Here is a 69974-nt window from a genome sequence, read left to right as displayed (position 1 = left end):
TATTTCTCACCTCTCGTTATGGCCATTGTTCTTCACAAAGCTGTCCTCACTCTCCTTCCAGAATCTTCCAACCTATCTGGCTTCTTCACTCCTCTCTATTCCATCCCCTTCCTCTAGCCTTCTGAGAAGGCAAAGGGAGAAAGATTGTGCATACTAGTACAATAATATTTTTGCCCCAAACCAAAGCATTGTGACAATATTAGTTCAGGTTCTTTTGATACAAGTAACTGAAACCAACTCAAGCTATTTAAGTCAAAATGAGCATTAGTCATGTACACCCATGGAATGAAAAAAGAAACTGATGGATGGGGTGCCTGAACAGTGAGAATAAGGGCAGCTCTGTGGACTTAAAATCAGATATTTGTGAATCCTTCCTCCAGAGTAGTGGTCTCTGATTTTTCACTGTGATTCACTAAAGAGGAGCAAAAACTCTGAAACCTTTCAACTAATCCTAATTTCCATGGGATAAAAGCCAGAAGTACATGAATTATCACTGTACTAATGAAATTACAACAGGGGCATGATGATGCTCAATGAATTATAATGCATAGTTTTAAAGCCTCATTATTGAAAAAGGATTCGTCCAAAAGATCACTACACACAACAACCACAATAAACTAAACCTGATAATTATAAAGCTAAATCATCCAAAAGCCAAATTTACAGTAATTTATAATGAATGCAATTTATAATTAGTGATCAGTGTAATTAAGCTATCCAAAACCCATAGTCAATTCAAAACAACACCGATGAAGCACTGACAATAAAGTGTCATTATCCCAAATTGCAGGGATTCTAGCTCTGTGTGCGCCTGCGCCGTGAAGCGTCATGTCACGTCATTGCCAGTTTGGCCCTGCAGACAGTTTCCCAGCAGAATGTGGGGTGAAAGTGCTCAGAACATGGGGACAATCACTTTAGTTTGTGAATCCTAAATTTTAGTAACTCAAAATAACCCATTCAGTAGATTACTCGAAAACAGTTCCTCACTGTGTATAAAAATTTATGGACTTATATAGAACGGAAGCACAGACTTGTGTTTTGGGTCCGTTTGAGGCTCACCAGGGAGCCCCTGTAGTACTTGGAGTCACGCTCTGGAAATTGGCCATGACTTCTAGCAACTAACAGCTCATCTTCCCCAGATCCAAATCTCAAATCCCAAGGCAGACATTTTAATTGGCCCAGCTTGAGTCACGTGTCCACCCTGGACCAATCATCCCTGGGATTGGAGTTGGAGGAGGAGCAGGGGCAGGACCTATTCATGGGGAGATGTTTTGTTTGTTGGGCCTGCCTTGTGGGTGTGGAGGGCAACTCCCCAAAAAGATGGGCTCCACAGTTGAGAACATCCACTAAAATAAATACTGAATCAAGGTCATAAGACTTATACCATATCTTGGATGTCCAGAAATAATTGGAATCTTTGTTTTGTCTCTAGCCTCTAAGTGGCTGGAAGAAAAAAATCTAGGTTCAGTTCAATCCAGGGCAACAATGTAAACAATACCTTTAGGAAATATTCAGTCTCTCCCCACAATCCTTCAGGACTCAAAGGAGAAGCTGTCATCATTTTATGTCATGGCTTCTTTGGCTCTCTAAGAGCTGGTTCTTAATACACTAAAGAGGAAGGTAAAGGAATTTTGAAAATGACAGCTTACGTTTATTGCTCACTTTATTATGTTCCAGACGCTCTCTAACTACTTCTAAGAGTTACAGCGCTTGGGATCTAGAAGGAATCCAATTTGTTCAAGGCAAGCTTTATGGCTACCAGCTTGTTGAATTCTCGTAACCGTTCTCTGAGGGAGGTACTAGCATTACTCCCATGTTACAGATAAGGACACGAAGTCACAGAGAAATCCAGTAACTTCCTCAAGGTCACACAGCGGGTAATGACATAACCTGTATGTGAGCCCTGGTATTGTGCCTCGGAGCCTGTCATTGTCGCTAACTGGCAATCCTGACTCTCTCAAGACAACAGCCTGGATCTAAAGATTAGTGTCTTGCTGAGAAATCTCATTTTGAGTGTCAATAGAAGAATATTCACTCTTTATTTCTTTTGCATTCTTCTGTAACAATTTAATCTCTCCCTAGGCAAAGGGAGGCCTGGGGCTAACCAAGGGGAAGGCCGTACCCCCTGAAAAGCAGAAGAGAAAAGCACGTGAGTAATTGTTCAAAACATCGCCTTCTTTATAATAATGATGGTGTAGAAGCATAAAAATAGGGATGTAACAGGGCATTTGTGGATGGTGCCCATCTAGGCACTGCTTTGGGAAAGGAGTTCTTGGCTAAGCTACTTGGTCAAGGCTAAGTAGCGTGGGAAAGGCTACTTGTCAAGAAGATGCCTCGAGAGACCCTCAAGCGCTCAGCTGAGAGCTATCGTCCAAGAGGATGAGACCCAGAACTGCTGGGGGATTTACTGTTACTTGTTCACGTGGCCTCTCAAGTTTCTCACTCACAAGGGGGAGATCCACTGGTGCGCTCAAGTCTCTGGTTGGTCAGTTATATCTTGGATGGTAGCTACCTAAATAGTGGGGTATCTCATCCCGAGGCGCGTGGGCAACATAAGCTGCCCCTGGGAGAGATCCTCTCTATTTGATTCTGAAAGATGCAAATTCCTGAACCAACAAGGCTGAGGGTCAGACATGGAGAACAAAGAATTAACCAAAACCAATGCCCTCTCACAGGACCCACCAGGGCAGCCAGGTGGTGTTCTGAGGGGTCAACTTCTCTGTCTCTGTCTGAGTCTGGAAGCGGCCAATACGAAGAACCTGAGACAAACGCTTAAATGTGAGGTTTTATCGGAGAGGGGGAACCAGAAGGCATGTGTAAGAGTCAGAGGGAGTGAGCCAGGGAAGAAGAGAGCGGACTCCAAGATGTATTGTCAATTGGGCTTCTTCCCGGTTACCCGATTGCGTGGACTGTCTGAGAAGCCATTTGACCGACATCTCAGAACCACCTACCTGAAGGAAAGAAAGAGAAAGCATGTATCCATCACTTCTCACCCCTCTCTGGTCAGAGATTTGTCCCTCCACTCACTGGCCAAAGGCTACCTCCTCAGCACTTCTAGGTTTCCCTGCGTATGGCACAGAAGTCCTGGCTCACAGTGGTCCATGGCAATACTCAAGCTCTCTCATCCCAACGGGCCCTGAAGTTCAGGCTGAATCCGGTCCTGCACCCTCTGTCCTGTTTCCTAGGTGAGAGTCAGGCACAAGTTCAATATCCACCCCACCCTTCTTCCCCTCTAGGCAACCTGTGAGAACACAGTAAGCTCTCTAAGCGGTCCTCTAAACCCTCTCTCTCCCCATCTTATCCCTTCCTCTCCTGTGGACGCAGTTGGCTTTCTCCGGACAGCAACAGCACCTTCCAGAGAAATCCTCTATAAATCCTTCCTCCTTTGGTTTCTTATCTTGTTTATATACTGGATCTGGCTGAGGGGCTCAACAATCGTGGAAAGGTTGTTGACCATTTCCTTTGTGGGTTTCATAGAGGGATAACTAGCTTTGAAATTTCACATCCATTGTATCATGGTGTTTGCGTGGAAACTTCTATTTAATGTTCTGTCGTTCTGTCACACTAAAGAAACCAATGAAGGCGAAAGTGCTTTCAGATAGTAATAAGCTGCATGAAGGCGTGGAAATGGGGTGATGTGATAAAGAGTGGCCTGGGGGAAGAAGGGCTCATTTAGAACGTCTGATCCAGTAAGGCATCTCTCTCTGAGGAGGTGGCATTTTGAGCTGCGACCTGAAGGTCAGGAGCCAGTTTTGCCGAGATCTGGGTGTGTGTGTGTGTGGTGAGGGAGGATGGCGCATTTCAGGCAGTGGGAACAGCAAGTGCAGAATCCCAGGTGGGAGCAAGTTTGGTGGGTTGAGTTGAGTAGGTGATGAGAGATCAATGGAGAGGGGGTAGGGCCTGCATCACACAGGGCCTTGAGCATGGTACGGGTTTAGCATTTTATTCTAACTGCATGGGGAAGCCATTGGAAGGTTTTGGGCAGGAAATGACCTGATCTGATTTATATTAAGAGCCCGGAAGGACATAATAAAACACAACGTCTAGAACTAGTGTGGATCCTTATTCCAACAAACTGAAAAGAGATATTTGAGGCAACCTAGGAAATTTAAATGCAGACTAGGTATCAGGTGATATTAAATAACAATTGTGTGATAATAGCATGATTCTTAGATTAAAAGTCTATATTAGTTTGAGATGCATAATGCACAGGTGTTTGTGGATAATACGCCATAATATCTAAGATTTTCGTTGACATATACAGACACACACACACACATGCACCAGGGCTTCTTTATACTGTGCTCTCTACTGGGGTATGTTTTAAAAATCCATATTAAAAGTTACAAAGAAAAGAATTTGGCAGTTGTGTGGAGAATGGATTGCTGGGGGTGAGGATGGATGGAGTAGGAGCCGGTTAGGAGGCTTTTGCTGAAATCCAAAGAGATGAGAAGGTGGCTTAGCATTGAGTGGCAGGGGCAGGGTGGAGCTGGAAATAAAGATAGATTTCAGAGATAGAGCTTGCAGATCAGATGAGAGGGTATGGTAGTCGCCTCGGCCAGAGTAATATATATATATTTTTTTTTTTTTAAAAAGAGAGATGTGTTTATTCCATGATCAGTACAGACCAAATGCATATTCACTGTATGAAAGTCAAACCAGTCACTGACTCCAGAGTATGGCCAACACTGAGGCACCAGTGTTGTGGTGTAGAGTGGGTTATCATGGCACGTGTAACCTCACCAAGGGCTCCAATTATAAAACTTAAAAAAAAAAGTGAGGGAAGTGCCCGCAGGTGGGCACTGAGCGGGTGCCAGGCCAGGAGCCTCTGCCTCAGTCTGTGGCCCTGGCACCCGCTTGTCCCCTGGCCCGACCCTTCCTTTTCTGGTAAAAAACAACTCAAACAGATTTGACATTAAAAACAAAGAATGGGCCAGAGTAATATTAAAGTGACTCTAAGGACACAAAAGTTTCCATTCTCAAATTAATCCCCACTAGACTGGGAATGGGAAATGGGAAAGCAAGGCTCTTCAAATTATTTATGTCTCAGGTCAAATTCATGTTATTGGACTTGGGGCTGAGTCCAAGTTAGCAACGCAGCTGTAGGGAGCTAGCAAAGAGGCAGGGAGGGGGGGCAGTGGCTGGAAGACTGGTGAAATGTTTGACTAGCTGGAAATTCTGTAATTCTACAAAATTCCACAAGGTGGGCAAGAAGAGATCTCTTCCCATTGGGAGTTGTAGTTCTCCACCTTCAGGTGAAACCCTTGGTGTATGCGCTCCTGGAATACATTGCTTCTTCCACACGAGGCCATGCTGTATAGTGCATTTCATCAGCGGGGCCCAGGAGTACAGACCGCAGATTTGCTCTTGGTTAGATCAATTATGCAAATACCCATTGAACTGCCGGAACCTTTACTTCACATCTAGGGAGCTTTAACTCAGCCACAAATACCCATCCCAGCGGGGGACTCCTGGAGGCAAAGCTGTTTGTGGGTAGCTACTTGTTTTTGGTGTTGCTCTTTTCTTTTGCTGCCTGTACATCTGGTAAGACAAATGGACATGTGCACCTGTCATTGCGGATCTATCGATGGCTTGGGTTTTCCGGACATAATCTTATTTAATGGAGCCGGGCCTTTTTCTTTTTCTGCCTGAGTTTTTTCCCTATGAGTAAAGCATTGTTTTTGTTGTTGCTAAAGTGCTCTGATGTCCTGTAGCTAAAAAGGGGGGGGGGGGGCGGGAGGGGCTCTTTTTGAGACTTAAGAGTGGAGGCTCTGAGGCTCTGAATGATGCTTGAAACACAATTGGGGACAGAGATGGGCCGGCCTCTCCCTCACAGGCAGCAGCTGTTTTGGTTTTCTGCTGTCCGCACTGATCCCTGGTCTGCTTCCTCGGCTTGGCCCACCTTGCCATGTTGTTCCCTAGAAAATCAGGTCACCCTGTACCTCCGGTTTCCCTGGCCAATGGTTTTTAGCTGCTTTTTGAGCTGGCTGTGTTGTGTCTAATCCTTGCTCAGCCCTGCCATGAGCGCTGACATTAGAGAACACCATTCATCATCATTTACGGACCATAATATGTAATTCTAATGGTGAGGACACAGAGCTGCCCTCCTCCTTGCGTCCAAGTGGCAGTTGCAAACTGCTGGAATGGCTCTCCTGTTGTCTTCTTAACAACCTAGCGTCTCCTGAGTTAGGGCCTCAAATCTCACAACTCGTAGTATGTTTGTGTCTTTAGAACACGCTCATTCATGTGCTTTCTCTGCTGCCAGAGATTGGCACCTGCTCCCCAGGTGTCTGGTGGGTTTCTCCAGTAGGAACCAACCCTGGCCACTTGCCATCAGGCAAGTCACTGAATATATTTGAATCCTGTTTCCTTCTTAGGGAAGTAGCATTTCTTCCTTGTTCCTTGTCACGGGGCCAGGGCTGGAGGGTTTGCTGGAATGAGCCCATGTGACACGACTTGTAACTATCCTTCACAAAATATAAGATCCTGCACAGAAGCAAGCAATCATGATAGGAAAACAGAACTGAATATAGGAGGTGGGTGGTATATACAGAGCAACAGGTAAGCGTGTCTGTTTGAGTCAACAAACCTTATCAAGTACGTGCCCAGCACAATGATCGGTAAGCCACGGCCCCTGCCGTTAAAGAACTTAGAGTCTTGTGGTGTATACTGATTAAAAAAACATGCGCTTACAATAGAGAGTTATAAGAACTATGCAATGCTAAGTGCCTTATGAGAGTGCACAGAAAACACATCTAATGTAGGTTGAGAGGCCAGGAAGACCGCCGGGGAGAGGTGGGCATGTGCAAAGCTGAGCCCGAAGAGAGACTGGGAAATAGTGGCCTCTGGGACCGTGGGTGGTTCAGTGTGGCTCTGAGAGTGAAGTCAAGCGGTAAGACAGAGGGTTTGGAACACTATTGAAGAGTGGCAGGGTCCAATTTATCTGAAAGCCAATGGGGACTATTTTCGAAGGAGGAGAGGCTGAATGAGGAAGGTCAGTTAAAAGGCTCCTGGGATAAGCTAGTTAAGAGATTATAATAGCATGGTCTAAGAGTCAATGCTGGAGAGTTGAAGAGAAGTGGCTAGATTAAAGAGATATTTGAGAGGTAAAAAAATCAATAAAATTTGATGTTTGATTAGATATGGGGACTGAGATAGAAGAGACAGGGAGGGTAACCCCCTCATTTCTAGCTTGGAGAACTGTATGGATGGTGGTGATATTCATTCAGTTCAGGGTTACAGAAGGAGGAGAAAGACTGACGTCTATAGAAATGATCATTTCAGTTTGGGCTGTAACTCGTTCTCAGAGCCTAGAGAGTCCACGTGGAGACATACAGATGTTTGTTTCACGATGCTGGGCTGCTCATAACGCCAGGAAAGGACAGAATTACAGACTACTTCTGGTTCTCCCAGGACTGTGATGCTGACTAGACAAGGAATAGACGCCAGGCGCCAAGGCAGCATCCACACGGCTGACAGGTAGCTTTGCCCATGTTCTCGGGGTCAAGCCATTGAGCTATACCCATCGGATGTTATCTCGCCAGAGTTCCAGCCACACCACTGAGTGCTGCCAGTCATTCATGGCCATCAGGGTCTTGCGAGAGTTCCAACCACACCACTGAGTATGCCAGTCATTCATGGACATCTGGGCTAGAAGGTCGTATAGTGACAGGGGATGTGACAGCAGCCCTTGGGCCAGATGTAAGCTACTAAGAGGGCAGCAAATGGATCCCCCATTGTCTTCCTGAAAGGCCTGAAAAGCGAGGAGGCTGGAGCACACACAGATTGATGGAGAACTGGGTGACCACCCCTGAGAGAGGAAGAAAGAGAAGATGCCTGTTTTGTTTGTTTTTTCCAGTATTCAGTCCCAGTTTCCCTGAGCCTGGCTGCCTTGTTCCTTCTCTTTCACTAGATATAGACAGACAGATAGGTATTTAAATATTAAACTTACATTTAAATATTTTTTGCTTTAGTTGTTTTAAGTGTGAAACCAGAAAAGTTGCCATTAGAACAGCATTGGTACCAGGAGTGAGGTTTTAAGCGATAGAGCCTTCAAACCTGAGACTAGCTGTGGTATCACTGAGATGAGATAGAATTTAAAAATTTTCGTTACAGGATAGGAAGTTTTCAGCCTGTGATTTTTGGTTAAAAAACAAACAAGTAATTAAGTTGTCACCTGCTCTCCCTTGAGACCCAGACCATATGCCCACCGAAGGTGGAGCTTTGGGAGGCCTGCTGCCTGACTGGATAATGCAGCAGATTGCGTGTTGCTTATAACCTTAGATGAAGGCCAGTAGCAGACACAGGTTTCTGTCCAGAATGCCGAAGAGCAAACCAGCCGAGCAGGGCGGTCATGTGACTCGGGTGCAGGCAGCCCACGCGGCCTGTAGCGGGAGCTCTCTGATGACTTAGAGCCACGTCCAGGAACCAGGGGGCTTTGCCAAACTGTGGTCTGGTCCTAATTTTCTGTCTCATTAAGTGGCTAGTGACCAAGTTAAAGCCCTGACTGACAGATGTGCAGGCCGTTGGAAAAGAAGTATTTGGGAAGAAAAGGAGCTGCTGGGGAACAGGCATCTCTCACTCTGGCAGTGGGAACAGCAAGAACCAAATAAGAACCTCCCCACCGAGAGGCCGGTCTTCAGGGCTGCGGTGGGAACGTGGATGAGGACAGGCAGCCCTAGGGCTTTTCAGCCCCATCTCCTCTGGACCAGGCAGCAGCCAGTAGGCGGACAGGCAGGCTATGGGCCTGGTCTTCACGATTCATTTGGGCTGTTGCGGTCGGCAGCCTTCCAAGGACCTTGGCCTTCTGTGCCAGCCAGGGGCCCCCTCCTGCTTTGGGATTTTTTTGAGATGTGCTTGGACCAGGAGTCAACACGGTTCTGCCGCCCTAGAGATCAAGTTCTTCCCTCTCGTTTTCTCTTTCTTTCCTCAATTTTCGATGTAAATGTCCCCCCCTCCTGGTTTTGCTGCATTATTCGATATTGGGGATTGGCAGAGATTAAACGTATCATCTAGTTCATAGGTGGTAAGAAAGTGAGCAGTGACATTTGGACAGGATCTCACAGACTGGAGGAGGCTGTGTCTGTGCCCCAAGTTTACTCGTTGGGCTGGGCAGTGGGGACAGATGGTAAATGGTATTGTGTAAAAACAGGGCGGCATGGCCAGATTTGGGAAATGCTGAGTTAAGTAAACACAAAGAGATTTCTTCCCGCAGTTCTCAGCCTGTTCAGTGTGCTCGTGTGCATCTTCCCGAGGGGCCTGTTATGGGAAGAATTTCCCAAACTCACTTGACACAGAACGACTTCTGAATACGGTGGGGGTTAAAGCAGAAATGGGGAAGGGGAGAAAGATATTACGGAGGGGAAGCCAGGGGCTTACAGCACATCTCAGATGCATCTCAGGGGTTCGCAGCCACCTCCTCTATATCGGAGCAACTGGCCTTGGCTTGAAATCTTGGGTGCGCGCGCGCGTGTGTGTGCGCGCGCGTGTGTGTGCGTGTGCGTGTGTGTGTGTGTGTGTGTGTGCATGCACCCTCTCACGTAGGCACAATTCCTGGCTGTGGGCTCAAAGGCAGAAACCAGGTTGATTCTTAGCCCTTAGCCCGGAGGCCTCTCATCCCCTGACGTTGGCCGGGGTCTCAGTGGGGCTCCCTGTTAAATAAGGCATAGCCTGCCTCCCAGGCTCTGCTGGGCTGGGGCTGCCTGGGGTGGGGTGGGGGAGCTCATGATCATTCTGGAAAGTGTAGGAAGGAGACAAGGCAAGTTAGGACACTTGTGCGCCTCCTACAGGCCGCGACCCCTGGGGGCACTCTCTCTCTCTGGCCTGCCGGCTCCTGAGAGCATGTTGGAGGAGCCTTTCCAGGGACTGTCTCTCAGGCTGACACCCTCTGTTTATTTTTGCAGCCCTAATTACCCTTTCAACTTGCCTGGTTTATTTTTAGAGGTTTCCCATCCACCTCATTAACATCTCGTAAGAGCTCCTGTCTCATATTTTTACCATTTATACCCTTAATTAAACACGGTGGCCTTTGTTATCTCCAAGTACAGGGCCTTGTTAGACTTTACACGGGGTGACAGCGCAGCTATCGCCTAACTGATTTTTAAGTATTCCTTCCCCTTCCTCCAGCCCTTCTGGGCCACAGGGCTGTCCTGTCTCCCCAGGACTCTGTTCCCCTTTGGTTATTCTTTCCATAATCAAGGGCTGAGGGTGCAGAAGGAGAAGGCTTGGGCTGCTGGCTGTTCTGATGTGTTGATTTTTTTTCTTTGGCTCCCCTTGGCTTCCTTGCTCTACCCCCACCCGGAGTCCTGAGGGGAGATGGTGGGGATTGCGTCAAGCTTTGCCATCCGATGTGTGAACAGAACAGCGATACTTAATTAAATGCACCCCAGGACTCAGCTCCCTGATCCTGCACCCGCTGACCTGCCCATCCCATCAGGAGAGCTCGGCCTAATTACCCTGTCCTGCTGGCCCAGTTTATTTTCAAACCTTCTTAGTGGGACTGGCCACTATATTGAGAGCATCCGTCATCACAGGCACCGATCCTAGGTACCACCTTGCAGAGGGAGGGAAGCTGGCATGGGCCAGAAGCAGCACTTTCAGTCTGGAAACAGTGGCATGGGCTCAGGGTTTTAGGGCACAAAGGAAGGTGTTTTCTGGGCGGTGTTTGGGGGCTTGGGGAGGAACCTGAGCTTTGGGCAGGAGAGAGCAGTGGTCTGTCTTCCGTGGGCTGAGTCGAATCTGCTGTGTGGAGCTCACAGTGTCCCTGTAAGAGATAAACCTACTGTCTGATGGGTCAGGAAGAGCCAGTGGGGTGTAGGCTGAGGTGCACCGAGCCCTCCAGAGGCCGGATGGAGCAGTGAGGGTCAGACCCACCCACATTTGAATCTCGGTTCATCCCCTTGGCCTTGGGCAAGTGACTTTTACTTCTCTTATTTCCTCATCTATATCATGAGGCAATACTAATGAATGGTGCCTGCCTCATAGCTTGATGTCAGAACGAATCAGGTAACACATGTAAAGAAGCTGCCATGGTGACTGGCACGTTATAATCGTTTAACAGGTGGGAGCTTCTATTATCAATATCAGCATTATTGGAAGATAGTGGCCAGTGTGGTCATAAGTGGCCACTCTAGACCATAGCAGCAGTGGGAGCCCATAGAGAACCTCCGAAATATGTATTCCCTTCAGCTTGTCTCTCCCAGAAATGACCCTGTGGTCTGTGGCTGGTGTAGGATAATTCTGGGTCATTGTGATGATGTGGATGTTGGCCTGTAGGAGAAGTCGTCTACTCATTCATTCACATCCTGATGTATCCAACACACATTTATGAAGCACCTACTATGTGCCAGGTGCTGTGTAAAGTGTAGTGGAAACATCAGCTCTTAAGTACCCTCAGTTCTGATGAGGAAGATCCTAACTGTAATGTACATCAGAATGAAATGGGTTCTAGAAAGAGATACAAGCATTGAGTTGGAGAGCGGTAGGTGGAGGGGCTCTGGGAGAGGTGCCCAGGTCCGGGCAGCACTTTGCGCTGCCTCCTGCCCCTGCTGGTGCCCGGACTGTGGTCAGTCTGGTTAGAGCAGGTGCTCTCAGTTGTGGGGGAGGAAGAATTTTTCCTCTAGCCTTCTAGGTTATTCCAGTTGGTTTAATAATTAAATCGACACGAGGCAGATTAGCAAGAGAAAATAGCCAAATTTAATTACATACATACGTATGGAACCCCACATATGTGAGAGAGTCAGAGATCCCACATACATGAGAGGTTCTGAAACAGAAAGTGAAAATGAAGTATATATGACATTCTGAGCCAAGGAGTGAGGGAAGGCTCCCTGGGGCTTCAAAGCAGATGTTCAGTAATTAGTTGTTGCCTGGCCACGCGGCTCAGTGGTTGGGTGTTGGCCTATGAACCATGAGGTCATGGTTTGATTCCCCATCAGGGCACATGCCTGGGTTGTGGGCTCGATCCCCAGTGTGGGGTGTGCAGGAGGCAGCTAATGAATGATATTCTCATCATTGACGTTTCTGTCTCTTTCTCCCTCTCCATTGTTCCCCGAAATCAATAAAAATATATATTTTTAAATGTTTTTAAAAATAATTAGATGTTTGTCCTGCCCCATAGATAGGCCATAAAAGATTATCTGGTAATAACTCTTGTTGTGGGCAAAGCTCCCAAATTTAGATTCTTTTAGGGAGAGGTAAAATTTCTCTCGAGCCTGCAGGGTCTCCATTGCCTTCAACTTGAAATAATCCATATGCCAACGTGGCATGTCTGGGGGAGCCTATTCTGAACCCCTGCGCAGCCATGATCAACCTCCTGTCTCTGCTTTAGCTCTGTGGTTACAGAAGAAAGGATGCAGGGATGGGAAGCAGATGGCGTGTCTGCTCCAGTAGGGACTGAACTGCAGTATCATTGGCTGGGTGACCTTCAGGGCCCTGGGCAGGGCTTCTGGAGCAGGCGCCTTACACCCCATTTGCTGCTTACACCCCCTTCCTGTTCAGGTCCACAGTGTGCTGCCCTGGGGCTGTCAAACAGCAATGCCCAGGGGGCAATAATCCCACCCAAGACTGTCCATGAGCACAGCCCTCTGCGACCGCCTGCCTGTGGAGCTCAGAACACAGTCACGCTGGGAGCTGGCTCTGGGTCAGGGTCTTCTTGATGAGAAACAACTGTCTCACTCCAGGTGAAGCCAAATCTCTGATTCAGGGACCAGATGTTCCTCGGTGCGTGGGCCTGAACTTGACTGGCATCACAGTCCTCTGCCAGCTTGGCGCAACACAGGCTCCATGGCTCCACTAGTGCGTCGGAATCTCCGTGGCAGCAATTTACCTTTGTAACCAGCTTTCCGGGTGGCTCGGAAGCACAGGAGCGTCTGAGAGCCGTGGCTGGAGGCCGTCCTCAGTTCCCATTATGCCGGGTTTTCTAGACGCTGTTTCCTGAGCCAGAGGCTTAGTAATCTGAATCTGGGTACTTGACCGGTTGTGGCTCATGTGCCCTCCCCCTTCTGGCAGTCGCTGCTTCTCTCTGGCAGGCTCACCAGGATGGGCACCTGGATAAGCAGGACAGTGGGAGGGAGCCAGACAAGGAAAAGGCTCCGATACTGGTTGCTGGTGGAGGACAGGAGTGTGTGCATGGAAAAGAGTAATAAGACAGGAAACACACACTGACATCCAACAAGGAAGTGTGGGCCAGCAACTGCTTTGGGAGGATGGGAAGGAGTCACTCTCCCTGCAGGGGTCTAGGAGGGCTTTTCCAGGAGAGGCTTGGGTTAGGCCTTAAAGAATGGATGGGCGCCGGTCGGTGTGGATCACTTGGTTGGAGAGTCATCCTGTGCAGTGAAGGTCGCAGGTTCCATTCCCGTCAGGGCACATACCTAAGTTGTGGGTTTGATCCCCGGTCGGGATGTGTGCAGGAGGCATTGATGCTTCTCACTCTCTCAAATCAATTTTTTTAAAAAGGCGAGAACGGATGGGTTTCCCAGGGGAGGGTGGGCATAAATGCAGCATGGTGAGAGGAGGGGTTGCATTTGCCTGTGGAAAAGGTGGAGACCCATGAAGTGTCCCGACTTTTAATCCATTGCCAGCTTCCTGTAAGACAAAATTCTTGGTGATTTTTAAACTTTATGCAAACATTAATCATTCCTTTTCCCCTGTGGGCAAAAGGGGAGTCAGGAAAGGTTTTGTGTACTGTAATATGGAAGGCATACTAATCATATTAGAGTGGTCAGACTACCAGGGAAGTGGAGGTGCAAAGTCCCTGTCCAGGGAACAACTCTGATTAGTTTGCCTAGAGGGTTTTAAATTTTTAAAACTTTGAATGTCTTTAGATAGAGCTTACACTGTCTGGTGCCCACAACCTGCCACTCATCCTTTGTCTTACAGCCTCACACATTCATGCTACCCTTTTAGCCCAGAGGTCTCCGAGTTTTCAGTCCCTGGAGGGTAATCTGGGAGGGAAATAATAAGGGTCTAGAGAAAGAATGGGCAGTGAGACCACACAGAAGAAGAAATAAATATGACTTAAGGGCTGATGGAGGGAGAAAAGGGAGTCAAAGATTAAACCAACTCGACAGTGCTTCTGAGGTTCAAGGACAGCTGAAGGAGCAGCTCTGGGAGACACTCGCCGTGGGAAAGGCGGGCTTTAGGCTGCCTCAGGACTTCCGAGGGCTGGTCTGTGGCAGGTGGCCGTCTGGGCTGGGCGCTCCGAGAGTCGTGGCAGCTGGGTGTGGATCAGCTTCAGCACAGAGGCAGTCGCTGATGTGGAGGCAATGGTGGGTGAAACTGTCCAGGAAGAATGAGAGTTGGGGAGAGGCCAGGGCCTGGGTCTGAGGGCCCTCTCATTTCTAGGGGTGCGTGCGTAAGAGTTGGGGTGGATCCCATGGAGGAGACCAGAGTCGGGCAGGGAGAGAACCTCAAGGAAGGACGCTGATCATGCGGGAGGCACTGTGGGAGTTACGAAGAGATGGCCTGGGAATGAGTAATAAGCCACTGGCTCTGTGTATGAGCGAGAAGGCAGCGGGGTGAGCGTTCACCTGGTTGGCTCTCCTCTAGATGACGGTACACTTAGGTGGGGGAGCCCCTGTGTATTTGGCTTTGCCTGAGGGGCTGGCATGGATTCCTGGCTAAGAGCTGGACCATCGAGGGTGGCCTGTCCTCTGACATGTCACTGTGTACTCCCTGCGCACCTGGGCTTGGCCAAGGCCGAGCTGTTACCATTTGTCCTGAGCTGGCTTGCCCTGCCCTGCTCCCGGCAGCCTGGAACACCGTGGCCCTCCTCGGCTCCTCCTGGCAGCGCTGCACTTGCTCCGTGAGCCGCACTGGCCGGAGCTCTGTCGTCAGCCTCGGCCACGTCAGCTTCCAGGCTGCTTGCTCACCAGCCAGTTTTCCACTCGGGTCTTAGTTGCTCCTCCTTTTCCCACTCGGTGCCTGGGAAGGTCACAGAATGGCCGCTCAGCTGTGGCTGACGGGGGGAAGCTCACTTTGGGGGCAGGGATGGAGTTTGGGACAAAAACCATGCAGCGTCGGGTGGCTGCACATTTTCATCCAGAGTGAAAATCCAGCTGGTCACTCCCCCGTCTGTCTGCGAAGCGTTATCTGGTATTTATAGGGGACGGAACCAAGGGCCAGTGGCTCAGAATGGAAATTTCTGAGCCTGGAGCAACTGGCTCCTGGCTTTCTCTCTCCCTGGAGTTCAGCTAAGGTTTTTCTCCTGAGAACTTTCAAGCGCTGAGAAGTTTGAAGAGGCACCGTGGGGGGCGGGGGGAGCACCTTCCTCTCAGTGGACACCTCGTGTGTTCTCCAGAGTTGATGGCATGAAGGAGGGTGAAGGGCAAGGAGAATGGACCAGTGGGGGGACCCGAGGAGCAGCTGCCGTGCCCGGCTCTCTGGGGTGACGGTCATTGTCCCAGCCTCTAGGACTTTCTGCTTCTGAAACCATGTGCCCATGCTAACCTAGGGGGCAGAAACCAGAGTCGGTGCTTGTCATTGGCACAAACCTTCCAGCTGCAAGGAAAAGGAGCTGTGAGATATTTGACATTTAAAAAGACAGCTGGAATGAGCGAGATATCGACTGACACATTCATTAAATGTCACCACTTTTGTTTCTCTTCAACGGCTCAGTGCTTACATTATTCCAAATTAATTACACAGCCACTCGATTTCTTCCCTACACCCCCTCCCTGCTCCTTCCCACCCTCGCCAGGGTTAAGAGCAGCACAGTGGCCGGTCCCCTTTGTTCTCGGTTACCGGTTATGCACGGTGACAGGGCCTGCAAGGGAAGAGGATGGTGTGCAGGCAGATACGCTATGACATGCTCTCAGGGTGCAGATCGGAAGCCGAGCCTCAGAGGGGTTATCTGATCTGCCCAGGGTAGACTGGGGACATGGGGAACCAGGGCTGAACCCCGGTCTCTGGCTCTAGGCTCTCTAGTTTTCCAGGTATATTGATGTCGAAGCGATGACTCCATCCTCGTGGCCAGCCTGGCAGGAAATAGCGCGCCCTGTCAGGTGGCCCCTGGGACTAAAACATGGGAGAATGCGGTTCAACCCCCAGTGTCAGGGCCAGGGAGAGAGTGAGCTGGGGCAAGGAGAATGGGGCAGCTGCAGGTTCCGAACCAGGAGGCAGAGGAAGAACCCGTGCATGGCAGTCGCGCATGTTCGAACCATTTGAGAAAGAAAGCTGCTGGTCATTTAAGGAAGGCGGTGTCTGAAGTTCGTCTGGGTCTTTGTTTTCACAAGCCACAGGGTGTCGTTGCCAGTCATTTCTCCGGGGAGATGAAAGGCTATGGTTCAGAGGGCCACAGCCCTTTCAACCGTGATGAGCTAGTCTGCGTCTCAGGGACTCGCATTCCCCCAAACACTTGGGATTTCTAGCCACGGGGGTTCATTCCTGACTGCCCAGCCCGAAGGGTCCCACAGGCCTGGCTCCGGCACAGGCTGCAGGTGAAGCTGCAGAGAAGACAAGAAATGCTCCGTGACTCAGGAAGCCGGAGGCAGCTGCCACGTGGGCGCTCCGGGTCCCTCTGGATAATCCCTGATGTCTCAACAAACTCCCCCAATCTGTGTGGGAAAAAGAATCACCTCAGGGAAAGGAGTCACACGGCTGCCCACTCCAGCCCCAGGCTAAGTCCCTGCCAGTCAGTCGTCCCTGGTGAGACCTCCTTAGGAGGGGAGACGCCAGGAGGCAGGAGCGCTGAGCCAGCCTGGGTGAGTCTGGTTTGCAGACACTGAAGTCTTCTGCCTGCCCTCTCCCATGGCAGCTCATCCATGGGTTTCCCTGTTCAAGTCGAACGGCACCGGCTTTGTTGGGAGCTGAGTATTGGAGAGTAATGAGCCCTCCTGCCCCGACTGAGCTCAGCACCGCTCTCCAGTTACAGCCAGCCTTCACTCTTCCTTGCGTTTTCTTTTAAAAAAAATATTTTTATTGATTTCAGAGAGGAAGGGAGAGGGGGAGAGAGGGAGAAAGAACCATTGATTGGCTGCCTCCTGCACGACCCCTACTGGGGATTGAGCACAAAACCCAGGCATGTGCCCTGACCAAGAGTGGAACCTCCTGGCTCAACCACTGAGCCACATGGGCCAGGGTGCATTTTCCAACATATAGCACGTTTATGGGTGACTGGCCAGGGTTGGTGTGATGGGCGGACTCCACACTCTTTAGCTGTTCCTGGAGGAATACCTGGTGGAGGGGATCGAATTAGTACGCGTGACCGATGGCTCACAAAGAGGTCGTTGCAGGTCCCTGACCTCTAAATGTTGATGGTGCCCAAAGAATCTCTCTTGGTCAACTTGTGCCCTCGTGGCAGAGTGCCCCTTCTGGCTTCACACCTCGTTTTGGTGCGCAGGCTTCCTGTGAATTCACGTCTCACGCTGACCTCTCTGCCGAGCTGCAGCTCGGGTGGACATCCCTCCAGCATCTCAAACTTAGTTTGGCCCAAACTGGACTCATCATTTCCCTCCCCTCCCCCGCCATGTTCTGCTGAGTTTCTGGTTTCTGGAAGGCACTGTCATTTTTCTCCTGCCTCGGATATAAAAACAGAATGCTTTTGCATCCCCCTCCCCTCTCCTGTCTTCCAGATCTGCTCAGCTGCCCGTACGTCTGTGATCCTGCACAGGCGCCCTTGTTTCCCGGGGCCCTGCCCATCCTCGCTCAGCCCTTCGGGAGCAGAAGCCAAACCAGCGCGGGAGGGGGAGGGGCAGCAGGTCCATGCCCAGTGGAGGCAGCAGCAAGAACGGGGCAGGGGCCGTGTCTATGGCCTGGCAGGAGGGGTGAGGGCGGGGAAAGGAGTGCTCTGGGGCAGAGGTCCAGCGTCTGCCTGGGCTGAGCAGGGCAAGCCAGGTGGCAGTTGTGCTCATTGTACCCCCGGGTCCAGGGTGCTGGGCAGCCCTGGGAAATCCTCAGCTCTGGGCCGGCACCTGGCGGGCCTCTGGAAGGTGCGCCCTCCTCACCAAGGTCTCCATCAGAGGCCCCTTCTCTCTTGAAGCTGTCGCTCACCTGCCCGTGGGGTGTTCCCCCCGGGACTTCTGGAGCCTTTGTTTCACCGCCCTCCCTGCACTTACCACTTCCTACCTTGGGCTGCGTTACTTGTGTTGGCAACTTACTAGACTAAAAGCTTTTTGTGGGCAAGATTCAAGCCTGAGGCTGGCACAGAGGTGTGGCCCAATGGGCAGTCCTTCATCTCATCACCATAAATAAGCTAGTTTCCCTTTACTAGTTTCTCTGAACCAGCCCTCCCAGGAGTCGAAGTTCACTGTGGTCCTCCCAGTGCCCAGAACCAAACAGTTCCAGTTCTTCTCCCCTGGCGCTTGGGCCCCTCACATTTTGAGAGGTCACATGAGTAGTTCCGGGCGATAAACTGTCAAAGGAAGGTGACGTGTTCCTTTCGGGCCAGAGCATCGAGGCCACTATGAGACCCGTCTGAGCTCTTTTCTGGCAGCAACTAGCAGCGTTTGAGATGTTGGCTGCTGTGCCATTCTGAGTCCCTCTGAATAAATCCGTGAGCAGATCCTCCCGCCCACCCCCAACCCCTTGCTGACCTTCAATAGACACCTGACATGAATAAATAAGCCGTTGTTGTTTTCAGCCACTGAAATCCGAAGGCTGGCATTGCTGCATGACCCAGGCCGCCAGCCGGGCACATTCACCCCGGGGTGGATCAGCTCTCGATACCGCTAGCACATCACCGCATGGGAGCGTGCTGCCTCGTGGGTGACCTGATGAGGAGGCGGAAGCGGAGGGAGCAGCAGAGTGCTTCTCTCAGCAGCTTAGCTCCCTGGGTGGCATCTCACTTAGACGCAGAGATGCACAAACGGGTGGAGCCTTCCCTCTCCTCTCTCTGGGCTGCCTTCTAAATTAGAAGCTGTGGTGAGCAGAGATGATATTCTATGAAGTTAGAATGCTCTTTTTTAATGTATGATTTTGATTTTAGAGAGAGGAAGGGAGAGGGAGAGAGAGACAGAAACATGAATGATGAGGATCATTGATCAGCTGTCTGCTGCACACCCCCCACTGGGGATTGAGCCCGCAACCCAGGCATGCGCCCTGACTGGGAATCGAACCTTGATGCTCAACCGTTGAGCCACACCGGCCGGGCAGAATGCTCTTTTTAAATCTTCCAGCCTGCTATTGGACCGTATCACTCAGCCACGGTGTGTTTTATGAGAATTAGCAGGATCCCTCCCCTGGTGGGCGGGGCACCGTGCTTTCCAGATTGAGGGTGTGACCCACTTCCCTAGAGAAGTTTCAGCATCTGGAGGGGCCACGGATGGCACCAAACAGCTGAGGAAACAGCCCCGCCCATGCCCCAGGTGCTCTGAGAGCCCCCAGCCTGGCAAACACAGGTGGCTCCAGCTGTCTGGGCTGTGCAGGTGTCCTTGGGCAGAATCAAAGCCACCAGCCCTCTTGCTGTACCCTGGAGGGACGTGGTCACCTATGTGGAACGCAGATGAAAAATAAAAGCTTTGCAGCGTCCTGTGTGCGCGCTGACTGACAGACCCCAGGAACGCACAGTGACGAGAGAAATGGGCAAGAGACAGAGATTTAATTGAATAAAGACTCCAGGCTGTGACAGGGGTAGGGAGATGCGAGGCAGTAATTAACAACATAATTTTTTAAATGACGATGCAATTAATTAACATCCCGAGTATGGGGGGAGGGGGGGAGGAGGCATGTTTCAGTCCAGGAACACTGCTGCGTCAAGGAGCAGGGCGCTGTGCAGTTTTAAAGAAAACATCTTTGTGCCGAGGCCGCGATTATCCCAATGTCAGCAAAGCTCACAAGAGCAGCCCAAGAGGTTTCTCATGGCGGAGGAAACTAACAAATGAACCAACCCTGTGTTTCATTGTATTCAGAAACCTGTAATTCATTTTATTCTCGTCTGTGGGAGAGAGATATTGGGCCAGATAATGAAGTTGGCAGACATTCAGGTTTCATTCAGGCTTCCGGTCAGAAACAGTTTCCCCTGAGGACCTGGGGGAGGAGGGGCGGGGAGTAGGAGGGGGCCTCCCAGCCTGTGGAAATCTACCAACTCACCAAGACTGCAGTTGGTTAGGCTGTGTGGGGGCTGACCATAGTCTGCTCAGGAAAGGATTTTCCAAAACCATGTGTGAGAGCTGCTTGGACAGAAGAGAGATGGCTGAGGGCAGGAATGAGTCCAAGTTTCACACCGATCACACTCCCTTCTCCAAAAGGTTAGAGTGGTTATCTGCAAGTGCCTGCAGGTTTTAATTGTTTTCGTTTTTATTGATTTCAGAGAGTAAGGGAGAGAGAAAGAGAAACATCAATGATGAGAGAATCATTGATCGGCTGCCTCCTGCATGCCCCCTGCTGGAGATCGAGCCCACAACCCAGGCTTGTGCCCTGACTGGGAATTGAACCGTGACCTCCTGGTTCTTGGGTTGACGGTCAACCACTGAGCCACACAGCAGGCATGCCTACGGGTTGTGGATGACAGCTGGATGTGCATGTGCTTGAGCTCACTTCTGGGCTCCTTTTGGCCCAGGAAACTCAAGTGTCCCCTTATGGTTGCAGGACCCACAGCATCCTGCTCAGTGACTGACATAGCCCTCTTGATGGGGTCAGTCAAGAAAAATGAAGTTTATGGCTGGATGTGAATCTTGCCATGACCTTGGGTTTTTTCTCGTGCTCTCAAGAGAACATCCGCTGCAGGACTGCCTGACTAGGAAGGCCTGTCTATCCATCACAAGACATTTGGGAAGAAAATGTATCTTTATACCAATGACTCAGTTGCCCTTAAGTTGAAGGCTCAGTACAGGGTTTATCTAGTTACTTTTCTAAGCTTAAAATGTCTTCTGCCACCATATCCTGTTACCTCATGCCCAATCTGGTCATTTTTAGGACTAGAACACACTACCCAAAGGTATTATCAGCAGAGAAACCTGGTACCTTGGCTTAAAATGAGGGTGACTTTATTGAGTTGCAGCTCCTAAAGTACGTGACATATAAAGAATAAGACACGGTGTGTGAGGAGCTTGTATATTCTTGACCTCCCGTGGTTGAAAGGAGGGGTCTTTCAGCAGACCTGCCTTTGGGACGTCACACACGGCTCTTGAGCACAAGTTCAAGGGGAAACTCCCCTCCACCATTGACTGAGCTGAGCACATCAACCTAGTTACAGGGGTGGGTGGGGAGGCCAACTCAACAGAGATGTGCTCTGACAATACAGAATAGTTCAGATATATTTTTCCTAAACTGAATTTGGCCTAAGCTAGATATCTAAAGAAAAACAAAACCCTTCATCACCACTGAAACAAACAACAAACATGGAAGGAAGTACTCAGTAGTTTGTAGAACTAAAGTTCGAGATGAAGGTTGCCCCAGAGTCAAAGGGGCTGAACTAGGTCTAAGCTGCCTTGATCTCAATCAAGAAGAGACTCTTCCTAGAAAGATGGGCTCCCACTATTCCATGAACTTCACGCCTCCCCATTCAGAAAAGGCATTTTACCTAGGGTTTTCTCTGGCCTGTGTAGGCATTTGAAACAGCCGCTTGGTGCCTCGTGGAATTATAAAGCCACGTATAATACAGAAATCATTCCAGGACACGTGCCTCCTTGACAAGGCAGATTATTTTCGAGACCAAAGATCCCGTTTCCAAACAAAGATGGTCATTAACGGTGGGGCGCGCGAAAACACGGGGCACGTTGAGTTTCAGCAGAATCATTCCTCAAGAAAGTGACTAATTTCCCAGGAGGGGTCAAGACCTTTTCAAATCACGAATGAAGTCCATGGGGAAGGGGGCGAGGAGCCCTGTCCAACCCCCTGAAGGTTCGCAGACACCGCAGGGCGCTCGTGATTTCCACAGGGGACCGGGAGTCCGCCTCTCCGCTTGTGTCACAGAGCGAAGAGCTTCCAAGAGTCTCATAAAGGCTCTTGCATGGATTGGCACCTGCAGGCCACCGAGAAAGAGGCCACAGCCCCACCCCACGTCCTCCTTCTCCAGGGTAGTGGCACTTGACGGGGACACACATTGCAGAAATTCACATCACCTTTCCCCCAGAGACGACTATTTTACACTGACTTTTACTGACCCGACTTCCGGGCTCTCCACACTCTGTTTTTGCCCACTTTCTTTTTTCTTCCTTTCTTGACAGCAGATCCAGAAAAAGTGAAAACCACACGCACACAAAAAAACATCACCTTGGGAGACAGAAAAGACTAAGATCTGAGCGCAGGACAAGTGTCTCGGCCTTGACCTACACAGGAGCAGGTAGGACCCCCGCGCGCCGCGCTGCCCCTGGTGCGCCGACGGCACGGCACTGTGTTTAGACGGTTGAACAGGTGCAGAAAGAACGGTGCTGGGTCCCGTTGGTGTGGCTCGGCCATGCGGCTCATGGGGTCGGAGGTGGCTTCGGAGAGGGGCACGAGCTCTCGCTGTCGAAGCTGGCGGCGCGGCCCTGCCACTGCTGGGAGGAGAGAAGCCGGTTATTGATTGCGGAGGAAACTGACAGCTCAGTTTCCAGAACTGGTCTGGCTCATGCACTGAATTCACTCTTGGAAGCTTTCTTGGGTGTTGCTGTCAGCCATGCACAAAACGTAAGGGAACAACTCTAGGGCTACTGGCTGGGAATACCTGATTTTAGAAATAGACCTACTGCAGAGATCGTGAAGGCGTGCTTGTGTGTGTGTGTGTTGAGGAGGTGCGGTGACTGGGCCGTTTCTGAGTTTCTGCCATTTCTCCCACGGAAAATCGGATTATGTTAGCGAGAGAGGCAGGCTGCAGAGTATGCCCTCCCTGTCAAGAGCCCGATCATGAATTATTAGCCATTTGTCTGCGAGCTGTTAGGACAGTTAAAAGCCCGATGTTGCTCTAGCTCTGGGCGTTCTTCAGTCTTAATGCTTCCTCGGGGCATCCACGCTGACTGGTGAAGAGGTAGGAGGTGGAGGGCCGGCAGCCCCTCCCCCTCCCGGGCGCCCGCCTTTGCTCCCCTTGGCTCTCTCGTCTCGGGGTTGCCTCCTCTCAGCCCAGCCCTAGCCCCTCTGTGAAAGTGGGTGATGTCATGAGGCATGATGGGGTGAAGGAGAGGGTAAGGCTGATGGACCCGCACTTGAGCATCTAGCCCAGTGATGGCGAACCTATGACACGCGTGTCACCTCTCAACTCATTTTTTGGTTGATTTTTCTTTGTTAAATGGCATTTAAATATATAATAGAAATATCAAAAATCTAAGTCTTTGTTTTACTATAGTTGCAAATATCAAAAAATTTCTATATGTGACACGGCACCAGAGTTAAGTTAGGGTTTTTCAAAATGCTGACACGCCGAGCTCAGAAGGTTCGCCATCACTGATCTAGGCCTTGCTTACATGGAAAGGCTAGCCAGTCACAGCTACAGCAGTTTGCTGGACCAGGAGCTGATCCTGCGGATGGATGTTCCCAGCCTGCCTGGGGGCTGTGAGCTTCAGAGGGAGACAGTCCAGCTTTTCCATGAGCGAAGGAGACCCAATACTCTCCTAGGTGCTGCAGGACAAGGCCAGGGAGAGACGGGGAGGGCAGGATGGCCTTTCTGGAACTGAAGTGCAGCCTGTGCTGCTGTGAGCCTCAAGGTCTCCCCGGGGAGTGACGGGGCTGAGTGGGGGCTGGATATGCATTTGTGCATGTGTGTGTGTGGAGGGGGGAAAGGACACAGTTCCCCCCTCAACACGGCCATTTCCAGACAAAGCCGGGCCCCCTAAGGAATAGGCCATTTGCCATCAGCATCTCCTCTGGAGAAAGGCGGAGGCCCCGGTGCTGAGGAGACCCAAGCCTTCCGACCACCTTCATGCTCCCCGTTCTCAGGAAAGCGAGCTCTGCCGTCCTCCCCCCGCTCAGCGCCTTGTGGCCCCTTCACGCTTCCCGTTTAGGCCAAGCGGCAGCGTTACAGCCAACCACAGCTGGACAAGCAGCACTGACCACTGCGTGACCCAGCACGCCAGGCCCGAGGCAGGCCTGGGAGATCAGCCCATCTAACTCTCTCCCCTTGAAGATAAGAAAACAGACACAGAGACGTGAGGACACAGCTGGCTCGGGGCAGAGCCAGGATCCGAAACCAGGTCTCCTACTCCCAACTCGGCGCTCCTTCCACGCCACCTGGCTGCCGTCCTGGCACCTGGCCGCGCCAGGGGAAGGAGACAGGGAATGCAGTGAGACGCCTAACCTCTTTGGTACTTACTCCTAACTCCGGGCGGCAGTCTCTGCTCGCAGCATCCACGTGAATGCACTCACAACCGAGGGTTTCCCTGGTGAAATATTTTAGATCAATAAATGCCTGCTTGTCGAGCCCACCGTGACTTCTGACTCAAGTCTTTCTTAACCAAAAGGGGACATGACATGAGACGGTGACTAAGGCTTTCATTGAACAGACCTTCATTTTATTAGTAGAAGTTCTCCTTTATCTGTGATGACCATTAATGTTGGTACAAGGTCCCTTGTAATTATTAGCTTCTCCCCGGGGTTCCCACGCTACCTAAACCACCTGACTGGTGGGCCAGATCAGAAGAAAAAATGAAATCTCTACACAGAGCGCCTGTTTTTCCTTCTGTAACAGCCCAAAGAGAAGGCACACGGAGCACACTTGTTTATCCAGGGCAAAGGAAGCAGGCACACGGGCTCCCCACCAATCCCTGATTTTCCCATGACGATAAACACAGAGGAGACGGGTTCATGGACAGTGGGCAGGCGAATGAATGACCCAGGAGGCTTGTCCGGGGGTTGTGAACTAGCGGAGACCTGGTCCCCACAGGCTGGAGGATGGTCATTCCTGGGGGCGGAGGCCGGGCTGCACTCCAGGAAGACCTTTTACTGTCCTGAAAGGGATCACATTCCAACAGAGACCTCAACTCTCTGGCAGGTGGTCTGAACTTGGCCCTTCAAAATAGAACGCCTTGGAGAAGGTTGCTGGCCATCCCGGGTGCGGTAGGTGGTGACAGCGATGACAGGCAGAGACGGAAGGATGCTGGCTGTGGCTTAATCACTTAGCACTCATGGGGGGGGGGGGGGGGAATCCAAGCAGGGAAAAAATACCTTTCAGTTCATTTGCTCCCCTCGACCTTATGTGAAAACCCCAAACAAGCGAGCAAGTTTGGAGCCCTCTGTTCTCGTTAATAAAAAGAGAAATGATCACAGCACTCGAAACTCCTCTGTGAAAAGTGCAGTATAAATACAGATGCTTCCCAGGTGCGATGCCATCTATCCTTCCGGGAGCTGGAGAGCGAGCTTTCTTCGCGGATTATACAAACCGGAGAGAGCGGTCCCGGGGCAAGACTCTCCCTCAGTGTCCAGAGCAGGACGGAAGAGAAGGCGGGATGCGAGCTCCAAGGACAACTGAGATAAGCGTTCAAGTGCAACGCGCCACATGAACCCAAGAACACGGACTTCATGTTAGCCCGGTGGGCTTTGGATGCCTGTTTATAAAGATCCTTAAGCTGTGGGTGCTCAAGGTGTAGATAGAAATCTTATACACGTTTGTACCGATGGAATCCTAGGTTGCCAAGCCCAATGTCATTGTCAGCTCCTTCGTTTAGAGAACCCATCAGCTGAGCAGAAGAAGGCAGGACAGCGAGTGGGGAGGGGCGGTCTGGGGAGCTCCGTTGGCGAGGTCAAGAAAAAAGTAGAACCCAAAGGATATAAATCAATTTATTCTCTTTTCGTTTCTCATATACTGTTACTTTCCCTTTACTGTCTCATCAAATATTCATTTTCAAGGGCTTGATTCTACTTTATCTTTCTTTCTTTTGTAGTCTGAACGAGTGAGTTAGACTCACAAAAGACAGGATTTGGAATCAATTATTTGGCTTAATTAGGTTGCATTCATCTCAAAGAAGAGTGATTCTGGGTCGTACCACCTCTGTGCTGCCCTGCCTCCATCCGAACCCCCGCCTGGCTGGTTACATCCAGTTTATGTGGGCAGCCCTGTTGGGTAACAGTGATGGGTTATTGCAGACCGCAGGTTAGAAAGGGGGTGCAAGATTCTGGCTCCCCTGCCCAGTCATCATGGAGGGTCAGAGTTGCCTGGGAGGAGCCTAGCCCTCGTTCATCAACCAGGAAACTGAAGACCAGGTGGGGACCGTGAGCTGCCTGAGCCCATCAGAGCCTCTTAGCTCCCATCCTATGCCCCGCCCCTAAACCAGTAAGTAGCTGCCTTCTGTGTAGGTGGAGGCTGGTTGTGGAACCCTACCTCCCCTCTTCAGAGAGAATCTTCTGGAAAAGAGGAGGCAGAGGCTTCCCTGAGGACTGGGAGCTGCATAGCTGGGGAACCAGCCTCGCTCACTCAAGCTCCACAGCTGTGGTCAAAGCAAGGCCACCACAGACGGAAGGGCGAGGCCGGGGGTGGACAGGAACTTTGCGTCCATGTCTTATCCCTCTTGGGGGCCCCAGAGGCTGCAGGGCGGGAGCTTCAAAGGCCCTCACCTACCTGGGAGGTAGATCAAGAGCCCGGCTCCCCGAGGCCTCGCTCCCCCAGGACTGATTCCACTCCTCCAACCCTCAGCTCCCCGCCTCTCTGGAGACACCTCCCTGCTGGAAGCAGCTGGAAAGGGGCTTGTCCACTGAGAAGGAGGGGGGCAGGCAGTTCCTCTGGCTCGGCTGCCACACCTTCTCTGTGTCCCAGAGTGTGGGGACGGGATTCCTCTGTTTTTCGGTGACTGCTTTTAAGTGAGGGCCCATGTGGTGAGAGGGATGATGCTTTATTTTTTTATTAGCGGATTTTTTAATTGTACGCAGCTCCCTAGACTTGTAAGGCATGGAGTCCGTTAAGATGAGTGAATGATCACTGGACTTTCCAGGGTATGGAAGGGGGTGTCATTCGGAATGAGACGCAAAGCCTGCCTGGCCACCCTCACGTCCCAGCCCACGTGAGAAAAGCAGGCTGGGGCCACCAAGGCGATACATCACAGGGCCTTACTCTGGTGGAGGCCCGTGGAGGTGGGGCGGAGGAACGGTCACTAGAGGGGACGTTCTCCTTGCAGTTGAGAGAGAAAGGACTGGCTCAGGGTTACACAGCAAGGCAGGAGGGGCTGAGTTCGAAGCCCGAATCCTGGGAGCCCCTGTTAGACCCGCCAGAAAGTGAGGCCCTACAGCTGCGCTCGCGAGCACCAACGTAGATCAGAGCAGCGCCGATCTCTGGCGTCTCCCTCCGAGTGAAAACTGCCCTGCCTGCCAGGCTGCAGCCTCGGGAACTTGCTGCTCCCAACAGAGGTCGAATTTCTTGCCAAGTTCTGATCTCACCCCCGTGGGGTTCACTCCTCAAGGGCTGTCTTGGCCAAGGGCCTTGGTGAAAGCATTCGGGGCTTCTGGGAAGGCTCCCTCTGAGTTTTTATTTTCCAACTAAAACTCAGTGTTGCTTTCTGTCTGCCCCACATCAGAAGCTCTTTGCCAGGCAGCTGCCCACGGTCATCCTCCCTGCCCGTCACCCTGGGGGAGAAGCGCATGGCCACACGCCCCCTCCCCCCAGGAACCAGAAAGGCGAGGCCTCGCAGCAGCCCACGGCCATTCTCCAGCGCGCGCTGCCATGCAGCAAGCATGCCAAGGGCCGAGGGCGACCTCACCCACCTCTTTGAAGGATTTCTTTACCTCCACCAAGGAGTGCCAGTGCGCAATGGGCTTCCGTGGGTATGCCAGCATCTCGTTCCAGTGGTCCCTGCCCAGGCCTTCCGCGTTGATCCCCACGCGGCAGACTCCTATGATCTCATTGTGGCCCACTCTGCGGGAGAGACAAAAGACCCACCATGGGGGGCTAGGCGCGCACTCAGAGAGGGTGGGCTGGGGCTGGGACTCTGTTGGCAGGTCTAACTCAGGGCACTGAGCTCTGAAAACAGGTGCTCGGCAGGGCCGCAGGGTGCCAGCAACAGCGATGCTTTGCCCCGCCTCCTTGGGTGGACACTGGACACAGACGAGCAAAAGGTGATACACTCGTTTGGAGTCTCAGGAAACGACAGGCAGATGGCCTGACTCTGGGGAGTTGGAGGGCCCAGGTCTCTTCCCTTACTGGACTCGGCTTGCACATCACACCCAGGCTTGACATGCTATCAGCATGTGGAAATAAATCAGCCTGCTCTGAGCACCATTGCTCCATACCCCCAGCAGCTGGGGGGTGAGTTACTCACTCAGCAAGAATATCAATCATCGCTCAACTACGCTCACCGAGCACCTAGTAAGCCCCAGGTCTTGTACTAAAAATCCTGGAGGGAGGCTTTGCCACATGGTTTCCTTCTCCCTCGGCAGAAGTGACAAGTGGAGAGAGGAGTGCTGGCAGCTAGAGTAGTCGGAAAATTCTTTGAGCCAGTCTGGATGGAGGAGTGGGATTTGGATAAGTGGAAGAGAAGAAATATCTCCAATAAAGGAGAAATCAAGGATGGACGTGCTGGGTCCAGATTATGGAAATCCTTGAGAGTTCAGGGGAAGAGCCCGGGCACCAGGAGCCAAGGATGGTTCTTGAGAAGGGCGGGCCCGGAAAGAAAGCGGTCTCTTATGAAGAAGGCGTGCCCTTCGTATGGTGCTGGGCGGAGGCAGGGAGTGATGGAGGCTGCACAGCCATCCCAAGCGGGAGTGGTAGCGGCAGCGGAAATGGAGAGGAGAGAGAGGCCTTTTCAAGAACAGGTGACAGGACTTGGTGCCGGAGGGAGGGACGGGAATAGTCAGGACTGAATGCAGGGGAACTGGTGGGGGAGCTGCCCTGATGGAAATGGAGCAGCTGGGAAGTGAAGCTTGAGCTTCTGCCTAGGGGAACCCAGGCTCTTGCTCAAGTTCCTGTACTCTCCGTGACTATAGCTAGGCCTGAGGCCGGTGGACACCGGGCTGTGAACCACAAGGTCCAAGGTCAAGAAGCCCTGTGCTGCCAGGAGACAGAGGGAGTCGTGTCCCGCTGGGGCCCGTACCTACCGGTCATAGTCCATAACCGAGATGAGCAGGCTGACTTGGTCCATGTTCTCTGGCGGGATGTCAAAGATGATGGCCTCGTTGTAGACAGGATTGAGCGTGTTCTTCTTTATGGTGGTTTTCTTCTTCTTCAGCCTCCGCCCGTCACAAAGCAGGGACACTTTGACGTAAGGATCTGTGCCGACGGGGGCAGCGGGAAGGAAGGGAAGGCAGCGTGTTAAACAGATGTCTTCTAACACCATTTGCACCAGAGGGACAGAAGCCCGATTACCTCTACTGTTGGTCAGCAGATGCCCCCAGTGGGTTGTTAAAACAAAGCACACCTGTCTCTGAGGACACGCCATGCTTCAGAGACCTCAGGATTCTGGGAGAGTGCTTAACAGACCTGCACTAATGGGAAGGCTGGCCCCAAGTCAGACAGGACCCCTGCCCGTGGGTATGCAATCAATGTCCTAAATCTCAGCTCCATGCTGGCCGGCTGGCTCCCAAGGGTGGTGAAGCTGAACAAAGGCACTCAATTCCTTTCACCTCGTTGGAGTCCTTTTCTCTGGGGGGCTTGTCAGCGTTATTAACCAAAGAGTAAGGGGGTAAAAATAGAACTCGATGGCGCCCAAAGAGAAGCAACGCTGTCCGGGTCACTGAACAGCGACAGTCACAGTGCTGTCCATGTGCTCCACCCCTGGCAGAAGGATTAGGGGTCCCATTGTCTCGAGAAGCTCATTTCCAGCATCCAGGAGGGGAGTGGTAGCCCCTCTCTGCTTCCTCTGAGGCCGGTTCCTGCCCACCTCTGGCAGTGGTGAGGAGGGAGCTGTGGCCGGGGCAGTGAGGGCAGCCGGCTGGCATTTCATTTCTCAGTGGGATCTTGGATTCTCGCCATCCCGCGAGACGACGTCCTTTTAATGGGCATCCACGGGCCTCCCATCTTTGTCTCTTTAGTTTTCTGAATGGGTGCTTCATGGTCATCTTTCTACCCTGGAATTTTCTACTCATTCCAGTGAAGTGACGCCTATTGTATCCCGTAGCACAGGTGTCCCCGGCGGCATCATAACTGTGATTTATGGGGCACAGCTCGAGAAGCGGGAGGGCGGCTCACGGGTAATAGCAGCTTGGGAGACACTGATGTCGGAGACACCCTCCTGCCCAGGTGCCAGGGCTCATGCGAATCTGTCGGGGGGGGGTGGGGGCGAGCAGCCGCCCCCTGGCTCCTGGATTCACAGGTGTATTTCATCTCCCAGGCACCCCGGCGCCCAGCAGGCCTCACGCTTCCTGGGCATTGCTCGGTGGCAGTTGAGGCACACAGCTACAGGGGAGCTAGAGGGAGCCATGACCCTGATCAGAAACCCCAAGCCTTGAAGGTATTTCCGTAGACAGATGAGCCACTGACTAGCCATTGTGCAGTGGCAGCTGTGCCTTAACCACAGGGACATGGAGACCTGGGTTTACGGAGGAACTGGGAGACTATGAGGTATTTAATCAACCTGTGTCCCCCGTGGCCCATTTGAAAGGGCCCCCTCTCAGGAGGATTTTCAGCAAAAAAGAAAGAGGCGGCCTGAGCCCGCTGCAGGAGTTTTTGGTTTTGCCGGCTCCCTCCCTGTGGATATGCCCGGGACAGAGTTCAGGTCCAAGCAGAGAAGAGGGAAAGCTAGCGCCCAGACCTGTCGTTACCATGGCAACTCTGAAACTCCTGAAGGGTGCACACCGCTTTGGAAAGTGTCTTCAGGCAGAGGCTGCCACACCACCTGCCATGCCTGTGTCCATACCTTCCCATGGCAGGGCACACGTCCATGTCTCCAGGCTGGGAAGGAGCCACCTGTCCGTGGGCTATGCACAGAGCAAATGCCTTATGCCTGACGCTCAGCTTCCGCCTCCCTCTGTCCACCCTTACAAGGCAAATCCAAAAACCCAGTGGTGCACGTTCCTTGCAGGAACCAACCATCTCACCAGCACCCGAGACCCTGAGCAGAGAGGTGACTGTTCCCCAGGGTGCTGAGGCCTAACTTTACGGCTTCCGGTGGGACGCTGGCTCCACACGACCTCTGAGGTCCCCTCCTCTCCAACAGCCTGTGCTGTTGAAGCAGCGAGGGTGGGGCACAAAGGCCAGCAGGATATTCAGCCTCGTTGTCACGAGAGCCATCATGACTCAGCATTTAGTATGTGCCAGGCACTGAGCTAGGAGATTTATATGCATCATGTCATTTACATGTCACCTCAACCTTATGAAATATTCGTCATCATTATCATCCCCATTTTACAGGTAGGGAAATTGAGGTTTAAAGAGATGAAGAAACTTGCCTAAGATTTGCACCCTAGCTTGTCGGACTCCAAAGCTCACTTTTTAACCATTGAATCCAAAGTAGTACAGACCAGATGTGGCAGAGATGGGGGAGTTCTCTGACTCACCACCCCTTCCTGGCAAACCATCCTTACTATTTTGAGTTATGTTCACTGTCATGGTTCCAGTAGATAGGCTTAGAGGATTGATTCACGACCAGTTTAGATCAAGGAGAATAGGAAGATCCTTGGTTTTAGATGTCAATGCCATATAAATCAAGAACAGACCACAAATAAGCTCCTTCCTCGTTTAGTCCAACATCAAAGCAGTCTGGCTGAAGGTAACCTCAAAGTCATCCTCAAAAACAGGGGGTCTAGTTTGAGAGGCCCTTGGCATGTATGCCCCCCGGCTGCATCACCCGGATAAGGCTCCTCAAGCTATAAATCCATTCACTCACTCATTCAATACATATTTATTCAATGCTTACTGTGTTCTCTGCACTGTTCCAGACACTTGATTCTATCAGTGAACAAAACAGGCAGAAATCCCTGACAAGAAGGCGATCCCTGCGTTTTCAGAATCAAGCTGAGACAACAGCAGATTCTAAGCCCAGGTGGGAAAGAGGGGCAACTGTGAGAGGGAGGTTAGACTCAGCCCATGGCCTCTGCCCCCAACCCTCTGATGGGAGCAGCCTCGGCAGTGACCTCAGTGGCTCCGCCACCAGCTCTCTCCCTAGCACATCAATTTAATTACACCCGAGAAGATAGTGTGGGGACTTGGGAAGCAAAATCCCATTTGCCTCAGCAGCCTTGAGAGTCCTCTGTGAATTTCTGTCCCTGGCATGCACTTATTTTGATATTAAAATGAAATCTACGGTGGCTATATTTTTGGAGAAAGCTGACTATGTCTGAAAAGGTTCTTTAAGCTCTTGCCCACCTCCTGATGAGTGGCAGTAGCTTCGGTGGAAGGAGAGGCATTGGGGCGGGGGGGGGGGGGGGGGGGGGGGGGGGCGCGCTAACTGGGGGAGTCTTTGGCCTGGAGGCCAGAGCGCTGCAGGGAGGGGGATGGGGGCGGCTAGAAGCAGAAGCTCCTAGCGATTCAAAGCTGCAACCAAGACACAGTAAGTGTGTGGGCGTTTCCCTGAAACCTCATTTTTCAAGACCTCTACCGCCTCTTCTTCAAAGGCATCACCAGGTGGCACCTGGGCCAGATGTTTTCAGCTGGACCGGCCCCTCTTCATGGCAACTGTGATTAGACGAAGGAGATTAGACTAAGGGATAAAAGGGAAAACCTTCCCTACACTCCCACCCAAGTTCGGAGGCACTGTGGGAGAGGCTTGACGATGTAATCCGAGTCATCAGAGCCTCTGAGGTGGGCTCCCGGGAAGCCAGCCAGGCCTCTTCCTGCACGTGCCCTCCGTGTGCGGCCCAGCCTGCTCCGTGCGCCGGCTCTTAGGGATGCTTCGCCCCATTTCACTCCTAGGGCTAACTTGTGCCCTAGTGGATGGGTGGATGGAGGCTCCTGGGACCCAAGCTACTTCTCAGGGATATCAAAACTCAAACACCTTCTCCTCTGACAGCTTTGCAGAATCGTGGCAAAGGGGCAAACCTTCGACCCCACGTCTATCTGCATCGCTACAGCTGCCCCCAAGCAGGCATTTCCTCGATGGCTAGACGAGGACTAATTTTTTCCTGCGGTTCCCAGCAGCTTCCCCGCTGCTGAGGCTGAGGCCAGGAGCCCTGCAGGGAAAACTCAAACACAGATGCACTCGGCTTTTGGGTGGCATTGCTCCTGTGACTGGGACTGCAGAGCGGCTGCAGGCCGCGTGGACCTCAAACATGTACTCACTCCTAGGTGTTCGCTTCCTATTCTCGCCCTCCTCTGGAGAAAGAACGGTGGTAATAGCTAGTATCTGCTGAGTGCTCGTTATGTGCCTGGCACAGCTCTAAGCATTTATGTGAATTAACTCGCTTATCCTGAAAGCAACCTGGGAAGTTATTTTTTCAGATTAGGAAACCAAAACATGGCAGTGCAGGGAAGTGGCAGAACGGGGATGTGAACCCACGGCGTGTCCCTCCAGAGCGGCTGCTTTTCTGTGAAAACTGACAGTTCTTTCCCCTTCTCTCTCCAAATCCTAACGTTCGGGCTGCCAGGTGGCCGTGGCAGGCCCCTTGGGCGGGAGAGGTACCTGAGTAGCCGGTGATGTCCATGGCCTTGAGGTTCCGACACTTGATCACTGTGAGGGTGAGCCTGCCTGCTGTGGGCAGGTAGCAGAGGGAGAACATGATCTCCCCCAAATCCACGCTTTCCTGCAAAGAAGCAGAGAGGTTAGACGTAGGGCTCCCAAACCCTGTGCTGTTTGTCACGGCCTCACCTGGCCTGATGGGGAGTTGGCTGCTCTTGGCTCAGTGGATCCAGGGGATGTTGCCCCCTGCACACGCAGGAGGCAGAGGACTGGGTTATTTGATAAGGAAAATAACAGGTAGATTTGAGTGAATAGAGAGATGGGGAATAAGGAAACAGAGTCGGCATCTCAGAAAGCCTGGTCCCACAGGTGGCCTTGCCAGGCCCTCTCCCCGCCCTGTGCTCTTTCCCAGGAGGTTCCAGCCCCCGATCTGTGTGCCTTCCTAGCCTTGATCCGCATTAGGGATGCTTGCCACTTTGGCTTTAATAAAACCAGGAGTGACCAGGGGCTGCAGAAGAGCCAGCAAATTATTGCTTTCATTTCTACCCACTGTCAGGGAAGCCAACTTAGGGCCCCTGCCTGGTAATGAGCTCCCCACTGCCGGAGAGGTCACTGCTGTCCAGAAACTCACTTGGCCCTCCCGACTCCTAACCTAGGGGTGACAGGGCAGATCTAAGCCCAGCAACGGCTGGCTAAACGTCTTGGCTAGAGCTTGGAGGGGGCGGGCCTGCTGCCAGGGAGGAAGAGCCGGGATGTTGGCTCCTAGAGAGTCCGTGCTTAAAGTGCAACCTGTCCGCCTGATGTCGCTGCCCACAGTCGCACTTTCCCTGGCTACAGTGCCCAGGCATCTGGGCAGTCCGATTCTTAAAGGCGCAGCATCGCTCCCGCTGGCTCCCCAGCAGCCCCTCTGCAAGCGCTCATGAAAGTGCTTCTCTCTCCATGCGCTCACATGGCCCCACGCAGAGAACAAATCCCTGCGATGGCTGCCCGGGAAAGAGCCGTGACCCACAGGGGCTTTCGTCCCTCGGCCGCTAGCGAGCTTCGAGACCCGGGCACATCATTTCCCAGCTCCGGCCTCCCGTCTGTGATATGAGGGACTTGTACTCAGTGTTCTATCCTTAAGGTCCCCGTCATTAAACCAAAGAATCAAAGTGGAAAGCCTGTCACCACTGATGGCCAAGGACGCCTGGCTGGTGCCTGTGGCCCACCTCAAAGAATCAAGCAACTTGGTTTTGAAATCCAGAGGCTCTCCTTCCTCCGGGCCCCACCGCCTCCACGAGTTTGATCCTCCCCAGGACCAGCTTTCTTTCTCCTAAATAGGCAGTGAGTGGCCGCAGTGCCTCCTGGTCCGTCTTGGGAATCGAGGCTGAGCGGAGCCAGCAGGATGCTTCCCCATCTCAGAGAACACTTCCAGTCTCTTAATCATTCAGTGGCTTGTCTGAACCTCTCATCATCAGCGAGAAGCATCCGCTGCACTTTCAGGAAAGCCACAGGAGACGGGAGCTCTGCGGCCCTGGGCAGGGCGCACCCAGTCACCCCGGGGCAGGGCCTGGAAGAGAGATGGGTGGAAGCCAATTTGGCTCCATTGAGTAAAGCAACCTCAACGCTCTGTGTCGGCCTGGGGCTTGGAGTTGGGGGTGGAGATGGGTCAGATGTGGAGGCGGGACACGGGCGGGACCACCCTGCCCTGGTCTCTGCCGCACAGCACCGTGACCCCTTTCACAGCCCAAGCCACGACCACAGCTTTGATTGTGGGGATTACATGTGAACACTGTGTTCTCACCAGATAGTGGGCTCTTAGCACAGGGCTGGGGGCTCGGTTGACCCGTCTTTATAGCGTTCATGTCTAGCTCACTGCCTGCTGCATAGTAAGTGCTCAGTAAACACTGGAGACGAAGGAGTGGTTGTGAATAGGGGTGGGGGTCAGGCAGCTCCAGGGCAAGCTCCACCTCTGACATTTATGAGTAGCACGACGTATTTAACAGAATAGAGTGGCATGCCGGTTTCTTTGGGATTTAGCCCTTGCCTTTGCTTCCGGCCCTTCTGTTCCAGGTGCCCTACACACCAGCTGTGATACCCACTAACATTTACTGAGTGTTTACTATGTGCCATTCAGTCCTAAGTGCTTATACATATGAAGCCACACAATCTTCACAGGAACCTAATGAGATGGGTACTATCATTACCCCCCATTTTCCACATGGGGACACTGAAGTACAGGGAGGTTAGGCAGCTGGCCCGAGAACACACAGCTGCAACATGGCAGAGCTGGGATGTGAGGCCCTGCAGCCAGAGGCGTGGCTAGAGAGCCCACAGTTTGGGTCACACCCTCCTGCCTCTCTGAGGCTCTGCTCCCCCAACTCTCCAGGTTACTTTGCACGGCCATGCCTCCGCCCTGTTCTCTCCACCCTGAAATAACCACTCCCTGCCTCTCCCTGTCCTGGTCAACACTTGCCTCTCCAGGCCAGCTGTCCTGTCCCCTCCTCCTGGGTCACCTCCCCTCACTCCCCTGGTCTGACTTGAGGTGTGTGCCCATGGTCCCTGGGTCCAAACGCCTAGGGACAGATGTTACAAGTGCCCTGGATCAAGGCCAAGGCCCATCAGGGACCACATCTGTAGGATGGGGAGACCCACTGATTTGGGGGCTGCAGTGGAGGAGAGAGAGACTCACTTTACACGCCCCAGCCCCCAAGCTGGTTCAGGGCTCTGCTGGGAGGGGGCCCGGGGTGGGCGTTCCTTCCAGTGCTGAGAGGGCTCCTGCTGTGAGCGCTGGTCTGATGACGTGGGTGGGTGGGTGGGTTCCTCCCTGGATGGGTGGCTGGAAGGGCGGGAAGTGTGCGAGATGCTCGGGCTCCCTGCTGGGTTCTGTTTGTTCTGAGTTCCATGCCTACTTTCTCTCTCAAGTGCTTTCCGCCCCAAGAGCTTTGCAGCATTATGAATAAATAATGGGGCAGAATTGAGGCGCCTCAAACGAACTCCATATACTCCAGCTGCAGCCTGTGGTGTGGACACCGGGAGAAGAGGGGACCCTCCAGCTCACGTGGAGCCCAGGGGTGCGGGAGGAAGTGGGGGAGATCTGGAGGCTGGGTCAGGTCCCCAGGGACGCGGAGAAGCCACAGCACAGCAGGAGGCCAATGTTACTGTATCTGAGCATCTTCAGGGAAACAGACGGTTTTATTTAGGAAACTTTTTCTGCCATTCGTGAAGTTGCCCTTGAAAAGCGGTTCAGTGTTTCGCACGCACCATTACTTTTGGAAAGATATCCGTGACTCAGAATCACATGGGGAGGTGCAGCTCTCTTCCTAAGGACATTTGGAAAGGTGGGCGCAGAGGAGGGGGCTGTGCAGGGATGGAAGGAGCCAGAGGGGAGCGGAGTTAGGAAAGTTCCAGAAGAGATGGAGGCAATGCCTGGGCAAGCTGGGGAGTCTGCACCCCGGGCTCTTGGCCACGAGAGGCCAGAGCCCAGGACCTCCCCTCCACCCTGGTCCGCCCACTGGCATCTTCATTAATGACGGAGTAGCAAGAGGTACATTAGCGAAGTTGGCAATGACAATCTGTCTTCATTTCCCGACTCGGGCTGTTCGTCTGCCTGTGGCTGTCAAATAGCCATCAGCTTCCCCAGGAAGAGGGTGGGCATCTTGGGGCGGTGAGCACCCCCTCTCTGTGCCGGCGGGGCTGTGGCAGGAGGGAAGAGTCCTGGTCCCAGTGGGTGGTCTCCTGGGGCAGCTGAATGGTTCTGCCAGCAGGTGCCTGGGGACACCAAACAGGCAGGGCTTTGGGCTCAGCCGAGGGCACACACTTGAACTGCCGGTGACGGCGGCTTGGGCTTCCTTCTCTTTGCTGACCCGAAGCTTTGGGCTTCCCCCGCCCCCTGCTCCTGCATCTCTCAGTCCTGCTGTGTGAGACCGCTCTGTGAAGCCTTTCACGGAGATGACCGTCTGCTCTGGAAGAATCCCCTTCCGTGCTCTCCCCCCTCTGGCTGTCCCTTCCCAGTCTCTGCTGGGTCCTCCTCCCATCCCTGCCTCTAAATAGCACAGTTCATCAGAACTCAGGTCTGGGCCTCTCCCTCCTTCTCATCCACGTCAATGCCCATCTCCATGGTCACGACTCCGAACTTAGGGCCCCGTCAGAGGCCTGTCTTCTAAACTCCAGACTCATGGAGCAACACTCCTCATTGTGGACATCTCACAGACATCGAGCACGTCTCAGACACTCAGAGGTGAACTCTCATGTTCCATTTACATTCTCCTCTTTTCCCCAACTCAGGGCGTGGCCCCTCCACCCACCTCGTTGCTCAAGTCAGAAACGAGACATCACTGCCAACTCCTGCCTTCCTCTCCCCTTTGCATTTAGTTCCTCACCTGGGTCAGTTCTCTTTCCAAATTCCATCTCCAGTCTACCCACTTCTCCCCATCTTCAATGCCACCCAGAGGGCCAAGCCACCTCTCAGCTGGCCACAGGTAACTCCCTGGTTCCTCTGGCTCTGCCTCCCTTCCCCCCCAGCAGCCAGAGTGCTTTTTCAGATTGTAAGATGGACCGCACCGCTCCTCTGTTTCAAATCCTCCACTGGCTTCCCCTGGCGCTAGGCATGAGAACCCAAACCCTTCCCACGACCTGCCAGGCCCACACCACAGGCCCGACTCGTGGCCTTGCCCCTGCCCTGGCCTCCTTCCCGCCGCCAGCTCTCAGGCTCGCTTTCAGCTCCACAGCGTCCAGGTTCTTCCCGCCCCAGGACTTTGCACATCTCGCTCCCTCTGATCACTTTCCCGAGCTCTTCACAAGGCAGGTGCCCGCTCATCCCCGGCACCACGTCCTCCAAAGCCACAGTCCCTGCTCTAGACTGAGCTCCCGAAGGACAGGGCAGGTCTGTTTTCCCAGGACTAGTGTGAAGGAGGCCTGCCCTGGGGCTCAGGCCTGTCCCCAAGAGTGGGTGTCTCCTCCCGTGGCGCCCCCTAGGCCTTGCTTTCCTACCCTAGTTCCTCCATTCTCCTCAGCACTGTCTTTCTGGGCTTGAGCACAGTACCTGGTATGCAACACGTGCTCAATAAATACTTGCTGACTTAATGAGCAACTCAGCCTTGTGGGGTTTAACTGATTGAGAAGGTGGCACAAAGGATGGGTGACAAGAGTGTCTCTGTAGGTAACAGGATGGCTTCAGGGTAGAGCCTGGTCAGGTGTGTTCCTCGGGGTGCGGTTTGGGAGGCAGGGGCGTGATTCTTGAGCTGCACCCAAGATCTGCTGAGTCAGATGCTCTGAAGGTGCGGCCTGGATATGGATGATTGACAAGCTTCCCGGGAGATTCTTACGTGTCCTCAGTTTGCAACTTAAGGCAAATGAGGAGACTGCAGGCTGCCCTGGATCAGACCCTACTAGCCTCTCTGTGACATGGAGCATTTCCCCAGGGAGCACGGCCAAAGCCATTCCGTCCCGTGCTGCTGAGCAAACGTTATGATCCTAAAAGGGCCTCTTCTTCGTTAGGTGACAGGATCCCGATGGGATCCTCATGGGGGCCGATCGCTATTGCCCTTCACCTTCTCCCTACATACCAGGTACCCTGGATAGCTAAACTGTAGCCAGAAGCCATCTCAGCCCCAGGCAGAGGGTTTAAGAAGACTGGGTAGTGTTTTTAAAGACGTCAGGCCCCAGTCTGTAAATATTCCTTAAGGCATTGCTCAAAGCGTGATGCCCAGACCTACAGCACCAGCATTACAGGGAACTTGCCAGAAATGCACATTATTGGGCCCACCTTCACCAGGGGTGGAGTCCAACAAGCCCTCTCGGGAAGTCTTAGCAAGTGAGAATGTTGCCTTATCGAGTTAAAGAACCAATTCAGCATGTGCACCTACCGGGATTTAGAAGTTCCTTCCAGTCCGTTTAGCCTACTTATTCTGGTGATCAAAGCCAAAGTCAACAGAGAAGGGAACTATCAGATAAAGAGTGTCTACTGGTTCCTGGAGGCCCTGCTGGGTGCTTCACTTGTATTTCATTCATTTCATTTGTGCTCGGAGGAGGTCAGAATGACAGCCACATTGAGGTTCGCAGAGGCTAAACCTTGCCTACGTTCTCAGAGCGATCAACCAAGTGTAGATGTGGACTCCTCTGTGCTGACGCTGAAGGCTTTGCTCTCCCCCATCCCTCCCTCCGCCTGCTGCGGCCTGCTTCCTCTGGAAGGCAGACACAGGGGCGGCTTTACAGCCTGCACTACAGATTTCGGGGGGAGCCATCTCCTGCTAACTTACCGCAGCCAGTGTGTGTCCTGGCTGCAGCCCGTTTGTCTCGAAAAACGCCTGTATGTATGGCATCATCTCGTGAGGTGCTAAGTTGCTGTGGACACTGCTTTGCGGGAGAGGTTGGGAGAGGAGGAAGCCGGGCAGCGGTGGGCAGGACCCCTGGGCAGAAGCTCTTGTCCCCGTGCAGAAGCTCAGTGGAAGGACCCTGGGCTCTCTGCCCGGACCTTCCCACCTGAGCTCCCCCAGGTGCAGCCACCGGCACTGGGAGGAGGAAGCAGGGGCGGGGGGGAGGGGGGTATTGGGAGTGTCTCCCTCTGTCTCCTGCAGAGTTGGAGTTATTTTCTCGCTTCCTGTAGTCCTGAGATGGGGTGAGGGGATGGCTTGCAGCCCCTGTGGAGAGCTGAAGGTGTCATATCTCAGGATTCATTCCCTGGGTGGGATCTTTGTGGATTAGAGCAAGGAAACTCCCATCTCACATCACTAGGCATCAAGAGACCGAGTGACTGTTCAACTCACCCAGTCCCAGCTTCCAAGCAGGGCCACCCTACCCCCAACACCGAGGCCTCTTTTTAAAACACGTCACTCACACGTTTCCATGTTCCATCACCTGGACCTCAGGAAACTCTCCTTCATGTCCAGCCCCGTGCCTCTCTCCTCCTCCGCTCCTTCCCATCTGCCACTTCATCATACAACGCAGACACTGCGCCTTCACACACTGGCAGGTCGTGTCAGATTTTACTCCTTCTTCCCTTGGCCAAAGCCAAGAAACTCTGTTTTCTTGGCTGTCTAATGTTTCAAAGCATTTTGGCCTCAACTAGACTCATGTTAGTCATCAGCGAGGAACTTTCGGTTGGGGCTCTGGTGGGAAGCTGGGGTTTTGTTCTTCATCCAACCAGAGGGATCACAAGTCTGAGAATCAGTACAAACAGCCCATCAGCTGCCCTCGAGGTAGTCCCTAACCGGTAGCTCCTCCAAGCCCTGGATTGGCATGAGAAGAAGCCACTAGGAAGACTTGACCGGCAGTTAGGAGAAAAATCAAGATGGGCACGCAGCAAGCATATGACCTGTTGGGAAACCTCCCATTGTCCTGCACCACGGGCTGTGCTATCAGAAGCCCACCTGGTGGGCTGAGGGGCCAGCGAGAGGAGAAGGAGGGCAGCTGCGTTGGGTATGTCGCTGGGTGGAGGACACCTTCCAGCCTGGGTTTCAGAGGCCACAGCTCCTGGCTTTAGGGCCGCCTGTTTCTTCCTTCTCAGCCCTGGGCTTCCCCACCCATCAGCACCTTCAGCAAGTGGACTTGAGGAAGGCATCTTGTGGGTCTTCGGAGGCTCCAGCTGCAGGATAAACTTAGGACTAACATTGACTTTGCTAACCAGCGGAATGATCAGGGCAGTGATGGCGAACCCCTTGAGCTCGGCATGTCAGCATTTTGAAAAACCCTAACTTAACTCTGGTGCCGTGTCATATATAGAAATTTTTTGATCTTTGCAACCATAGAAAAACAAAGACTTATATTTTTGATATTTATTTTATATATTTAAATGCCATTTAACAAAGAAAAATCAACCAAAAACATGAGTTCGCGTGTCATAGGTTCGCCATCACTGCTCTAGGGCAAGTCATCATGCCTCCCTGAGCTGTGGCTTCCTCAGCTGTAAAGTGAAAGCATTGCACGGGGTGACCCTCCCTTCTCTGCAGTAAAACGGGTTGGCCGGGAGAATGCATGAACGTGTGCAGCCATGAGAATGCATGAATGTGTGTGCTCACCGCCCCCCGCCAGGTGCGGGTGCACAGCAGACTCTTAGACACTCCCTGCCCTGTCCTGTGGAGCTACGTCTGGGGCCCCAGGAATTGGCTTCAGCCATCGCCACGCTGCTGTGTTGTGACAGTGCACCACTGGAGGGGGGTGAGGTTAGGGGGCGAGGGGGCGGGGGCAGCCTCCACCACCCCTGGGAGAGCCGGGCAAGTACAGAGCTCTGTGCCGGGCGTGGTTCTGAGCCAGGTCCGGGCCTCTCTTCCCCCTTCGCTCACCCAGGAGCGCGGTGATAAGGCACCAGATTAGCTCCATTATTGTAGCCAGTCCAAAATTATAGGGCGCCTGTTCTGCCAGCGTCAGTAACGCCTCCCATGGGCGAGCAGGTGACACTCATGGCTACTTCCTCTCTTCCAGGCACCAAGTGCAGGGGGCAGACAGGGAGATGGGGCTCGGGCTGGGGCAGCCTTGGGGGGGTGGGGGGGTGGAGAGAGGAAACATGGAGCCCAGGCCCTGGCCTGTCCCGGTGCTAGAGCCACGGCCAGCGGCTGTCTGAGCTCCACAGAAATTCTTGTTGAATTAATGAGCAGCTCTTTTGGAGGGGCTGCCTTCAGGCACTGAATGAGCCTGGAAGAGCCCCCCAGAAGGGCCCAAGCTGGCATCAAGGCCAGGCCATGCCTGGCGGCCCCTCCTACGCCTCACATCCCAGGGAACTCAGGGGCCCCCTGATAACAGAGCCGCAGTGGTCTGGTCTACCGTGGGAAGGCAGGCCGGGGGTGCACCAGGTGCGCCCGCCCCGCCCGTCTTCACTACCCCACCTCTGAGCCTTGGCCCTGCGCGCCTGACACTCTCCCTCTTCCTGTTCTCCACAAACATCCTTCCTTTCTTCCCAGCATTCGTCCAGAATGGGAAAGCTTAGTCCTGGAAATTTCCAGGCCTGACCTAGCCGGTGCATCAGCTCTTTCTGTCTCCAGTGCATTCCCACACTCATACGGTTTTTCTAAGCAATGGGAGGACTCTGGATTTCATAAAAACGTTAGCGGTGGTTACCTCAGGATAATTAGCTTACAGTGAGCAGTGTTTCATTTCGGTGTGGCTTTCTGCTTTTTCCACACGACCTAAAACAGGAATGTAATACTTGCCTTGGGGCAAGGAAGGGTAAAATATATTACAGTCGTGTAGCTTTTAAAGAAAATGATCGCGGTGTTGCTTTTCTGTTCCATCATTTTAAAAGTGTGTGACTCTGGGGAATCGCCTCAGTTTGCCGCATCTATAAAATAAAAGTTCCGATTTCTTACGGTGTGGAGAGGGTTACATGGGATAATGTATTTGGAATGTGCTTTAGAAACACGCTATGTATTATTGTTCTTAGAATCAGGATCAATAAACTGTGGCAAGAGCCTCAGAAGGCCCTTTCTCATTGATATTTTATTATATCCTCACCGCAACCTTGTGCAATACAGGGTATTTCCCACATTTTACTAACAGCTCCCTTATGCCAACCGAGGAAACAGAGAGGTGATGTGATTTGTCTGAGGCCACACAGCAGAGGCAGGATTCTAGCCTTCGCTTCCGGACTCCAACTCCTGCTCACCTGCAGGTTTTGGGAGCTGGCGCCCTGTCTACCAAACATATTTCAGAGGCCTCCTGACGGGCAGACCAGAGCTGACCGTGGCCTGGAACACTCTACTCCCTCATCAGTGCCTCAGCTTCCCCGTGAGGGACACGAGGTATCCTTCTCCTCCTTTCTCAGCGCCTGGGAGACACACCGAAGTGGGAGCAGTTGCGGGCTTATCCTAACCACTCACGTGGCTATCAAGTAAGTTGCATAATCTTCAGGACGCATGGTCTCCCTGCAATTCTCCTTTTCCCAATGCGGTTTCTTAGGGAAACGAAAAAGTGTCCCACACTGGGGGCTGGAGTCCTCGGCGGGGAGGGGAAGTGACAGAGCTGGACAAGCTTGTGTCCGGGACCCCGTGCGTGTGGGTGCGCGAGCGTGCACAGGGCTGCCTGCGTCTGGCCCGGGGGGCCCAGGCTGATGCCAGCTGGCCACCCCCGCAGGCAGGGGCCCTGCTGAGGTTCCCCCCTGCTGTCTCCTGGAAGAGGCAGCCATCGCTCAGCCAGAGCTGCCCCGGCAGAAACCATCGCCCAAATAGAGTTGGGAAATAATTTTCCCTGAAGAGAGCTGGGTGCCTGCCCAGTCTCGGGTAGGATTTACTAATACCCAAAAGTCAACAAAAAGGAGCGCTGTCAGCAAGAATCGGAAGTGGAGTTACAGAGACACTCGCTGCCTGCCTCTCCCTGGCCTCTTCTCACCCCCCCCCCCCCCCACACACACACACCTGCCAGAAGGCCCGAAGCAAGAAGAGAGTTTGGCCCCATGTTCCTCCCATCCCCTTAAAAGCCACCTGAGAGCCTTCAAAATGCCCACCCAGCCAGGGTCTGCCTTCCCAGGACCGCCCGCCAGCTCCAGGGTCTCCCCAGGGGCAGGTCCCTCTCCCCTCAGGCCTCCAGGCTCTCAAAACCGAGCTGCTCTCGGCCCCTCCCTCGTGCTTTTCCGCTTCCCGCTAACTCTCAGTTAATGCCATGTACTCATCTGGGGGGATGGCCCCTCTGAGTGTCACCGCGGCAGGGCCCTGGGGAGGGACTCTGCTGGAGATGGTTTCTGACAACGTGGGAGGCCTTTTCGAGTCACAAAGCCAGCCTGTCCCCGACCTCCCGCGAAGGGAGGTGCTGCTGGCGGCTGCTACATGACACACCAGCGCTGTTTCTCTCCCTGGAGCTGGGCGGCTCCTGGCACAGGGCCCAGGGGTCACTCCAGGGATGTGAGTCAGCCCCCCGGGGAAGGAGCCCGGTGACAGCCTGCTCTGGGAGGGGGCGCCTCCCCCATCGCTCCCCACGGGGACAGGGCTCCCTCCTGCAAGTGGCCGCCTCCCTGGGGGCAGCAGGGAAGGGCCTAGAGAGGGCCTGCGGGGGGGGGGGGGGGGGGGGCGGGCAGAGCAGTGGCTCCCTTCTCTCCCAGCTGAGTTCCCGCTTTTCTTTAGGGTTTTCTCTTTGGGCCCAGCTGCCCCATCACCTCTGCCCCCCACACTCTCTCAGCTCTGACCACCTGGAGACCCAAATCCGGTCCCTCGGGGTTCCCACGGCTTCCCGGAAGCAGCCTGGCGAGGGAAAGGACTTCTCTGAACACTAAAGTGACAGAGGAACAAGCAGAGACCAGGCAAGTGACACACAGGCAGCGGGCCTTGGGCATCTCAATCACTGCCCGCCCACCCCACCCCCCAGGGGCTGGGACAACCCACAGCCCCTCCCTGGTGCTTTCCCAGGCAGCTCCCTGCTCCTTTCTGGGGCGTGGCATCCTCTCTCTTCTCCACGTCCACCTGTGGTGTCCTAACAGCCTGTGTCCTTCCTTCCTGAGACCCCACCCAGTCCTCCCACGGCCTGGGGGCTCCCTCTGAGGGCTTTTCCTCCTCGACCCACTGGCAGGACCAGAGGTGGAGACAGAACCCCCCTTCCTATCTCAGGTGGCAACTCCACCTGCCCCCTAAGGCTGGGCTTCCTCAGGATACACACGATGGCCCCACAGGCCCCTTCATGGCTCACAGAATGTGAGGAGACAAAACAAGCCCCAGGTAAAGCCACAGTGGCCCTCCCTGGAGGGCAGAGCCCGTCACCTGCTATGCGACAGCCTCAGGGTCCGAGGCTCCTGGAGAAGCCGCTCGTAGGGTTCTGACTGTTCAGAGATGGGCTGGAACTGAGCCGGGCAGAGGGGCCAGAGAGTAAAGTGCCCTGGGCGGTTTAAAGGGCAGTCTTGCTAGTTGGCTGTGACTGAGCTTGGAACCTGGGGGACCGTGGAGAGGAGCCGGTAGGAGAGGGGACCCGGCATTCTGCGGGGAGCATGGGGGAAGGACCCCTTGGGCAGGTGCCCACCAGCAGTCCTGGGCCAGGTGGGGCTGTTCACTGGGCAGTGGGAAGGTCAATGCCAAGTTCCCATGACAACCAACCTCCCGCAGGAGCATGTGACTCACTTCGCGTTGCTTGAGGTGCGGGGGGCTGGGCTCATGTCCCATGACTGGGGCAACGGAGGAACAGCCACCGGAGGCTCGAGGAGAACATTTCAGAAAAGGCAGAAACAAAGAGCAGGGAGACCTGCGGGCCCCACCCCGGGCAGGCAGGCCTTGGGGAGAGCCCCTCGCCAGCTCTGGGCGGCAGCAGCAAGGCAGAGGGAGGAGCAGATGGAGCGCAGCCAGCTCCCCCGGGTCTGACTCTGGCTCTGCAGGAGTGGTGGTGAGGATTCAGTGTAAGCTATGGCACCTACAGCCTGGCACGTAGGCAGCAGGGGAGCCCCAGTGGTGCCCCAGTTATACCTGCAATCGGAATTCTGCAAGTAGACAATGATCCGAGTCTTATTCTCCCATCCATTCCTCACCCCACCTCGACTTCCTCACCCCTACGCGCTCAGACCCGTGACTTCAGATCACAGTACAGAATAGCCCCCGGAGAAACCCGTTTCGTAGTCGAGGATGCTGGCGCCCTCCCTGGATTCCAAGCTGTGCCCAGGCCAGCCATCAGCAGGGTGGAGCTCTAACATGGCCGTCTTCTGACACAATTATTGGTATTTCTCAGGCCACCGAGGCTGAGGGCTATTGCCAGAGAGATGGGCATATGCAAACATCTCGCCTCAGCCCCCCCGGCCCCCCCAGCCCACGATCTGTCTCTCAACTCTAATCCCCTCACCCCGTGGCCAAGTGGAAATGGTCTCCATGGAGAACCCTCCGTCCCAAGTTTGGCTGCAGCCCTGGGGAGACCCTCAAGGTCATTCTTTGTCCAGAAGGGAAGGCATTGCATATTCATGGAGCATGAGTAGGTGTCAGTTCAGACACAGGAGGGAAATGTGGCTACAGGGGCCGAGTGATGAGGATGGATGAGGGCCAGATGGGCGCAGGGCTGGCAGGGGAGTGGTGCGGAGGAGGCTCCCTGCTGGAGCGGCTGCAGCTTTCTACATTGTTGTTGACATCAAAACCCCATAAAAACATGCCAGCAACTGGACACGGGCGACCTCGACTCTAAGGCCAGCCTGGTCTCCTTCTCCGAGGTATAAATATTTATGTGTCATGGGAGGGGTTGGCTGGCTTAGGGTCGGGCACTTTGACCAAGCCTCTCTTTCCTCCTCGATTTTCTGGCTGATGCTTCCTGTCAGTTTGCCTGTTTGCAGTCTCAGTAGAGACAGGAAGTCCCTTTCATGGAAGAGACCGACTGTTGGCTGAGAAAATGCCATCTCTGCTCTGTGCCTTTTAGGACACTTCATGCCTTAGACCCCACGTCTTCCCTTGGCCTCTTCCCTATAAGACAGAGAGGCTCCCAGGCCCAGAAGGAAGACAGCGAGTGGGCAGTGAGCTTGGAGTGGAAGTGGGGAGGAGTGAGTTAAAAAAAAAAACCAGGGCAAAAGAATTGCCTATAAAAACCTAGAGACAAGAAAGGCAACGGGCAGAGCCTAGGCCTGGGTCTCAGGAGACCTGGGCTTGGGGTCCAGATCTGCGCGGACTCACTGAGCCACCCCAGACAGGTGTGACTTCTCTGGTCTTAACTTGCTCATCTGAGGCAAGAGGACATTGGGCCAAATCATCCCTAAGGTCATTTCTAGCTCTGACCTTCCCCAAGTCCAGGAGAACATGGACACAAAACACTGTGGTCCACTGGAAATCAGAAACCCCCCGGGGACTGTCCCAGTTCTCCCAAGGCCGTTGGTACTCTGGTCTTAGTTACACCCCCTGAGCCCAGTCTCCCCCAAACTGCTGCTGATCCAGGGGACACAATGCACCCCTTCCCCTTCCTCCAGAGTGAACCCTGGGGTTTGAACATCCTTGAGGGGATGTTGGGTGGTTGCTTCCCTGGGGACCAAATCCTCTCCCTCCAGGAGCAGTGTCACTGTGGGTGATCAGGTGACAGAAGCAACAAGGCGGGGAAGCACGGAGTGCCCAGGGTTGGAGGACACATTTCTGTTGGTGCATGAGCCTGTCCGCTAGTGATTTCCCATTCATTCTAATGTAGGGGAAGATGAGGGATGTACACCATTGAGGTGCACCGCACCCTAGCGACGGACACGTGGGCAGGATGGGCTGGTCCCAGCCCTGAGCTGTAGCACACCGCAGAGCTGGGTTCTGCAGAGGCCAGTGGAGTGGGCAGTCGGGCTGTCTGGATGCCGGGGATTGAGTAACGGAGAGAAGGGAACCATCTCCACTGCTCTGAGCCTCCGGCAGCCTCTGAAGGCCATGTCCTCTGAAGCCGCAGGGAAGGACCCGTTGTGTTTAGAAAGGACTTCAAAGAGAACACCCCAGGCCAGCCGGGAGGTTACTGAGCAACTCAGCTTACAGCCAGGCCAGGGCCATGTCTGGACCAATTAGCTTTGTTTTCCAGCCTCACCCAGGAAACCTTTACCCCATGTACCCAACCACGGCCACTGGCCCCAGCCGGCCCAAGAGGAAGGGTAGGAAGGGTCAGCGCCCATCCGTCACCTCTGCTAAGGGATGCAGGCTTGGCGCGCCCACCTTTGCTGCAGCCACTCTGGGGGTGGCTGCCCATCTCCCGAACCAGTGTGCTGCCCACACCCCCCACCCCTTCTGGGTTCTTGCTGGATTTCCAGCTATTGCTTTCTAGAGGAGCCTCGGCTCTCTGGGGAGTCCTAGGAAGGTCAAGGTCCCCTTGGCCTCAGAACATGGCACCTGGCAGGCTGAGCTACACTCCCAGGACCTGAGATCTGAGCATGGGGGACCCCTCAGTGCACCCCGAGCTCTGAGGGTACGGCTGCAGTTCTTCTTTGGAAGCTAAAAACTTCCAAAGTTGCAGGCTGGGGAGGGTTGGGGGGCAGGAGGTAGGGGGGTAAGAGATCAACTAAAGGACTTGTATGCATGCATATAAGCATAACCAGTGGACATAAGACATTGGGGGATAGGGGAGGCTAGGAGACTGTCTAGGGCGGGGGGATAAAATGGACACATATGTAATACCCTTTGTAATACTTTAAGCAATAAATAAATTAAAAAAAAAAAAAACAAACTTCCAAAGTTGCTCCCAGCTTCGATGTTTCCATCTCTTCCGGGAGGAGAGGAAAGGAAAGATCCCACGCAGCTGCCCTCCTCACGGCCAAGGGCCGGAGGGATAAACAGCGGGGGCCTGATGGGCATTCCCACCCACTGGAACGGAAGTGGAGGAGGAAAGCTGGGTATTCCAGAGAATGAGGCGAGCAGGCCGGCCTGAGGGAGTGCGGTGGTAAAGGAATATTAGCCGAGACAGGCAGGCCAGAGGCAGCTTCCGCTGGGCAGCCCCAGGCGGCTTCTGATCGGGCGGCGGGCCAGGCAGCCAGGAGAGCACAGCCAGGGCTCGCTGGGGCCAGGCCGCTGACGGCAGGGCTGGCCAGCTTCATACATTATTCAGAGCAGCTCTGGCTGACCAGCTTGGGGAGCAGTCTTCATGGGTCCGGGCGGGCAGCCCAGGCCCAGCCTTGCTCCCTTCACACCTCCCGGGGCTTCTGTGTGACCCTGACCCGCACTGCAGGCCCCTTCTGGAAAGCTCTCCCTGTCTGCTTCCATCCCCGCTTGGTGCTGCCTGCAAGAGTCCAAACGCTCAGGAATTTAAGGCGGGTTTCCAGGGATACTGAGGCTGGATGGAACGTCAGCTACAGTGAACCTTTTAAACTTATGATTGTGGCGTCCCATGAACCTCTCCTGCCCCTTTACCTCCCATTTCATCTTTACTCTCTCCCCAGGAGGGCAGAGCTGCTTCCCTGCCTGCTCGCTTTCCCCCGCCCCCCAACTCGACTGGGAGGCCTGGGGGGCAGGACTGGGGTTGAAATCCTTGTATTCCTGGTACGTAGCAATTACACCACAAATAGCTGCTGCGTGCAGAAAAGAAAGCCTGTCTTACGCACGAGAGTTCTTTCTAGAGACCCTTCCTCCACCCCAAGGAACACACTCTCCCCTCGGAGCCTCTTTTATACTCTCCACTTCCCCTGCCGCCAAAGGCAGGCCTGGAACTTTCCTCTTTTAGAAACTGTTTTAGACAAATCGCACCCGACCCTGCTTTCTTTTCTCCGTCTCTCCACTTCTGCACGTGGCTTGTGGCGCAGCAGCTGGTGACTTTGTAGTAAGCTTCCTGAACTGGTGTGTCCCCAACTGTGTGTGAGGGCCTCGGGGGTTTGGGGGCCACTGGGCATGCTCTGCGGTCCCCGTCGGCCTGGGCACTCTGTGGAGGGCTCACTCTTGGCCACTGTTTCCACAGCCCAGCTCTACAGGTGCCCAGCGAAGCCCCTGAGCACAGAGCCCACACTCGGTGCGGGTTTGTTGAATGAAAGAATGTCAAGGTCAGTGCCCACAGGAAGAATACTGGGAAGTGGCAGAGGAGTCCAGTGTCAGCACCAAAGCTGCCCCAGAGAGGAATGAGAGAGCTTAACAGTCCCTGGACGGATCCCTGGACGGGCTGCCCCGTTTCAGGAGCAGAGTCACCACGCCCCTCGGGCCGTGCGAGGGCTGTGCTCTGAGGAGGAACTGGGTCAGATCTTGGCTCCTGCCGCTCTCTCTGGGTGACTCGGTGAACCCTGTCGCCTACAGCCTTCGTCTCTCTATTTCTATGCAGGAGATGATAATAAGGATTGTGTGAGGATGAGATGTAATAAAGCTGGTTGTGCTCTTGGCTCCTACTAGGCCAGTGGTTCTCAACCTTCCTAATGCCGCGACCCTTTAATACAGTTCCTCATGTTGTGGTGACCCCCAACCATAAAATTATTTTCATTGCTACTTCATAACTGTAATTTGGCTACTGTTATGAATCGTCATGTAAATATCTGATATGCAGGATGTATTTTCATTGTTACAAATTGAACATAATCAAAGCATAGTGATTAATCACAAAAACAATATGTAATTATATATGTGTTTTCTGATGGTCTTAGGCGACCCCTGTGAAAGGGTCATTTGACCCCCAAAGGGGTCGCGACCCACAGGTTGAGAACCGCTGTACTAGGCGCTCAAGTACAAACTGGCATATCCCCAGCAAAGGCAACAGGTGGGGAGCGAACTCAGCCCAGGCATAGGCTGTGCCACGTGGGGAAGGAGGGAGACAGCTTGTTGGGGCAGCCGTCCCTGGGGCAGGAGAACCTCCTAGAGGACATTTCCCAGGAGCTGAAGGAGAGGCCCGATTCCTCCGGACATTCAAGGGAGGTGGTGGGTCTGAAATTCTGCTCAGTGGCCTGTTATCTTGGGGGTTAAGTTTCTCCTGTGGAGACAGCACTCCAGGGACGGGGCACCTCCGCTCTGTGACGATGAGGGAGCCAAGCACTTCTCTGTGGGAGAAATCCACAAACTCAGCCCATCCCAGCACATCGCAGCTGGTTTCCCACTGAGAAACCACAGCCCAGAGAGGGCAAGTCACTTTCCCAAGGTCACACAGGAGCTCGTGGTATAGCTAGGACATAAAATAAAATAGGAGTAATAATAGCCAATGACCAGTCAGAACAGGTGGTCTGGACCAAAGTGGGGGGTCCGGCGTGGGAGTGGTCAGTGCCCCACAGGCCAAGCTAGAAGGAAAGGCATGGTGAGAAGGGCTCAGGAGGCTGCTCCGGGACAACGTTCTCCTAGGCATCTTGCTTGTGAGTTTTATTTAATTTCCTGCTTATAATACCGCTATGAGCTCCACACCATTATAATCATCCCCATTTTGTGGATGTGGAAACTGAGGCACAGTTTAGATAATGTCCCCAAGGTCTGCAGGCTAAAAAGGGCAGAAGCTGGAATGCAACACGAGTTTGTTTGGCACCAAACCTGAGCTCTTTGCACACACATGCACACACATGTTGTGTGTAGACACACACACGTGTATACACAAACACACATGCTCACTCTGACCTGGCGGGAACCTGGTAAGGCAGGAAGATGGCCGAGCCCATTAGCACCAAGCACAACACATATTTATGGCCCCAATTATAGCCTTCACCCTCCCTCCCCTCCCCGCCACCTGGAATAGCGACAGGAATAGTGTGCACACTGAGGTCTGAGGCCTCGGTAGCAATAAGTACAAGATTACAGAGATGTTAGCAAACCCGGTGACGGTGGCTCTATTATAATGATAAATCTACAGCTTTATGTAGAAATAATGAGACTGGGAGCAGAAGGGAGGGGGAGGGAAGAGCAGGGTGACTTCAGCCAATCAAAGTTCTGGGTGGGGAGAAGCATGGCAAGGCGCTGGGAAAGCCCAGGAGACCATCCGGGACCTTAGCCAAGCCAGGCAGAACGGGGGCATCGAGGCAGCCCTGCTGGGGATGGGGTGGATTTAATGAACTCCCTCAATTCCTTCCCTCGCATGGGCTTCTTGATGGGATGGGGCAGTAGAGGCCTCCCACTGCCCTGGCGTGATTGGTTCCCTTACTTCTTGCCCTGCAGCCTGGAGGGGGATAGTAGCTAGGCTTCTATTGATGCCTAGGCTTCCCTCCAGAACAACCTGGGGGTGGTGAGGCAATTGGCTTAAGGTTTGCAATTAACAGAGCTGGACTCCTCTGACGCACACCCCCTTCACTAGCCTTGAAGCTCCACGCTCAGTGGTTGTGGGAAACACCACCAATGCTCCAGGCTTGGCTACTGCAAACCACCCGAGTGCTGGGGTGGGGCCCACATGGACCCGCCGGCCAGGGCTGGAGCTGATTCTCTGATACAGCAGGGGGAGCAATAAGGGGGCGGCATTCATGGATCCGTGTGACCTCAGAGAACCCTCCAGAGCCCCCTCTCCTTCCATCCAGCCTGTGGGTCACTGACCCCCCACTTCAGTGCAGGCAACCTGATCCCACTGGTTCATCTCTTTGCTGCTTTGGACACAAACCATCTGCCTGACCCATACTTGAAGGAACACAGGCTGGGTCTCTCCCCACCAACCCCAGCTCCACCCATTTTCCAAATGGCTGCCTTCTCCAGGAAGCCCTCCCAGGTTGCCCGAACCCAACGCCATTGCCTCTTTAATAATCCTCCCCTTTGCACCAATACAGACGGTCCCCAACTTTCAACGGTCTGACTTTATGATGGTGTCAAAGCTGCATATTCAGTAGAAACCGAACTTCGAATGTCAAATTTTGGTCTTCCCCTGGGCTGGCAATCTGTGGTCTGATGTTCTCATGATGCTGGCAAGCGGCAGGGAGCCTCAGCCCCTAGCCAGCCACGCGATCACGAGGGAAACCCACCGGCACAGCACAGTGTGTTAACTGCGTCGGATGATCTGTGCCCAACTGTAGGCTCATGAGCTCTGAGCATGTGTCAGGTGGGCTTGGCTAGGATGCGATGTTTGGTGGGTGAGGTGTATTACATGCATGTTGAGTCACTATATTTTCAACTTACAATGGGTTTCTTGAGACATAATCCCATGGACAGTCAAGGCGCATCTGTCCATAGTTGTGATTGAGGTAACTAAGCCATTGGTCATTCAACAAGAATGTGCTGAGTTCCTGATGACATGCTGAGCCCCGAGGGACACTCCAAGAGAAGGCCAAAAGTGGGACACAACCATTCCCAAGCTGTGCCACTGGGAGCACTTGGCAAGACAGAATACGATTCAGGGTGTAACAGGGATACGGACAGAGTAAAAAACCCAGAGGGGTGACTGCGGACTCCAGGGATGCTGTAAAGGCGGTTGCTTTGGGCCAGGTAGAGAGGTGGGGGAAGGGCCTGCCCCAGGCCAGGGGGGGGGAAGGACCTTGTGAGTGAAGGCTAGAGGCAGGAATGTCTGCGTGTTCAGGGACCAGCCTGCGGGCACAGGAGCTGCGGGAGTTCTGAGCTCAGGGCCAAAATGCAGCTCTAGGAAGAGAACTGGCAGACGGGAGCTGGCTGCGATCCTCTGTTCCACCCCCACCGAGAGGGCCGCAGGACTTGACAGGCACCGAGTGCTCCATCATTCCTGGGAACTGTGACCTGGGCTTCTCTGGCCTCAAAATAATTGCAACTTAGAGTCAGCACCAAAAATCAAACAAAACAAAAAGTCCCCCCAGAGACGGATAAAAGCACCAGCCTTCTTTATTTCCCTTCCCTCTCCTTTGCCTGGTGCTTTGCCTGCAGGAGGTCCCCAAGGGCCTCACCTAGGCAGGGCATCCAGCTCAGGTAGAAGGCTGTGTGAGCCTGGCCACTGGCTCCTCAGCATCGGAAACTCCCGGGCCTGGGCCCCCTCTGCTCCTGGGCCCCCTCTGCTCCTGGCCCCTCTGCTCCTGGGCCCCCTCTGCTCCTGGCTAGAATGCTTCCCCTTCCTCTTTGCCTATGAAGTCCCTCCCCACCTAGCTAATCCCCATCATCTGGGAAAACTTTCCTGCTGTGAAGATTCTCAGATCCAACCTCGCATAGTGTATAGTATTTGCTACTGCACATCACTAGCTGCTGCATGGACAGTTCCTGTCTCTGTATTTGGATTCTGCGTTTCTGTGGGGTGCAGAGGCCGTCGTCTGTCCCAGCCCCCAGCCCCCAGGGCCTGGCACAGTGTTCTGCCGGAAGAGGTGGAGGGGCACTGTCATGGTTCTGATGGGCGTGATAGGGATGCCGCTGATTCGTCCAGCACCTTTTGGACGCTCTGCCTTTTTCTGCAGCCGGGCTGCAGAAGGGAATGGGATGAGAGCAGGGACAGCCACCAGTTCTAGGGTGTCTTATCCAGGTGCGGGTGTGCTGAGGCGGACTACCTCCTCCAGGACTGGGGCCTGCACTCAGGCCCGGAGCTGAAGTCCCAGGAGAGGGAGCATTCTGGTTAGAAGGGGGTTCCTTGGAGGGCTGGCCCTCGCGTCTCCCTCTCTGAGCCCCTGGGTCTCAGCTGCAGTGTGGAGAGGATGAGCTGCCTGTCTCTACCTGCGCAGTCACCATAATGAAGCCGCCGCCTTAGGAGACCACCAGGGAAGAGACGCACCCCATGTGAACTTCCGAGTGATTGAGGGGGCAGAGCGGCTGTGGCGCCCGCCCTGTCTGCCCGCCCTGCTCTGGGTGCTGTTCTTGGGGGTGACATTTCAGGAAAGTAAGGGAGGGGAGGTCAGAGTCGGCACCAGCTATGAGAATGGGGTGTCCCAGAGACAATGCCCCGGCATAGAAACGGGGCCCAGCAAGCTTTCTCTGGCTCTTAGAACACACCCAGGTGCTTGCCCTTTCTCACCAGAGCAGGGCTGGCTTCCCCAGCCCCTCCCCTTACAAGTTCAACACAGATGTCGGGTATTGATGTCCAAAGAGAGGGCCCGCAGACTGAGTGGGGTCCCGCCTGCCCCAGAGAAACGGTCTCTGCCCCAGAGGAAGATCTGGGAGACAGTCAAGCAGTTAGCATTCAAGACACCAGATGAGGTGCCATCGCTGCCACGTGGGAACACCCTGCTGGGCTCTCGGCGGCCTGGGCAGGCTTCCGCAGACACACCACCAACCCGCAGGAGCGATCACACCGCTTCCTCAGCACCCACCAGAGCCTGCAGCATTCCGTCTAACCAGACCGAAGAGCCCGGGGCATGGCCTCTCCAGTTCTGTGCCGGAGCTGCCCTCCCTCCTCTTAAAAGCGAACTGAGCCTCAGCTCCTGGAATCCTCTGGGTTAATTCCAGTTGAGTGTGAACAGCCCAGCCACTCTCTCCCATGTGGGGCTTAGCCAGGTGCCCTTTGAGGCCACCTCCCGACACACACACCCTCTCCCAGCCTGGCCTGGCAGGCAGTGCCTACGAGAAGGGGCTCTGCTGTGTGGTCACTGAGTACACCCGGTTGCCCTGGGCACACGGTAGGATGGCTGTGCCCAGCCCCTTTGACATTAGGAGCCGCCTGTGTCTTGCTTTGGCTGAGGAAATGTGAGTGGAAGTGACATGTGTCACTTCTGCGTGGAAGCTTTGAGAGATGGTCACAGTTTGGCACCTCCCCCTCCTTCTGACATGGTCACGGGAGCACGTGTGGAGAGGGAGCTGTTGGCTTGGATCCCTGAGTAACAAGGTAGAGCACAGCCCGGGCCAGGCTGCAGAACACGGGTACCATGCATGCAACCTAATGCTTTAAGCCAGTGATTTTCAATCTCTTTCATCTCATCACACATACACTAGTGACTAAAATTCTGTGGCACACCCAACAAATATGTTTTTGCCCATCTGACCAAAAAAAAAAAAAAAAAGGATAATTTCCATTCATTTATACCAGATGGCTATTGTGTTGGCTGTTGTCATTTTTTTATGACAGCTTAGGGAAAAGAGGTCAGTGCCCCTGACTAAATAGACAGGTATTGCATGTTTTAAAAATTCTCGTGGCACAGCGGTTGAAAATCGCTGCTTTAAGTCACCAGATCCTAAGATTGTTTGTTTCTGGGGCATAGCCTGGCTCATCCTAACTAATGCAGCCTGTTCTTGATTGCCTTTGATTCAGTCTGTGGGCCTGGCCCATTCCTTACCCAGGGTCAGAGAGACATATGCCATTATCCCACAGGTGGGAAACCTGAGGCCCAGCGGGTAGAGAGAATTACCTAGAACTTGTGATCAGAAGCAATAGATAAACCTTCCCTTCCCTTCTCACCAATACGGGGCGAGTGCAAGGACTCCCTGTGGGTAGGCGGGGCCACTGGTCCATTTCCAAGTCCCTCTTCACATCCTGAAGTTCAAGGCCCACCTGTCCCCAGGGCGAGGGGGCTGGGACACGTCCCACTCCACCTAGAACTGGGGGTCCTCGAGAAGCCAGGGGCGGGGCTGTACTCACGCTCGTGGCGTACTGGATGTCCTTCCAGATGGAGGTTTCCCGGGACAGGTCGGAGGCCTCAAAGAGGTTGTCCAGGATCACCTCCCCGATCATGTCGTGGCGGGAGAAGCGGTCGAAGTCGAAGACACTGAGGTGCAGCTTGCGGTCGGCCAGCTCCTCGTAGGGCACGGGGAAGTGGAAGTGCTCGTCGAAGGTGGGGTTCAGGGTCTTGCGGTGCACCCGCGTCTGCTGCTTGCACTTGCGGTCGGGCAGGAGGTAGATCTTGACGTAAGGGTCCGAGCTGCCGCAGAAGTCCTTGGCGGGGAGGTCAAAGGCCTTCAGGATGCGCACGATCAGGGTCTCCGTCTCGTAGTCGTAGCGCAGGCTGAAGTTGATCTTCCCGCAGCTCTTGGCGGCCTCGGACTTGGCGTCGTCCCCGTCCACCGACTTCTGCTTGTACAGCTCGGGCTTGATGCGGCCGATGCTGGTGGGCTGCTCTGCGGCCGGCGGCAGCTCGTGGCCATAGTCCACGCTGGAGACGTGCATCTGCCGGGGCAGGTGGCGCTTGAAGGACGTGTGCCTGGCGGGAGCGGGCAGAGGGCACGGTCAGAGTTCAGGGGGAGGGGGTGTAGGCAGGCACCAGTGGCCCTGGCTTATCCTCCCAATGGTGGGGGCCCCCTTTCCCTCTGCACACACTTTGTGTGCGGTACATCTTAATATATTCGAAGTAGTTGCAGTGGGGCTGGTATGTAGTAAGCCCAGTAAATATGAGCCACTGCATGCATTCTCATTCTCCCTGCTTTTCTGCCACTGTCCTGCTTTCTAGGTTTCTTTCCTAGGAGATGTGCCTCCCACATTAAACCATGAGATCCCTGACAAGGAGGGCCAGCCTTTCCTGTCCTGGAGGTGGCTGGTGGCTGTCCCTCTACCACGACCCCATCACCATAGTTAACATTCCTGGGCTTTACAGCCTGGCTGTACAAGTTCATCTTGGCTCTGCCACGGTCTCGCTATGCGACCTTGGGCCAGTTATTTAACTTCTCTTTGCGATAAAATGAGGGTGATAAGAGGAGCAATTGCATAGGGTTGCTGTGAGGATGAGATGAATTCATACATATAGAGTACTTGTTAGAACGGGGCCAGTGAATGCTAAGGGACATGTCACACTATCAAAGGGATTCTTTCATGGGCTCTGCACAGCCACCCGAGTCATCAGCTCTGTTTTACAGTGGGGAATAGTGAGGCTTGTTCTAGGCCATACGATGAACTCAGTCAACATGACCCCAGCCCTTTCATTCTAGCCCTCCAGCCTGGAGACCAGGCCTCCTTCCTTCCGGCTGGTCCCCTGGGAGCTGGGGGAGACACTGCAGGGACCAGGAACCCACAGAGCCCTGCGTTGTGAAGAAACGCAATGCCTCATGCCTGCACGCATCACTTCTGTTAAAAGTGTTTCTGGATTTAGAGCAGATTTTTGTGATTATGTGTCGGTTGTTGGTTTTGGTTTTTCCGTTAAAGAATGCCATGAATATAAACGCTGTCGTGTGGGGAACTCTGCCAGGGGCTACCAAGAAATTCCCGGGCACTGCAGACTCCAGCTCCAGGCCCTGTTGACATATCCCTAGACGCCCATGAACGTTCATGCCTCTTGGCCTTGGCATATTCTCTTCCCTCTGTCTGCTGTCTTTCCTTCCCTCCAAACACCCAATACCTCCCACCCGCACACACCCCCATGCACACCACACGCACAGCACCCACCCAGGGGTTCCCCTTTCCTGAGGACTTTGGGGGTGCCACCTCCTAGCTGATCACCCACCATGGAGCACATCCTCTGAAATGTTCTCCAATCATAGTTCACTTGTTATTATCTCTGGCCTCTGCCCCTCGCAGAGTCTCTTTATTGAATATGAGAATGTGGGGGTGTGGGGTGAGGGCAGGGAGGGCACCCCTCACCTGGTGGATGACGTTGGCTCTGTGGTCTGTCGCTGCAGCCGCGTGTGACGCACGATGTGCTCTCTGACGGACATCTGCACCTCGGCCGGGATGTCTGGGGACGTGTGGCTGATCTTCACGGCCGCCTCCAAGAAGCCCAGGGTGCTGGGGTCCTTCAGCTTGTCCGCCATGGCGCCTCTGGAGCCGGGGACCTTAGCACAAGAGGGACTGGAGGTCTCCTTGTTCCTCCGGGGCGTCCAGCACAGCTTCCAAAAGAGAAAGAGAAAAACTGCCACCAGGGCCACGCCACACACGACAACTACGACTGCGACGAGGCTGACAGAGGTGCCTGCCCTCGGCGTGCGCCAGGCAGGGAGGGACAGGCGGACGGAGGCGGGAAAAGCGGGCAGGGCGATGGGAGAGGGAGCACACACAAGGGACAAAGACGGAAGAAGAGAAAAGAATGGTCGTGAGAAAGCTGCCCAGGCGGAGGGGACATGGCTTCAGGGTTGATGCTCCACAGTCCACTGGCCTTCACCCGCGGCTGATGTTACAGCGCCCCCTCCCCCCACGGCCAGCTTGGGGAGCACCTGATGCTTGTTGGCTTGTGCACGGGGAAGGGAGAGTAATTTCAGTAACAGCCTAAGCAAATGTGCAGAGTCGTGAAGCATTCACATTCGGATGCCGTTTGAATTTCTATTAGAGCTGTTACGATGGCCGGCGTATGGCAGGGTCATTTTCGGGCACAGCTCTCTTCCTCAACAGGCTGAGCCGCCTTGGAGATGGGAAGCTTCAGGATCTTCCCCTCCCCCCACGGAGCCCAGAGCGGGAGCTCAGTAAGTAGTTATTGATTTGACTTGCAATGAATGAAATCCTGCGCCATTGCTTTGAGGGCCGAGATTAGGTCTAATACTTCTTCTATACTCAGAACTCTGCGCGTAGTAGGCTCCATAAAGACTTGTGTTAAGTTGGAATCCGAGGCACACAGTTTATTTCAAAGCTACTAGTAAACACAAACGATCCCTATAGCTGTCTCTTCTTTTTGCCCCATTCCTGTGGCTATTTGAGAGCTCTGCTGTGAAACTGGTATTTTTGAATGTTGTACTTGGTTCAGGGGTGGACGCTCACTGCCCCACCCCCAGCCCACCCCTGCCCCCAGTAGGATGGCCCTTATCCCCAGGGAGCTGTGCAGATGCCTCCCTCTGGGAGAAATGATTGAGCAGACCTCTCGTCCCACCTGTAGGAAAGGCCTCTTGAGCCCAAGGCCTCTTCTGACTCTGAGAAGAAAGGTCAGAGGCTCTGAAGCAATGGTACCCCGGCAGGTGTGCACAAAGGTCACCTGTGGGCAGGCCAGCAGGGAAGTCTTGTATGCTGACATGATGATTGGAAGATTGAGATTCCACCGCCATCACCACCAGACTTTTTGCTACTCTGGCAAAGGACAGATGACTTGGTACCTACCCTTGCACTCATGCCTGATGGGAACATTTGGAGGGGTGTGTCCCCACCAGTTCTACTCCCTGTTCCCTGCCTGGCCCCTGCAGCAGGCCTGTGAGTTTGCAGCCCTGGGATGATCTTGTTCCGATGCCTTAAGAATCTTAGGAAGGTGAGAAACAACCCTACAAGTATCGAGGCCAGGCTGTGCTGCTGCAGGTGGGAGGAGTGGTCTAGAGAAGGGACTAGCCTGGGTCACAGGTCAGACACAGAGCCTGGACCAGGGTCCAGATGTCCACTGCCCAGCCCAGGGCTCTTTCCACCGTCCCAGCCTGTTTGTCCCTGATTAAGCTGTCGGCTACTGGAACCCTGTGTTTTTTATATTCGTCTGACTCAGGGCCTCGCACAGAAACTGGCCCATGAGAATAAATGAGTGAATGAATGAATGGCACATAAAGGAGCTGTAATTATCTCTTCAACCAACTTTGCTGAGCATCTGCCTTGGGCCAGGTGCTAAGCTCTGCTTGGAGTACAGAGATGCTAGGTCCCTCCTGGGGGGACCCAGAGTACTCACAGCATGCAGGCCCCAGGGAGAGCGGTCCCCCATCCAGAGGGGCCTGACAAGGAGGCGAGGACACCAGCCACCCTCTCTGGGGAGCCAGCACTGCCTTCCAACTCCCTGGCTTAGGCTACTGGCCTTGACCAGCTACCACGTTATGAATAAGGAGTAACAGCAGAGAACCCTCAATTCCTCGGCCACCTGCACCAACCCCCAGGCCCCTGCACAGAGACAATGGAGCCGTTCTGGGCCAGAGGAGCCGGGTCAGTCCTTCCCCAGAGACTGAGGTCTCTAATGGGGTGTTGCATGCATCCAGGGAGCACAAGAGAAGAAGTATCAGCTTGTTCTAATATGTATTTACTATCTTAATAATAAGACATCAAGCTCTGGCCAGCGTGGCTCAGTTGGTTGAGAGTGGTCCCGTGCACTGAAAGATTGCCGGTTCAATTCTCAGCCAGGGCATGTGCCCAGGTGGTGGGCTCAATCCCCAGTGTGATCCCTGGTTGGGGTGTGTATGGGAGGCAGCCGATCGGTGATCCTCTCTCACATCAATGTTTCCCTCTCTCTTCCTCTCCCTTCTTCTCTCTCTAAAATCAATCAAGAAAAGAAAACATAAAAACCTTAACAGACATACAAGTTGGTAGTAATAGAAATGATGGCATTTTATTATTGTATTTAGGTCATTGAACATTGCCATGTCCAAAGTACAAAGCACTTTTTATGTGTATTACTCATACTCTCCAGGGAAATGGGCCTGGCTATCATCCACATTTTGCAGATGAGGAAACTGAGGCACAGAGGACTGAATTGACTGCCCAGAGCCACACAGCTCGAGTGGTGGCGCTGAGATACGACCCAGGCTCTCCGGCCCTGCAGTTCTCTCTGTTGATGTGTGGCATATATCATGGGGACAGATAAGCACACTGTTTCCTTAGGCCCTCAGCCCCTGGGGTGCTCGAGAGCAACCCCAGACAGATGCATCCTCCTCCTAAGTATCTGCCAGCTCCGGACCCTTGACCTCTGCTCTCTGTTACAGCTGTGCTGGCTGCCTCTCTGCAGTGAGTCATCTTAAAACAAAAGGTATTTCTAGGACTTGGCTTTCTTTTGATCATACATCTGACTTGCTCTGGTAGTAATTCGAATTTTAATGAGGAAGGGGGAGAGGTGGAGGGGTCCAGAGAGCATAGCGTGCATTTAAATGCTCAGCCTGACAAAATACTGAATTCCTAAATGAAGAGAGAGGTGGGGCAGGAGGCGGGCCGAAGGAATCAATTCTTCCTCCGTGTGGTTGCTATTTTGAACGCTTCTCCGTGAGGCCCCCTGCTGTTGTTCCCTTGAAGCTGTGATTAAGGGAGGCAGGGGTATGGATTCCTGGGAATCAGCACCCAGCGCTCAGTGCTGGTTATGTAAGACCAGGAGGCCTTACTCTGCCCAACGGATCTTCTCCCTGCACGCCCCCCAGGCAGGCACTGTGCGGAGAACCGGGTCCCGGGTCCTGGGTTCACCCTCGCAGGGGATGCAAGGAGGTGAGCAAGGCCAGGAAGAGCAGAATTAGGCCAGGGCAGGGGGTAACTGTACAGGACTTAGCCCCCTTCAAATCACTGCATATGGCCTTGAACTCAGCCAGCCCACTTAGCCTGATTAAAGGCGCATCGAGGCTGGGAAGGGTAGGCTCTCTGAGGCCTGAGGACCGTGCAGAAGCCCAGATCACCTAAGCCAGCGGTCGCCAACCTTTCGTACCTCACAGATCACCTGTTGGCGACCGCTGACCTAAGCTGTGTGCCTTCCTACCCTGCCTGCTGGGGCCAATGGGCCAGGACGTGTTGCCCTCACAGGTGTACAGGTAGCCTTCAGAGCCTTTTCCTCACCGTGTCTTGTTGGAACCACAGCCCCGTGAGGCAGGTAAGATTTGATGGGCAGCTCAGCCACCATTTGAGTCCTGACCCAGTGCACTTCATATGGATACCAGGCACAGCTTCATGACAAGGCAGAGGCAGCCCTCTCATTAGGGCAAAAGCCCTTGTCACAGCACTGGAAAGAGAAAATACTTCCTAAATATTGGTATTCTTCCCCATCTTCCTTCTTTATTTCCCCTTCAGCCTGGAGAGAAGGGAGCTCAGATTGGGCTCATTCAATGTCCATCTCCACTGGCTTTAAACTGTGTGACTTTCACGAGCTACTTAAGCTCTCCCAGCCTCGGTTTCCTCATCTGTACAATGGGTATAATGATAGTATCTACCTCATAGGGGCATTGTGAGGTTTCAGTGAGATCAAAAGTATATCAGAAATGCCGAGGACAGTGCCTGGAAGGTAGTAAGCAACATAATAAATATTAGCTATTTTAAAAAATATATATTTTTATTGATTTCTGAGAAGAAGGGAAAGGGAGAGAGAGAGAGAAACATCAGTGATGAGAGAGAATCACTGATCGGCTGCCTCCTGCAGGCCCCACATTGGGGAGCAAGCCCGCAACCCCAAGCATGTGCCCTGACTGGGAATCAAACTGTGGCCTCCTGGTTCATAGGTCAACGCTCAACCACTAAGCCATGCTGGCCGGGCAGCTATTTTTATTGGAAGTACCTGCTTCCACCCAGTCAGGCTTTAAATATCCCCTCATTGTGAAATTTATTTTGTAGGCAGAACACTTGCAAGCCATGAACTCTAATAAGCAGAGATAGCTTTAACTTTATCATAATCAACCAGGAACAAACTTACTAGCAGAAATACTGTATTTCATACATAGCCAGGTCTCTCTCTGGCTCAAGACATAGGGGCACCGCAGGAAAGCTCTCACATCTGCAAGTCTCTCAGTCAATACTCATGTGCTTGCTCCTTGTCCCGTTGTTCTGTTGTGGCCCCCACCAGCCAGCTGGTGGGCAGCGTGAGGTCCAAAAGAAAGTCATAAAGAAAAGTCAACTGAGATCGTGTGGCGCTTTCGCAACGCTTTTCTTGGGAACTGGAGGAAAGCAGTCCTTTGCTCAATGTCAGGCATGAAACGTCTTCACTGGGCATCAGAGGAGCCGGATTCCACAGGCACCTGCTCTGGGAAACCATTCTGGCCAATTACCCAGCAGCAAAGAGCTCTGGAACCAGGCACGGGGAACACGCCAGGGACCTGGCACTGTGCGAGGGCTTGTGGCTTCTAGGCCTGGCTGGGGAAGTGGGTCTCACTGGGGCGCAGACACGGCAGGACATCTCGGGGAGCACCAGCGCCAGAATGACCAGAGCATGTTCACCCACGTGTCCGATGGTGTGACCTTGAACAAGTTACTTAACTTCACCAAACCTTGGTCTCTTCTTTTAGTTAATGGGGATTCTAATTATCCCTACTTCACAGACTCACTGTGAATATTAGAGAAGCGAAGACTTTCAGCACAGCGGCCCAAACGTACACTGTTATTGTTCTTCATGCTTTGCTTTCTTTTGTTGGAGGATAATCATTTACTGCGTACAGAATGGATCCACAGCTGGGCCCTCTGAGGCAGAGGAGGGGGACACCAGCCCAGAGGCGGAGTGTCTGAGAGACCCTCAGGCCCCTCCTCTGTCCCGGGAAGTTGAGATCTTCCTGAAGGACCTGCCTGTCACCTTAAGTGAGGCTGTCTGGCACGGGTGATGGCTCATGGCCTCCCTCTCTCGCCAGGAAATGCTGGTTTATTAATTAGCAACCAGGGCTTTCTTATCTCCACAACTGACACTTCTTTCTCCAAAGACAGAGCCCCAGTGCCCCCGCCCTCTCTCCACCCATAGTGTTAGGATTCATCTGTGGCTCTTATCGCTTGCTTTTGTCCCCATTTTTCCAATGGGTTCCCATGTCAGGAAAATCCATTTTGCAACAGTAACAGGCATTTTCGTTAACAGATTGTAATTGAAAAGATAAACTGGGGAGAGGAAGTGAAAAGAAAGGACCATTTTCCCTGCTCCCCTCAAATCTGGAGAAGGCTGCAGGGCGAGGGGCTGTCATTCAGACACAGACGACAGAGACAGACAATGCGACCCAGAGACCCAGAGCCATAAAGCAAAAACTGCAGAGGCTCAAGCCTGGGAGGAACAGGGCCTGGTCTGGGACTGGAAACGCCTCTGGGCATTATTATTCCAATATTAATACCAGTCATGTTATTTGTTACTTACTTCTATGGGGTCAGCACTGTACCCCCTTACATGATCTCACTTCATCTTTAAAGCCTCCCTAAGAAATTAGTATTCACCTCTTAAGTAACTTGTGCAAAAGAACATCGCATTAAGTGGAAAAACTGGGAATTGAACCTGGGACTTTCTGATGCCCGAGTTCAGGCTCCTGAGCCAGGCCTCCGAGGGAGCTGGAGGCTGAGCTGAAGAGCTGTCCAGCTGAGGGCTGGGCAGAGTAACTGGGGCAGCATCTCTTTGTTATAATCAGGAGAGGGTAGGGGCCATACTCTACTATATGACCGGATCCTGAAAACCTGGAGACCAGACTTATGGCCAACCTCCTCATCCCCCATCCTTTCTTCCCTGGGAAGTGCAGACCCGGCGGGTTACCCACCAGCCACCAGGCAAATAATCTACGGCCCCTGGAAAGTCTCACTGCCGAGATGTACCTGAGAAATACCTGTGTGTGTGTGAGTGTGTGTGTGTGTGTGTGTGTGTGTGTGTTGGGGGGGTGGGCAGGGGGCTCTTCTGTTCCAAGGCGCACGGATGCGATCCATTCATAATGAGCTTTGCCGAGGCTTGTAAATTTATTAGGAGAACCTGGTGTAATTAAAATTCCGGGTTAGCAGGAGAGGGAGCGGAGAGACTTTGCTTTCTCTCCTGCTTTCAGAGATCCAGGCCAAAGTACCGATGGGGATAATTAGCGGAGTCCAAACAGAAAAGGAATTAATGCTCCCGAAAAGGCCGTGATGGGGAGAGACAGTGCTGGGCTAATTACGGCCGCACCAAGCTTTCTGACTGGCCGCCGCGTCCACCTTCATTAAGGGCTTCAGCGGTAAGACGGGGCTGATGAGTGCTACAGCCCGCAGAGTATTGGCATTCATTTAGCAGTTCTTAGTGTTATTTTGGCAGATGGTGACTGGACCTTTCTGCCTGGTTGGTCAGGGCATGTGGTCCCTCTGAATGTGGAGATCGAGGCTGGGGTGATGGGGGGAGGGGGCAGACAGAGAGCCAGAAGATTCTTTACCCTCCACCCCACTCTTTCTGTTTATACCTGCAACTCGTCAGGGGAAAAGTCTGCCTGGGCCCATGTAGAGCAAGAAAAACAGATCCGCAATAGAGAGAAGGGAGGGATGAGGGGTGCCATGTCCCTGAAGCGTCCCAAGCTGGAGGCCCCCCTGACTTCAGCTCCTACGTGTGGCCCAGGCCTTCAGTCCTGAGAGTCTGCTTTTCTAAGCAGGACCAGCAGGGGTGCCACCAAGCGCGGGGGGCCTTTCCTTCCCCCTTTCATCCTCCACTCCAGACAGCCCCACAGACCCTCCAGAAGCCTGGCCTGATCCCACGCCTCCATCTTCGTCCTCATTATCTGCAGCCACATGTTATCCGCAGCCCAACTCTGTGGGCAGGGAGCACAGAGTGACACGACACCAGTTAGAAGAGAACACGTCTTTTGGACAGAGCTCAGAGGGATGGAGCATTCTGGATCCACCTCCCCCACTCTTGATGCCCCCAGTCAGGAGAAGAGAACTTCTAGAACTGTGAGTCCAAGGCTCTACCACTCCAGCATGCTGGAGCCTGGTTCTAGAATCCTGAGGCTCAAGGCACACCAGAGGATGAGAAGACCACCAGGCCAGGTGCGAATGCCAGGATTCTCAAAGGAAGGCAAAGCCTTCAGAAGGCCTTCCTCCCAGCAAGGAGGGAGAGAGGGGCTGATCAGAACAGAAACAAGACTTCTGTGTGTGGATGACACGCTGTGCATTTAATGTGCCATCACAAGCAGGGACAATATTATCTGTGCTGCAAACAGCCAACTTCAAAGCCGGTGGCTGAATCAAAGTACATCTCCAGAGTCATTAGAGAAGTGAACAAACATCACATACATCTCATAGCCATAGGTGAGCAAGGGAATAACCATTCCTGGCTGCCAGCCGAGACAGGGCAGGCAGCTCGGGGTCTCCCCTACAGGCTCCTGCATTTTCTAGATCACCTCCAAACCTCTGCTTGCTACCTCCAGTCCAGAGCCCGTGCCACCCACACCCAACACTTTAAAACTTGGCCTACAGAAAAAGTTGAAAGATGAAGATTGCCTGCCGTGTCCCCTGGTGGCGGAGGGCAGGGGGTAGGAGGCGTATATCAAGGAGGAAGCAGACCCTTTGCCTTTAGAGCTTTTAAAGAAAAAGGGAACTTGCTTTTAGCTGGGAGAGTTTGCGTCGAGGCATTTCCAAGTTGGGGTCTGGTTGAGATTTCCTGTGCAATTCCTAGCACAGACGCTGGCTTAGAATAGGTCCCGGTAAATGATAGTAGAGTCTGAATCGCAATTGTTGCATCTCAGGGTGTTACTAGAAACCCCGCGAGGTAGGGACTTAGAGCAGGAGGAAAGCAGGAGAAACATACAATGATAAAGTGGACTGGGCATGCGCTGGCCACTTGCATTTTTCATGTAACTGCAAATGGAGAAAACAAAACACACAGCCTTCTCTGATAGAGAATCTGGACCCAGGCAGTGGCTCTGGGATGCAGGGAGCAGGCTGGGAGGGGGGCTCCCCAGAGGTCTGGTCCTGAATGCTACAGCATCTCCCCAGACCCTGTGCTCACCTAAAGGGCACGATCCCAAAGCAGCTCTCAACCTCTTTCTTTTGCTGTGATCCAGGACCCCCTGCTGCCTCCCCCATCCCTTTCAGCCCCCCAGCTTGGTCCCCAGGGTTCCTGAGGCTTGTGACTCAGCAGGGAAAGTTAAAGTTCCCGAGGACTCAAACTCGCTTTCTGGAGCAGCCTTCGGGGAAGACACACTGGTTCATCTGGGCCCACTGGCTCGCGCTGTTCTGCCTTCTCTCATCCTCAGCCTGGTGGTCAGGTACCTGTCATTCCAGACAACAGGGTGTCCCTCTAGTCAGAACACCAGTGCCTCCCGGTATCAGGATGTACCACACACACACACACACACACACACACACACACACACAACTACCCCCGCCCCAGCATCTCTGCCCTGGACAGACAGGTGGGGTCGCCTCCATTCCAGATGGAACCCGACAGGTGTGCCCCCACCTTGTATTATCCCCTTTAGGGTTTGAGGCTCAGGACTCGCATTGAGGGCCCCACGAGGGTGCATCATTGGAGGGAGGATGGAAGCGAGCCGGAGGCAGGCAGGCAGGAAGAGCCTCCCTGACTGGGGGAAATTGTGCGTCCGGTGGGTATGGATGGGGAGTTGGGTGGTGTAGGAGGTGATGGCACCGGAGAACCAAAGTCTAATAGCACTGGCTGGGTCTAACCTAGTCTGAGATTCTCCAAGAGGGAGAATCGAGCCTCCCACCTCCATCACCCGCCACCCTCTAAAGTTCCTCATGTCTAACCCGAGTCCCTCCTGTCGCAGAGAACCCCTCGATTAGACATCGCCAAGGCCAGAGAGAGAGCAGCGCCTCCTACAACCGCACGCAGCGCGGACCGGGCCCCCTGCGGGCTGGACACACACCCTCACACACAGGATCCCCGACCCCAGGGCCGTTCCTAACCCAGGACCTACCGATGGGCCTGACCTTTAACCTCAAGTGAAGACAGGACCCTGGACCTCCCGGGAGAAGTGCGAGGAGACGAAATTCCCGCCTCTCGCGGCCCCTTCCTCCCTTTCCCGCGCCGCTGGCACCGAGCCCCGCGCCATCTCCGCGCACCCCCGGCCCCGCGCCACTGGGGTCAGGGTGGGGGACAGGGAGGGCTGGAGTCTGCGGGGCGAAGGGGGCCGGGGCGCCCGGGTCCCCGCCGGACCTCCCCACCCCCACCCCGCATTCTCCGAGGCCTCGCGCGCCCAGCTCCTCCCCGCCGGGGGCGCCGCGACCCCTGCCTCCCTCCCGACGTCGGTGTCGGGACAAAGAGGCTCGGCTGCGGCGGGCGGCGTGGCCGCGCGGGTCTGGGGCCCGCCGGCCACCACCTGCCCACCTCCCGCGCTCCCGCCGCCAGGGCGCGACTCCGGGGAGACGCTGCCGCCCCGGCCCTGACCCCGCGGGGCCGAGCGCGGACTCACCGGCTCGGGCGGGCTCGACTCGGCGTGGGCTCCGGCCGGGCTCGGCGGCCACCGGGCTGCGCCGGGCGCAGGGTCCGCGCCGCTCGGGCGGGAGGCGCCCGCTTGGCAAAGTCGGCGGGAGGCACCGGCTCCGTCGCGCCCCGGCCCCGAGTCCGAGTGAGTCAGGGAGGCCGCGGGAGCGAGTTATAGGCGGCGGGGGAGGACGCTGCGACACCTCCCACCCCGCCCCCCAGCGGAGGCGCGGGGAGCCGCTCGCCGCCGAGACGCCGGGGCACAAAGACCGCGTGCCGGCCTCAGACCCAAGTTTCTCCCCGGGAGGCCCAGGGGGCTCGGGCCGCGCTCCCCCCGGGAGCAGACAAACGGACGGACAGACCGACAGGCAGGCCCTGGGACCGCGACCGCCCGAGGAGACGAGTTAGGTCCTCAGCCGGGATGTCCGTGGTCTGCTCCCCGCACAGACCCCTCCCCTGGCAGATCGCCCCCGGGGCGAGCGCAGGGACGGAAGGGAAACTGAGGCCCCAAGGGGCGCCGCATCGCGGGGGCCCAGCTTTCCACGGGGTCCCCGCGGGGTCACACGGGAGCGGGGAGGGGGTCCTCTCCTCCTGGGGCCCCTTGGCGCCGCGCCGCCTGCCCTGCGGGCCACGGGCCAGGGCACTGGCGGAGAATGGTTGCGAATCCAGGATCTGGAGCCTGAGTTCTCTCTCGGTCCCGTGCTCCCGGGGCCAGAGGGTTGGGGACTGAGAGGGTGGACAGTTAGGGTGACGATCCAGGAAAGGAGGGGCCTCGGGTTTCGCGTTACCTGCGTCGGCCGGGCTCGGACTCCGCTCTGGGGTCTGTAGCTCGAAGCTCCGACAAGTCTGCACGTCCAGCCCGACAGGGGGCGGCCGGGCCCGGCACAGCGAGGCCAGGACCGCGAGCGCCGCCTGGCACCGAGCCGGCTCGACCCCCCACGCCCCGCTCATGCCCGGGACACCCAGGCCCTCGGTGCAGCCGCGGGATCGCGCGCCCGGCCGGACTGGGGCGGGACAGGCGGCCCCAAGAAGACCCTCCCGGCAGCGCGGCCCCTGCGGCTCCCTTGGGCTTTTAATCACTTCCCGCAGGGTCTCCGCCCCTCACGTGGCATCCCGCGCCCATCCCGCGGCAGCTGGCACGTCTGGCGCCTCTCGGCCGCCCCCTCTACACTTGGGGACCCGCCTGAGTCCCGGCGGGCTCCAGGAGATGGCACCCGGTTGTCCCGCACCTTGGAGGATGCAAGGCCCCGGAGAGGGCCGGGGATCTGGCTCCGCATTCACTGCCTGGGGTGACCTTGGGCCTCTGGGCCTCAGTTTCCCTCTCTGTACGGGAGTATAACGATGAGCAGTGTTTCACGAGCATCTGGGGATATAAAGACAGTGTTTGTGAAACTGGTGAACTGCCCCATGCCATACCAGTGGTGACGAAATAGAAAAACCTGTAACAGAGAATGCCGACCGGCTGGTCTGGGGGCCTTGGCCAAGGTTCCTGACGGGAAAAGTTAGACTTGCCCCAAGTCGCAGCTTCGGAGGCAGAAAACCTTCAGACTGCGGGGCAATGCAAACTGCAAAAAGTCTTCCCGAGCCCCGCAATCCTGCGGTCCCCGGTACCGCATGTTGCTATGGCGACGGGAGGCAGCGGCCGTCTCTCTCCATGGCAACGGGAGGGGAAAGTTTCTGGAGAATAGGGATGGTGGGGGCCTTTCAAGAGGGCGCTGGGTTCCCACTAGACCCACCTCCCTGCATCCCTACACCACCACGGAGATCATGTATGTTGCAATTAAGCATCGTGGGGGCCAGAAAGACCAAAATTAAATGGGAGGATGGAGGCTAGACTTTAGGCAGAACTCCACTAGGGGAACTGTGGCGTGAGGTCCAGGAGCAGGTTGGCGGAGGGACTC

General features: G+C 54.1%; 1 protein-coding gene across 5 annotated transcripts; it reads right to left on the bottom strand.

Moving 5' to 3' along the window:
• Positions 1-19503: 19503 nt before the first annotated feature.
• On the bottom strand, positions 19504-69141 carry SYT6 (synaptotagmin 6). Of its 5 annotated transcripts, none has more exons than XM_036344451.1 (8): positions 68862-69141; positions 57948-58192; positions 56019-56577; positions 33324-33444; positions 28867-29038; positions 27538-27688; positions 24161-24227; positions 19504-22415 (listed from the first exon to the last, which is right to left on the bottom strand). In XM_036344451.1, exons 2-7 carry the CDS (start codon positions 58115-58117, stop codon positions 24210-24212), a joined length of 1191 nt encoding a protein of 396 aa, XP_036200344.1. In that variant the 5' UTR covers positions 58118-58192; positions 68862-69141; the 3' UTR covers positions 19504-22415; positions 24161-24209. The 5 variants fall into 5 exon arrangements, with proteins under 5 accessions (XP_036200344.1, XP_036200345.1, XP_036200347.1 ...); XM_036344452.1 differs by having other exon boundaries at positions 27559-27688; XM_036344454.1 differs by lacking the exon at positions 24161-24227 and having other exon boundaries at positions 57948-58275.
• Between the last annotated feature and the right edge of the window lie 833 nt (positions 69142-69974).

Source organism: Myotis myotis, unplaced genomic scaffold (genome assembly GCF_014108235.1).
Source record: "Myotis myotis isolate mMyoMyo1 unplaced genomic scaffold, mMyoMyo1.p scaffold_m19_p_18, whole genome shotgun sequence".
NCBI classification, from domain to species: domain Eukaryota; kingdom Metazoa; phylum Chordata; class Mammalia; order Chiroptera; family Vespertilionidae; genus Myotis; species Myotis myotis.
Note: the sequence above shows the minus strand (reverse complement) of the source record. Positions and strands in the feature narration are given on the sequence as shown.

Bases quoted from the DNA above. Each gene is read 5' to 3' on its own strand.
- SYT6 (XM_036344454.1), bottom strand. From the start codon at position 69,024: ATGAGCGGGGCGTGGGGGGTCGAGCCGGCTCGGTGCCAGGCGGCGCTC. The intron at 58,276-68,861 runs GTAACGCGAAAC...CGCCGAGGGCAG, and splicing joins TCCGAGCCCGGCCGACGCAG to GCACCTCTGTCAGCCTCGTC. The intron at 56,578-57,947 runs GTGAGGGGTGCC...CGCTCCCGCCAG, and splicing joins GAGCCAACGTCATCCACCAG to GCACACGTCCTTCAAGCGCC.